Below are 72,089 nucleotides of genomic sequence, written 5' to 3'. Positions count from 1 at the left end.
AAACCCTGTATCTCCTAGGCCAAGGGAATTCTCTCTATAATATCCCCAATAGATACTGTGTCTATGCAGGGGGAAAAAAAAAGAGAAAAAAAGCACAAAAAATCATTTTTCCAAATATATATTTATTGATTGATCGATTGTTTTTTTGACGTCCTTATTTTGGTGTAGATATTGAAGTTGATGGGTCCATTTTTATTTTATTTTATCTTTTTTTTCTTTTTGCACTCCGGCATTATTTGATTTCAGAACTGAGACTATTGTGCGGTGCTTGTCTTTATTGCTGTAGTGCTCACTGGATATTTAATTTGACATTTCTTTTTGTATTGTTATGGTGTTTCAATTACCTTTTTTAAACTTTTTTCTTTATTTAAATATATTGATTACAAATATAATTGTGATTAGGTTTCAGTCATGTAAAGAACACCCCCCCTTCACCAGTGCAACATTCCCACCACCAATGTCCCAAATCTCCCTCTATCCCACCCCACCTCCACCTGTACTCTAGACAGGTTTTCCAGTTCCCTCATTCATTCACATGATTACTGTAGTTCTCAGTGTAGTTATTTCTATAACTGCACTCACCACTCTTTGTGGTGAGCTGCATAAAGTGAGCTGGAAGTTCCAGCCCTCTTCTTATTGTCTCTGAGGATTGATGCAAAAATGACTTTTATTTTTCTTAAAACCCATAGATAAGTGAGATTATTCTGCGTTTCTCTCTCCCTCTGACTTATTTCACTCAGCATGATAGATTCCATGTACATCCATGTATAGAAAAATTTCATGAATTCATCTCTCCTGACAGCTGCATAATATTACATTCTTTATATGTACCATAGTTTCTTTAGGCATTCGTCTATTGAAGGGCATCTTGGTTGTTTCCAGAGCCTGGCTATTGTGAATAGTGCTGCAATAAATATAGGTGTGAGGAAGGGGTTTTTGTATTGTATTCTTGTATTCCTAGGATATATCCCTAGGAGTGGAATAGCTGGGTAGAATGGGAGCTCATTTTCCAGTTCTTGGAGGAATCTCCATATCACCTTCAATAGAGGTTGGACTAGACGGCATTCCCACCAGCAGTGGATAAGAGTTCCTTTCTCTCTGCATCCCCGCCAGCACTGATTGTTCTCATTCTTTGTGATGTGCGCCAATCTCTGTGGTGTGAGATGTTATCTCATCATTATTTTGATTTGCATCTCCCTGATGATTAGTGATGAGGAGCATTTTTTCATGTACCTTTTGGCCATTTGTATTTCTTTTTTTTATCAAAGTGTCTGTTCATTTCTTTTCCCCAATTTTTGATGGGATTAGATGATTTTTTCTTGTAAAGTTCTGTCAGTGCCCTGTATGTTTGGGATATTAGCCCCTTATCTGATGGGGATTGGGTGAATAGTTTCTCCCACACAGTGGATGGCTCTTGTATCCTAGGCACTATTTCTTTTGAAGTGCAGAAGCCTCTCAGTTTAATGTATTCACATCTGTTGATCTCTGCTTCCTCTTGTTTGTAAAGTGAAGCTTCCTCTTTGAAGATGCCTTTTGTCTCAATGTCATGGAGTGCTTTACTGACATGTTGTTCTATATACCTTATGGTATCAGGTCTGATATTAAGGTCTTTAATCCATTTGGATTTTACCTTCCTACATGATGTTAACTGGGGGTCTATGTTCACTTTTTCCAAGTGGCTAACCAGTTCTGCCAGCACCACTTGTTGAAGAGGTTTTCCTTGTTAAACTTAGGATTTCTTGCTCCTTTGTCAAAAATTATGTAATTGTATGTATGGAGAACATTGTCTGAAAAGTCAAGCCTATTCCACTGATCTAGGGTCTGTCTTCATTCCAATACCATGCTGTTTTGATAACTATTGCTTTGTAGTACAGTTTAAAGTTGGGGAAAGTAATGCTTCCCATTTTCCTTTTCCCTAGGACTGCTTTACTATTTGAGGGTGTTTATTGTTCCAGACGAACTTTATAAGTGTTTGATCCACTTCTTTGAAGAATGTCATGGCTATCTTTAGAGGGATCACATTAAGTCTGTACAATGCTTTGGGTAGTATTGCCATTTTAATGATGGTAATCCTGCCAATGCATGAGCAGGGTATGTGTTTCCATTTCCATGTGTCCTCTCTCATTTCTTGGAGCAGGGTTTTATAGTTTTCTTTATATAGGTCCTTCACGTCTTTGGTCAAGTTGACTCCAAGATATTTGAGTTTGTGTGGCACTAATGTGAATGGGATTGTCTTCTTGACATCCATCTCTTCCCTATCATTATTGGTGTATAAAAAGGCCATTGATTTTTGTGTGTTAATTTTGTAGCCTGCCACCTTGCTATATGAGTCTATTACTTCTAGAAGCTTTTTGGTAGAGTCTTTGGGGTTTTCTAAGTAGAGTATCATGTCATCTGCAAACATTGAGAGCTTGACTTCTTCCTTTCCTATCTGAATTCCCTTGATATTGTTTTCTTGCCTGATTGCTACAGCAAGCACTTTCAGTACTATGTTGAAGAGGAGTGGTGAGAGCGGACAGCCTTGTCTTATACCAGAATTTAGAGGAAAGTCTTTTATTTTTTCTCCATTGAGGATAATATTTGCCATTGGCTTGTGGTAGATGGCTTCAACTAGATTGAGAAATGTTCCTTTATTCCCATCTTGCTGAGAGTTTTAATCAAGAATGGGTGTTGGACCTTATCAAATGCTTTCTCTGCGTCTATTGATATGATCGTGTGATTTTTATTTTTCTGGTTGTTGATGTTGTGTATGATGTTGATAGATTTACGGATGTTAAACCATCCTTGCATTCCTGGGATGAAACCTACTTGGTCATGATGTATGATCTTCTTGATGATGCATTGGATCCTATTTGCCAGGATTTTGTTGAAGATCTTTGCATCTGTATTCATCAGGGATATTGGTCTGTAATTTTCTTTTTTGGCAGTATCTCTGTCTGGTTTTGGTATCAAGGTGATGTTGGCTTCATAAAAGCTGTTTGGGAGTGTTCTCGTTTTTTCAATTTCATGTAAGAGTCTGGCTAGGATTGGTAGTAACTCCTCTTGAAAGGTTTGAAAGAATTCATTAGTAAATCCATCTGGGCCTGGGTTTTTCTTTTTGGGCAGATGTTTGATTACAGTTTCAATTCCTTCAGTAGTGATGGGGGTGTTTAGATATGCTACATCCTCCTTCCGTAATTGTGGAAGGTTATAAGTGTCCAAGAATTTTTCCATTTCTTCTAGGTTCTCATGTTTAGTAGCATAAAGTTTCTCAAAGTAGTCTCTGATTACACTTTGGATCTCTGCAATGTCTGCCGTGATCTCCCCCTTTTCATTTCTAATATGGGTTATCAGGTTTCTCTCTCTTTCTTTGTGAGTTTTGCAAATGGTCTATCAATTTTGTTTATTTATTCAAAGAATCAACTTCTGCTTTCGTTGATCTTTCAGATTGATTTTTGGTTTTCCACTTCATTGATTTCTGCTTTCAGTTTTGTTATTTCCTTCTGTCTCCCTATTTTGGTTCCTTTTTTTGGTCATTTTCTAATTTTATAAGCTGAGTCATTAAGTTATTAAGGTATGCCCCTTCTTCCTTCCTGATGTGTGCTTGTAGAGCTATAAATTTTCCTCTCAGGACCTCTTTTGCTGTGTCCCATAGATTCTGGCAGTTTGTGTCTTCATTATTATTTGTTTCCAGGAAAGTTTTGATTTTCTCTTGGATTTCATATCAGACCTACTGGTTGTTTAGTAGCAGGCTGTTTAATTCCAATTGTTAAAGTTTTTCTTCTGTGTGCCTTTGTAGTTCACATCTAATTTCAGAGCTTTGTGGTCAGCAAACGTAGCCTGCAAGATTTCTATCCTCTTGATTTTATGAAGGTATGTTTTATGTGTCAGCATGTAGTCTATCCAGGAGAATGACCCATGTACATTGGAGAAGAATGTTTATTCAGGTTTTTTTGGGTGGGAAAAAACGCATAGGCAACACTCACAGATTCTTACAGTCGGGAACCACTGGGCAGGCATAGATTTTCCCAGCCTCTCAATTACCTTTTTCATGTCCTCTCTCAAACTGAGGTTGATAGCCTCTAGAAGGACTCCACCCATTTTCAGCATAGTTGATCTTTTAATTTTTTTTCTTATTTTTTACCACATTCTATTGCTTTTCTTTCCCTCAAACAAAGCCACATAACTTGATTTATCTAGCTCAGCCTCTCAAATAGAGGGAGAAACAAGGGAGGGCACCAGGACTAAACAGATATATGATCAATAATAGTAAGCTAGACAAAGAGGGGGCCACCTACTCTAGCAGCCCTGGGGGTGTTGGTGGGGGATATGGGTTGCAGAAAGGGAATGGGGATGGGGGAGGACAAATTTGGTGATGGGTATTCCCCTGATTCAATGTTAATATGTACCTAAAATACTACTGTAAAAGATATGTTATACACTATGATCAAAATAAAAATTAAAAAAAAAGAACATTGAACAACAAAAACTAGCCACAGAAATAATTCCAAGGCAACCAATATAATGACCAGAACTTTTTGATTATTTGTAATACTAGGCTTATTTATGTACATTATTTGTTTTAACTCTCATAAAGAACTTTTTGTGAGAGGCACAGTTATTACTCTCACCCATCATCTTAAGATGAGAGAGTAGAAGACTAGTTACATAGTAAACCTTGCAAGTGATAGTAAATTATTATGCACCACTAAAATTCAAGGTTTGCCGCTCCTAGGGCTATACCCTAGGAACATAAAAATACAATACAAAATTCCCTTCCTCACACTTATATTAATTGCAGCACAATTTACAATAGCCAGACTCTGGAAATAACAAAGATGCCCTTCAACAAATGGCTAAAGAAACTGTTGTACATATATACACAATGGACTGTTATATGCATCCATCAGAAGAGATGAAGTCATGAAATTTTCTTATACATGGATGTACATGGAATCTATTATGCTGAGTGAAATAAGCCAGAGGGAGAGAGAAAGACACAGAATAGTTCACTCATCTATGGGCTTTAAGAAAAATAAAAGACAGGGAGGGACTACAGAGCATGAAAACCGGCTAAGCCTTGCAAAAGACGGCTCCCTGTGTGTGACACCAGGCGGGGAAAATCCGCGAAAGTACACCGGCCCAGTGGGGCCCAACTGTGAAAAACTGTGAGTGTGACCTGTCTATGTCTGTCTACTGTCCTCTTGCGTGAAACTCTTGCGAGTGGGGCAAAAAGAGGCTCCAGAAACCTCGCTCGCCCAGACGCCATTTTCAGGGAGGGACTACAGAGCATGAAAACCAGCTAAGCCTTGCAAAAGCCGGCTCCCTGTGTGTGACACCAGGCGGGGAAAATCCGCGAAAGTACACTGGCCCAGTGGGGCCCAACTGTGAAAAACTGTGAGTGTGACCTGTCTATGTCTGTCTACTGTCCTCTTGCGTGAAACTCTTGCGAGTGGGGCAAAAAGAGGCTCCAGCAGAGCACGGCCGCGTAGCGAAGCGGAGCGGCCGTGCACTCTTTCTAAGGAAAGAACACCATTGCAACAAGAAGGAAAAATTACACTAAGAACGGTGCTATATCACAGAAGCAAACATTTCTCTCTGGACTGTCTTCTCTGTTGCATGCTTGGGCCTAAGATTTGACCCAGTGTGAGGCTTCATCCACGGAGGACTCCCCTCCCTTAGAGGCAAGTCAGCCCATCCAGAAAGGGAGGAGTCAGAGGAGTGTGCTGCCTGCATCATATAGACAATGAATACCACCACAACACGTAGAAAAACCCACAATACAAGTGTGACAATGGGGAAACAACGCAGGCCAGCATCAGACATAGAGAATGAAGATGACAATTCTGAGGACCAGATAATGACCAACCAACTAATCAACCCTTCAGATAAAAACTTTAGACTAGCAATATGGAAGATGCTCAACGGACTCCAAGAAACCATGGATCGAGTTGAACAGAACACTAATAAGAACCAAGGAAATATGAAGACAGAAATCACAAAACTCCAAACTGAAATAACATGTCAACTAACAGGACTGAAAAAGTCAGTAAACGAAGTGAATGACAAAATGGATAAGCTCTGGGACAGGGTATCAGAAGCTGAGAATAGACTTGGTGCTGTGGAAGATGAGATACATAACAATTCCATACAGCAGAAGAGATTGGACAAAAAACTTAAAGCAAATGAGCAGACAATGGAAAAATTAGTTAAAGAATGGGAACAGATGAAAATAGAAGTCTATGATAAGATCAACAGAAACAACTTAAGAATCATTGGAGTCCCAGAGACCCAGGAAGAAAATTTCCAGGAAGAATCAACGGTCAAGAACATCATTAAAGAGAAACTCCCAGAGCTAAAGAATATATGTGATCAAATCCTGCATGCCCGAAGAGTACCAACCAAAAGAGACCCCAGAAAAACCACCCCAAGACACATCCTAGTCACAATGACAAATCCCACAGATAGAGACAGAATTCTGAAAACAGCAAGATCAAAAGGGGAAATCACGTTCAAGCAAGCTTCCCTGAGATTTACAGCAGACCTGTCACCAGAAACACTCAATGCCAGAAAGCAGTGGTGGGATATTGTGACAAGACTGAATGAAATGAATGCTTCACCCAGAATACTATACCCAGCAAAACTCACTTTCCGGTTTGACGGAAGAATACATGGCTTCACAGACAAAAACAGCTCAGAAACTTCACAGACACAAAACCAGTCTTAAGAGAAAAACTGAAAGACCTAATCTAAGACAAGACTACCCAAAAGACACACCAAATTTTGAAATAAAGATGGCGTTAAATCCCAGGACAATTCTTTCTCTCAACGTCAATGGACTAAATGCACCAGTTAAGAGACACAGAGTGGCTAAATGGATCAAAAAACTCAATCCTACCTTCTGCTGCCTACAAGAAACGCACCTGAATAGTCAGAACAAACATAGACTCAAAATAAAAGGCTGGAGAAAAATTATCCAAGCAAACAACACCCATACAAAAGCTGGAGTGGCCATACTAATATCAGATAATGCAAACTTTATACTCAGGAAGGTTGTAAGGGACAAAGATGGACATTTTATATTAATCAAGGGGTACGTAGAGCAGGAAGAATTCACTCTCCTAAACATATATGCACCGAATAAGGGGCCAGCAAAATATTTAATACAACTGTTGACAAATCTAAAAAATAATATCAACAACAACACAATAATTGTGGGGGATTTTAACACGGCTTTGTCAACACTGGATAGGTCAACCAGACTGAAACCCAACAAGAATATACTAGACCTGAGGAGAGAAATGGAAGAAAGAGGCCTAGTGGATATATATAGGACACTCCATCCCCAGAAACCTGGATACACATTCTTCTCCAATGTACATGGGACATTCTCCAGGATATACTATATGCTGACACATAAAACATACCTGCATAAGATCAAGAGGATAGAAATTTTGCAGACTACCTTCGCTGACCACAAGGCTCTGAAATTATTTGTGAACTCCAAAGGGACTCAGAAGAAACACTTTAACACCTGGAAGTTAAACAGCCTCATGCTCAATAACCAGTGGGTCTGAGATGAAATCAAGGAGGAAATAAAAAGGTTCCTGGAAACAAATGACAATAAAGACACAAACTATCAGAACTTATGGGATACAGGAAAAGCAGTACTGAGAGGAAAATTTATAGCTTTGCAAGCACACATCAGGACGGAAGAAGGAGCTTACCTGAGTAGCCTAATGACACAGCTAATAGAACTAGAAAATGCTCAACAAAAGGACCCAAGAATAGGAAGACAGAAGGAAATAACAAAGCTGAGAGCAGAAATCAAGGAAGTGGAAACTCAAAAAACAATCCGAAAGATCAACGAAAGCAGAAGTTGGTTCTTTGAAAAAATAAACAAGATTGATAGACCACTGGCAAACCTAACAAAGAAAGAGAGAGAGAGAGAAACTTGATAACTCGTATCAGGAATGAAAAAGGAAAGATCACTACTGATATGACAGAGATTCAAAGGGTAATCAGAAACTACTTTGAAAAACTCTACGCCACTAAAAATGAGAACCTGGAAGAAATGGATAAATTCTTGGACTCTTATAATCTTCCACGGTTGAAGGAAGAGGATGTAGCATATCTAAACACCCCCATCACCATTGATGAAATTAAAACAGTAATCAAATGTCTGCCCAAAAACAAAAGCCCAGGTCCAGATAGATTCACTAATGAATTCTATCAAACTTTCCAAGAGGAACTACTGCCAATCTTGGCAAGACTCTTTCATGAAATTGAACAAACGGAAACACTTCCAAATAGCTTTTATGAAGCCAACATCACCTTGATACCTAAACCAGTCAGAGATGCTACCAAAAAAGAAAATTACAGACCAATATCACTGATGAATGCAGATGTAAAGATCCTCAACAAAATCCTGGCAAATAGGATTCAATGCCTCGTTAAAAAGATCATCCACTACGATCAAGTAGGTTTCATCCCAGGAATGCAAGGCTGGTTTAACATCCGTAAATCTATCAACATCATACACAACATCAATAACAAGAAAAATAAAAACCACATGATCATATCAATAGATGCAGAGAAAGCATTTGATAAGGTCCAACACCCATTCTTGATCAAAACTCTCAGCAAGATGGGAATGGAGGGAACCTTTCTCAATATAGTGAAGGCCATCTACCACAAGCCAGTGGCAAATATTATCCTCAATGGAGAAAAACTGAAAGCCTTCCCTCTAAATTCTGGCACAAGACAAGGCTGTTCTCTCTCACCACTCCTATTCAACATAGCACTGGAAGTACTTGCTATAGCGATTAGGCAAGAAAAGGATATCAAGGGAATCCAGATAGGAAAGGAAGAAGTCAAGCTCTCACTGTTTGCAGATGACATGATACTCTACTTAGAAAACCCTAAAGACTCTATCAAAAAGCTTCTAGAAACAATAGACTCATATAGCAAGGTGGCAGGCTACAAAATTAACACACAAAAATCAATGGCCTTTCTATACACCAATAGTAATAAGGATGAAATGGACATTAAGAAAACAACCCCATTCACAATAGTGCCACACAAACTCAAATATCTTGGAATCAACTTGACTAAATATGTGAAGGACCTATAAAAAAAAAAACTATAAAACTCTGCTCCAAGAAATAAGAGAGGACACACAGAAATGGAAACGCATATCCTGCTCATGGATTGGCAGGATTAACATCATCAAAATGGCAATACTCCCCAAGGCATTATACAGATTTAATGCCATCCCTCTAAAGATACCCATGACATTCTTCAAAGAAGTGGATCAGACAATTTTGAAATTCATTTGGAACAATAAACACCCTCGAATAGCTAAAGCAATCATTGGGAAAAAGAATATGGGAAGAATTACTTTCCCCAACTTTAAACTGTACTTCAAAGCAACAGTTATCAAAACAGCATGGTATTGGAATAAGGATAGGTCCTCAGATCAGTGGAATCGGCTTGAATACTCAGAGAATGTTCCCCAGACATACAACCACCTAATTTTTGATAAAGGAGCAGGAAATCCTAAATGGAGCAGGGAAAGCCTCTTCAACAAGTGGTGTTGGCACAATTGGATAGCCACTTGCAAAAAATTGAACTTAGACCCCCAGCTAACATCATGTACGAAGGTAAAATCCAAATGGATTAAAGACCTTGATATCAGCCCCAAAACCATAAGACATATAGAACAGCACATAGGCAAAACACTCCAGGACATTACAAGCATCTTCAAGGAGGAAACTGCACTCTCCAAACAAGTGAAAGCAGAGATTAACAGATGGGAATATATTAAGCTGAGAAGCTTCTGCACCTCAAGGAAATAGTGCCCAGGATACAAGAGCCACCACTGAGTGGGAGAAACTATTCACCCAATACCCATCAGATAAGGGGCTAATCTCCAAAATATACAAGGCACTGACAGAACTTTACAAGAAAAAAACATCTAACCCCATCAAAAAATGGGGAGAAGAAATGAACAGACACTTTGACAAAGAAGAAATACACATGGCCAAAAGACACATGAAAAAATGTTCCACATCACTAATTATCAGGGAGATGCAAATCAAAACAAGGATGAGATACCACCTCACACCCCAGAGAATGGCACACATCACAAAGAATGAGAATAAACAGTGTTGGCGGGGATGTGGAGAGAAAGGAACTCTTATCCACTGCTGGTGGGAATGCTGTCTAGTTCAACCTTTATGGAAAGCAATATGGAGATTCCTCCAAAAACTGGAAATCGAGCTCCCATAGGATCCAGCTATACCACTCCTAGGAATATACCCTAGGAACACAAAAATACAATACAAAAACCCCTTCCTTACACCTATATTCATTGCAGCACTATTTACCATAGCAAGACTCTGGAAACAACCAAGATGCCCTTCAACAGACGAATGGCTAAAGAAACTGTGGTACATATACACAATGGAATATTATGCAGCTGTCAGGAGAGATGAAGTCATGAAATTTTCCTATACATGGATGTACACGGAATCTATTATGCTGAGTGAAATAAGTCAGAGAGAGAGAGAAAAACGCAGAATGGTCTCACTCATCTATGGGTTTTAAGAAAAATGAAAGACACCCTTATAATAATTTTCAGACACAACAGAGAAAAGAGCTGGAAGTTCCAGCTCACCTCAGGAAGCTCACCACAAAGAGTGATGAGTTTAGTTAGGGAAATAACTACACTTTGAACTGTCCTAATAATGAGAATGTATGAGGAAAATGGAGAGCCTGTCTAGAGTACAGGCAGGGGTCGGGTGGGGCGAAGGGAGACTTGGGACATTGGTGATGGGAATGTTGCACTGGTGATGGGTGGTGTTCTTTAAATGACTGAAACCCAAACACAATCATGTATGTAATTAAGGTGTTTAAATAAATTTAAAAAAATTAAAAAAAAAGAAAAATAAAAGACATGTTTGCAATAATTCTCAAAGACAAAGAGAGGAGATCTGGAAGGTCCAGCTCACAACATGAAACTCACCACAAAGATTGGTGAGTGTAGTTAGAGAAATAACTACATTGAGAACTATCATAACAATGTGAATGAATGAGGAAAGTAGAAAGCCTGTTTAGAGTACAGGCAGGGGTGGTGTGGGGAGGAGGGATATTTGGGACATTGGTGATGGGATTGTTGCACCGGTGAAGGGGAATGTTCTTTACATGACTGAAACCCAACTACAATCATATTTGTAATCAAGGTGTTTAAATAGATATTAATAAAATTCAAGATTTGCTTAATTCATTCTTTATGACTCATCTAATACTCATGATTTTATTATTTATATGTAAATAAATTTAAGCATTTGCATTTTGCTATACTAAGATGTAGATCCTCTTGTGAACAGGTCTTTAATGCTGAAAAAAGTGACTCAAGAAATCAAAGAAGAATATACAATGCCTGTAGGAGAAATAACACAAGCAAATGAGGAAACACCTATCTGAATGTATCTAACACAGCATGATTTATTTTTCAACAGAGGTAATGCCACAATTTAACTTCTCTTTCAGAACACACTTTCATTTCTCCAAAAATATGACTTTGGCCTGTAATACTATCAATTAAATATTACATTTTTTTCATGCCCAGAGATAATTTTCAATCACATTTTATTTGATATTGCAGTTAAGAGAGCCTCTTCCTGACAATGTCTTATTATGGATCTTAAATGTCTTGATTTATCTCTTCATTCTCTAAAAATAAAAAAGGTCCTATAACTTTTCCTATTTCATCTCTATCAGCATTTGAAACTGTGCCATTTTTAAAGCTTAAATATAAATCATTTCTCCATGGCACACCAGACACAGTGGTTAAAAAACACTGCTTTAGAAAACACTGTTTTCTTGTTTTCCTCATCTAAAAACTATGCACGTCATATGGTTAGGTGCATACTATTGAGCAAAAATTATAATATATATTGACATTTCTTCCCTTTAATAAAAATGTCATTTAATTAATGCTAGATTTCAGTGAGTGATAGAATTAAATGAGATCACCAAGTCAGCGCACTTGACACTTAACGGCATAACACCAATGCTCAGAATTATTTAATCACAATTGTCTTTCTAAATTGAATGTAAGTAGTTTAAGTGTATGAATATATCCAGTCAGCCTGTCATTATATCCCTCATGCTTATTACTTTATAGAGTAGATAAAAAAAACAACAAATGAGTACACGAAGACTTGGTAGATAAAACATTCTAAAGACAAGTTTGCAAAATAAGAGCAAAGTTTCTTATTTAGAAATTTATTTAATGATAACTTCATGGATTCATGGAAAATTCTTATAATAGAGATTAAAGGGCTCAAAATATCCTGTTGTGTACATTCTTTTTTTTGGTGGGGGGAGAATAACACACACCCGGCACCTCTCAAAGGTTACTTCAGGCTCTGTGCTTAGAAATTGCCACTGGCAGGCTTAAGGGGACCATATGGGATGCCGGGAATCGAACTTGGTAGGGTCCTGGGTCAAGTACAAGGCAAAGGGCCGGCATGGTGGCGCTAGTGGTAAGGTGTCTGTCTTGCCAGCGCTAGCCTAGGACGGATCGCGGTTCAATCCCCCGGCATCCCATATGGTCCCCTAAGCGACTTCTGAAAGCATAGCCAGGATTAAACCCTGAGCGTCACCGGGTATGGCCCAAAAACCATAAAAAAAAGTGCAAGGCAAATGCCCTACCTCTGTGCCATCACTCTATCTCCTGTGGTGTACATTCTTAGTGATCAAGCATTGGTAACTAGCCATTTAGATAGCAGGAAATTTCTATGTAAGTGCTGAAGGAAACAGTTCCCAATCCATTTTCCTGGGAAGAGAATGGAGGTAGAAAAAAGGAAAGGTCAATCACATGGCCTCTTCCTGTGATGAAAGGCAGTTTTTTTTTTTTCTATGAAAACAGCCAGAATGAGTTCATATATGAGACAGTTTCTCTTCAATCTCTGAAAATAAGGCTGACTCTGCTAAATCTTCTGAGAAGAAGCTTTCGGCAACTATTCTTGGCAAAATTTATAATGAGCTTTATATCTAAAAATTTGGAAGAATTGTACTCACAGACCCACTATTAGAAGACCACTTGAATAACACATCAACCAACTTATTTTGGTTCAGACACTTACCCTTTCTCTTAAAGGACCGCTCACGAATAGGGGTCATAGGACGGCTTATGAAGTGCTGGTCCTGGTGAACAAGGGCTTCTTTGATTAAGGGTAATCCAGTCAAAAGGACTATGTGCATGCCACCAAAAGGCAGGCTAATAATATTTCCATATTTCTTCACAATCTGAAAAACAGTTCAGTAGTCAGAACTGAATATACACCTTTGTACAAGTGGGTAGCTAGATGGAAGGGGTGTGTACATCGGAGAGAATTGTACATGTCGTGTCTAGGTACAGCGTGATCTGAGGACAAAGTTTTTTCCTGTTTCCCTTTATTCTCTTTCCATCTTGGCCTAGATTTAGTCTGCAACAGGATATGGATATCTTTTTAATATAAATTAAATGTTTTTTTGGTTTTTGGTCCACACCTGGTGACGCTCAGGTTTTACTCCTGGCTATGTACTCAGAAATTGCCCTTGGTTTGGGGGACTATATGAGACAGTGCATCGTATGGAGGCTCCTCTTGTGCCAGCCGCGTGCAAGGCTAATGCCCTGCCACTGTGCTCTCACTCTGGCCCCCAAATCACTTACTTTTAATAACAATAATAATATAAAATTTTATGATAATATGTATATTCATATAATAATATGCATAGTACTATCCAGTACTATATGCATTGAGGAATGCAGCTTCCATCTTAATATATGGCTATTCCTCATCATCAAACTTTTCCTGCCACTACATGCTCAAATTCATTCCCCCCTACCTACCCTAATATAATTACTTTATTTAATAACTATGGTTAAACAATTATTCATGGTTGATTTTCAGACTTAGAACGTATACCAACCTTCACTGGTGCACATTTTCTACCATCATTGTCCCCACTTTCTCCCCCATCCACTCTCCCCTTCTTTTACTTCTCTCTCTTTCTTTTTTTCATGCTGTAGTTTGCATTGTTGTTACTGAAGGTTACCATGCATATCACTTTATCCCATTTCAGAACCCAGTTCTTGTCCAGAGTGATCAGTTCAAAATATCATTGTCACTACCCTACCTGTATTCACCACTCTTTGTTACAAGCTTCCTACCATGGGCTGGTTCTCCTGATATTTATTTCTATTGTCTCTGGATATTATTGCCATGATTTCTTTTAATATTCATTTTTATATACTTTATAGAATGTTATTATTTTCCTATTGTAAATATTTACACACTCTCCTTATCTGACACCAAAGGGGTAATGTTATTAATAGAAACTTGTGATTCTTCAACATATTCTATTTTTTGGGGGGAGGGAACACCCGGTGATGCTCAGGGGTTACTCCTGGTTATGCGCTCAGAAATCTCTCCTGGCTTGGGGGAGCATATGGGACTCTGGGGATCAAACCCAGGTTGTCCTGGGTCAGCTGCAAGCAAAGCAAACGCCCTACCACTGCGCTATTACTCTGGCCCCTCTTCTACATAGTATGTAGTTTTCTCACTCTTGAATATTTGTAGCATTCAGAGCTTCGTAAGTTAGGGGCTTTGGCTCTTCATAAATTAGGGGCTCCAACTTTTTGTTATCCGGGGCTCTAGCTCATAAATCACTATTTATGATTATTGACATGCTTGGGATTGTATTTTAGACAAAGGACATTGATAAGATATTGTCAAGGTAACTGACATGAAAGGAGTGTATTGATAAAATCTACTAATCATCAGGTCTCATGAGTGATTTCTGTTACACAACCAACAAAAAGTTTTCTTAAGTTTGTTGCTGGAAACTTCTGAAAAGATGAGGAGAGAGTATTCTGATTTGGTAACAAGTTTATATTTGTTGGCTTATTTGAAAACCATAATTTTATTTTTTACTGGGGAGAGGGCACACCTTGTAGTGCTTGGTGAATAAATCATGCACTTGCCTCCCACATCCAACACATGTGCTTCAACTCCCTTCCTTAGACTGGAGCTGCTTCTTAGCATGTAAACATGTCTACACTAGACCTTTGCAAGTTGATATCTTTTCTTTGTGAGACTGAGAAATGAATAGCAGTGAGCATTCCTGAATTTTGTAAAGAGACTCTCTGGAGGAGGTAAGGAAGCAATTTGAATTTCTACCCTTTATAAAAATACATATGGAGAGATAGAAGAGAGAGATATAGAGAGACAGAGACAGAGACAAAAACAAAGACAGAAACAGAATGAGCAAGTGAGAAACAGTAGTGGGACTAAGGCAATTCCCTAGTGTAGAGTTACCCCAGATCAGATTTTTTTTTTTTTTGGTTTTTGGGCCACACCTGACGGTGCTCGGGGGTTACTCCTGGCTATCTACTCAGAAATAGCTCCTGGCAGGCATGGGGGACCATATGGGACACAGGGATTCGAACCAACCACCTTAGGTCCTGGACCGGCTGATTGCAAACAAACACCGCTGTGCTATCTCTCCGGGCCTGCCCCAGATTTGTTTTATGGTCACTGCATATAGCCACCCTTAGACTGTTATAAGTGGTCTCTGAAACAGCCAGGTGTAGCTTTTGAAAATCAGGATGTTGAACCTACACACAAAATGATAAAAATAAGGATGCATCTATTTCCATAAAACAGTAAGAAAGAAGCTAAAGGTTTCAGTTGTGTTTCTGCCATTCCTCCCACCCCATTTTTACTCCCTCCAGCCTGTGCTAAGAGAAAGAGGAGACCAGAGGGGATATATTATTATCTACACTGATCCCTGAACATTCTGAATACCAGATTGATTGTATGCTAGAATAAAAATTTTAATACAATGTCTAGCAAAAATATGCCCATTTTATAGTCAGGGTTATTTATTGTGCTAAAAACAAGGAGAATTTCAACTGGTGAGTGGACATCAACACTGATATGAGGCCGATGTTAGAATGATAAAGTGAGGATACTAATGTAGTGTTTTAAATATGTTTTGGTGAACATATTTCATAGAAGGGGAGTTTGCAGGAAAGTTGCCCTGGTGAAGGGCAGCTACATTATATAGCTGAAACCCAAGTATGAACATTCTTGTCATCATGGTGCTTAAATAAAAAATTAAAAAATAAGAAGGGGATGGGGCTGGTACAGTGGCGCAAGCATAGGGAGTCTGCCTTGCATGCGCTATCCTAAGGTAGACCGTGGTTTCATCCCCCAGCATCCCATATGGTCCCTCAAGCCAGGAGCAATTTCTGAGTGCATAGCCAGAAGTATCCTCTGAGCATCACTGGATATGGCCCCCAAACAAAACAAAACAAAACAAAACAAAAGGAGAAGGGGAGTCTTAAAAATATGTAAGAATCGAAGGGATACTTTAGAACTAGAAATACAACTACATTGAAAATAATACCTTAATAGCAGAGTGGTAATGAAAGAACAATGAATGCCAATGAGAACAAATCAAATGACAGTATCTAAATAATAGATCAAATATATGGAAAAGAACTTATTTGGAGTTCCTGGGCACATATCTGAGAAAAAACAAAGATGTAATGTTTTGGGGGTGGTAGTCACACCCAGTGACTATCAGGGGTTACTCCTGGCTATACGCACAGAAATTGCCCCTAGCTTGGGGGACCATCTGGGACACCGGGGATCAAACCGAGGTCTGTCCTGGGTCAGCTGCATGCAAGGCAGACACCCTACTGCTGTGCTGTCTCTTCAGCTCCTAGACTTAATATTTCTAATGTCAGTGTGCAAAGAGTCTTAAGAAAAGAGTAAAAATGGGGCCGGGAAGGTGGTGCTAGAGGTAAGGTGTCTGCCTTGCAAGCGCTAGCGTAGGACGCGATTCGATCCCCTGGTATCCCATATGGTCCCCTCAAGCCAGGAGCAATTTCTGAGCGCATAGCCAGGAGTAACCCCGGAGCATCAAACAGGTGTGGCCCAAAAAACCAACCCCCCCCCCAAAAGGAGTAAAAATATTTGAAGACATAATAACAGAAATGTTCTCAAAATTTAATAAAAGAAAACTTGGAAATCCAACTTAAGAGAATGAGTAAATCAACAAAAATACAGTGTAATTGGGCTAGGTTGATAGTTCAGGAGAGCTTTTGCCTTGAAAGTGGACTACCATATTCTATCCTTGGCATTCCATATTGTACATTGAGTACCACGAGGAGTGATTCTTGAGCCGAGGAGTCAGGTTGCTGACTCTGAGAGCCCTGGTTGCTGTAAGGTGTGGACTCAAAACAAAACTAAAACAAACAAAAAGCCATCACAAAAAAATTTAGAAACAAAACCCCACAGTGCAATCAAGTAAATAAAACCCCAAAACAAAGAACATTTCTGGAAAGCAGGTAGAGTGTAAGAAGTCTAGCACACACTTATGTAGCTCTTAATGAACAGAGTCAGGATTAACAGAGTCAGGATTAATGGTTACTGTAAGGTGTGGACTCAAAACCAAACCAAAACAAACAAAAAAAACCCACCACAGAACAAAACAGAAACTAAACCCCACAGTGCAATCAAGTACATAAAACCCAAAGCAAAGAACATTTCTGGAAAGCGGGTAGAGTGAAAAAAAAGTCTAGCACACATGTATGTAGCTCTTACTTAACAGGTCAGTGACCCCTCGGGGCTGTTTGTTTCACTTTTCTAAATAGCAGGGACCATGCAGCCAGGGCTAAGTTCCCTGGAAAGGAGCTCCCTGATCCTTTCTTCAGCCTGGGAGATGGATTGTTCTCCAGCCCAGTTAGTCCCTTTCCCCTCTGCACCTACCTGCTGGACCTGCAAGTGAGACTTCTCAAAGTCTAAGCGGAAGAAGCTTCCCAGCATGAACAGGCTTGAGGGCTTTGGAGGGCAGTTTTTGGGGCGCTGTTTTCTGAAAACATAAGCAAAGAACAGGAAGGCGATTGCGCCCAGCAGGAGAGTGCGCGCATGGAGCACAGACCAGAGCAAGGTCCCCAAGAAACCCATGACCCAGAGCTTGGCTGGCAGTAGGGTTTATTCTGCTCCTAGTGTAATACATATCTAAGAAAAAACAATTTCGGGAGTCACTGCCTCCCTTCAGCCCCGCCCTATCCCACCCCTTTCTACTTGCTCTTGGGAACACCCTCAGTGTCTGAACTTTCAACATCTGGTTGGAGAGTGTGGTGCTGGAATAATTCATATATTAAATATTGCTACTTACAGTTTGTAAACCACAGTGCCCCAAATAATATTTTTTGTTTTCTACATAGTGCTTATTTATTATACAATATCCTATGCCTTTTAAAATTACACGTTATTTTTTAATTTGAGAAATGCAAAGCAAGAAACAATATCAACAAATGAAGAAATGAATTAGTCCTATAAGATGGGCATTATTACATTGGATATTTCAGGTTTTTACATTAAAAAATTCAAATTCCCATTATTTTAATAGTTGCCAAAATGCTTTTTTATCAAAGAAAATCCCATGTTACTAAGCTTTAAAACAAAGATAAGAAGTAAACATTTTCTGAAAACTGAAGGAATTTGTTGCCAAATAGATCTGCCTTAGAGAAATGTTAAGGGAACTCTGCAGAAGGAAGAAAATATACTTCAGAAATTCTTATCTAAATAAAAACTAGACTAATGTTAAAAAAAAAAGTTGAAACAAATATTTTAATCTCTTATTCCTGGTGGGCATCTCCTACGTGATGCTTGTGGGGCTCATTGTTCAGCTTTGGTCTTGAGGAGCCAAAGTTATTAAAGGCCATGGCCTTAACATATTGGGAGCTTGGGTTGGAAGAAATGCAGAGTTTTCATGCAATATCTAGCATCTCACGAGAACCACAAACATATCTCTTGTATCTCCTTTACATATTTGTTTTTCATTTTTTTTTACACGTCCTAATTTGTTAAAAATAAAAATAAGAGCCCTGGGACAGGAATATGGGTACATTGATGATGGGTGTGTTTTGGGAGTTATGTTCATGAGATACCATTAATAATAGTAATTATAAGTTATCTTTATTAAATTAAATAGTAATTATTAAATTGGGTAGGAAAACAAAATATACACATACAAAAGAATGAAACTGAAGTTTTTCTAATACAATATATAATTTTCAACTCAAAATAAGCTAGGACATATAGATAAGGCTTGAGCCTAGAAAATTTCTGGAAGAAATCATGAAAGAACCACTTACAACAATGGTGTTTTTCTTTATAACCTTACACATTTTTGTTCTTTAAATTAAGGTAGCCTTCAGTTTCAGCAGTGCATATGCCTGAGGTATATGCCTTCTTTGATTTTATTTCATCCTATCTTATGTATACTACCAAGTACTGATATCTCATATCAATAATGCACTAAACTTTCTCTGTATTTTTATCCCCTATCTCTGGCAACCACAGTTGGAATCAAAGGTCAGAATCCAAAGGTTTATTTGGGTTTGTATTAATCTATAGTGTTTTCACAATAATTAAAATTTGTAGACTACCAAAGAAGTGAAAACCAACACAAAATTGAAACTTTGGGATATATTTCACTAAAAATCTTTGCTCATCAAAAATGATTAACATATAAAAAGGCAACATGTGGGAATGGTAGAAATATAAAAAAACATAATAAATGATTATCAATTGATATTTGAAAGTAACTTCTGCAAATTGTGAACAGCAAAACCAAAATTCTTTAGAGTACTTCATGGTCTGCTGGATGAAAGCAGGATTTGTCCTGGAGCAAAGATCTAGAAATAGCCTTTGAGCACTTGTGACATTCCCCACCAAAAACAAACAAAAGTCCTGACTAAAGAATGGCTTATCACTTGAATAGGACTTTCACTTTGAAGTCTTCAACATCCAGTGATATTTAACATTTACATATCTTTGTAATGTCAGTAGATTCCATTTTTTAAAGTATATACATTAAAAGAAGAAAAAATAATCATAATAACTAAGAAAATTTAGAGATGACTCAAGTGGTAAAGACAACATGAGTGAGGTGCTTATCATGGTCTACAGCACTCCATAGCCCCACTCTGAGCATCATCAGGAATCAGCCTGCTCTCCCCTGTTTTCTCTCAGGCCTCCTGTGCATATTGAAGCCTAGTAGCAGACAGTCAGGACCACAGCATGTGGCAAAAATTCACCTGCAAGTGACTCCTGCTTCTACTCTGCAGCACCACTGGGAATTGTCCCAATAAACAATAGCAAGTTCCCCACCTCCCCACCCTCACAAAACACTACTAATGGAGACATTAATAGGCAATACTACTCCAACAATACAGAAATTAAGAGACACATTCCATAGTAATTAAATAAAAAGAAAACTGTGTTGCTCTGTTGAAATAAAAAATTTGACATCAGGGCAAGAAAACCACCATAAATAAAGACATTCTATAATGATTCAGTGAAACTGTCAAGGAAGATATAGTATATAATGTGTATGAACATAATACCAGATTTTTAAAATACACAAGATAAAACTAAGAGTTACAAAGTTATGAATTTACTATTTTAGATGTGTAACCTCATCCCCCAGTCTTCCTGTAACCTTACCTGCAAGAAAGACCTGCCCATTTCTGGGCGGGGTTTTTGGTAGGTAACTAAAAGGTTTGGCCTCAGGGGCAAAGGGAATTTGGCTGGAGGAATGATGGAGGATGGAGGGAGCAGGAAGAGAGATGATTCAAAGAAGGATAAGATGCAGGACAAGCTGAGGATAGCATGCTTAAATAGGTTTAAGATAATAGGCCACACATATTGGCCAGGGATGAATAAAGCTGATATACCCTGAAGCTTGCCTGTGAGTTTTCTACCCAAAACTATTCTGAAACCTTCTGACCCGCAGGCGGGATAGGTTGCATGCACATGGTCCTGGGCTGGAGGAGAAAGGCCTCTCATTCCTTCATCACCATCAAAGCCCATCCAAAGGGCTTTTATTCTATAGATACTTTAAAACTGTTATCAATTCATAGAATCAGAAGGCAGAAAGAACATCAGCAAGAATGGAATTAAACTGAGCACCCTCAAATAGATACTTATAGAATATACATTCTTCACAAAGTTCATTTTGGTGGCACATTAATCAAAAGAAACTACATTTGAGGTTGTAAAACTTACATTAATAAATATAAAAAAGTAGAAGCCGAAGCAATATCACAGCGGTAGGGTGTTTGCCTTGCACACAGCACATCCAGGATGGACCTTGGTTCGATCTCTGACATCCCATTGGGTCCCCCAAACCAGGAGTGACTTCTGAGCACATAGCCAGGAGAAACCCCTGAGTGTCACCGGGAATGGCCCCAAAACCAAAAACCAAGGAAAAAAAAAAAAAGACAAAAAACGGGTAGTATTGAAGAGGATCCTGAGAGAATTCTACTTTTTAAAATCTATTTTTATGAGTGAAAACTAGTGTGACTACTATGAGAAATAGTACAATTATTTCCAAGTATGTAAAATAGGAATTTTATATAATCCAGATCTCCTTTCTATGTAAATAACCTAAAATGCTAAAATGTGAATTTAAAGATGTATATGCACCACATGTCCACTGATACATTATTTTCAAAGACCAAAACTTGGACCATCTAAGATGCTTATAGATAGATGCTTGGCTAAGGAAGAGTGTTGTATCTACTTAATATAAAACTAATCAGCTATATAAAAGAGATGCAGTCATTAATAAATGTTTAATTTATAGTAATAGTAACTACTATTACTAATACTATTACTATTACTGATCACTACAACTTTTAGGTGTGTAAATTCAGCTGCCAGCTTAGTTGGAAGGAAGATATGGGTGTCCACACTAGTTCCAAAAAGCCCTAGTTAAGGCTGGATTGATAGCACAGTGGTAAGGCATTTACCTTGCATGTTCGATCCCTGGCATTCCATATGGTCCTTTGAGCCTGCCAGGAGCAATATCTGAGCACAGAGCTAGGAGTAACCCCTGAGTACACTGAGTGTGGCCTATAAACTAAAACCACCCCCCCAAACCCCAAAAAGCCCTCACAATATCAGCCCCCAAATTGGCAGACCTAAAATTTGGTCTGATCGGTGTCCCTGAAGGGAATCATAGAAGACCACTGATGAGGCAGGGCCAAAAGGGAAATGGTGATTGTGGGTGATGGAGACAGCAGGAATGGCTTTGGCATTTCCTGAAATGATTATCTTTCTGCTGTGTGGTCTGGTGTAGCCATTGTCTTTCACAGATCTGTATACTTTTCATTTGAGAAAAGAGTGAGTCTATGGAACCGGCTCATTTATGGGAGTGTCTCTCTTAACAGATACTTATGGTTATTCATCGTAGTCTTAGGAAACAGTGTTCCAGCACCAATTCTACCAATGGCATCAACATCCCTTGACCAATGTCCTCAGGTTTGTTCCAAACCTCCAACAAGCCTTCTTGATGAGCACATTCCCTTTTTCTCTTCTTATAATTTTAGGAAGTATTTAAATACTCTTTTACAATGTTCAAAATATTTTTCTTATATTAGCAAAATTGGATATGATTGAGATTCATTCATACAATGTACAACACCCTTCACCAGTGCATGCTTTCTGGTATCCAAGTTTCCCATTTCCCTCCCACCCTCCCATCTGTCCTCTTTCCTGCCTGCATCTATGGTAGGTATTTTTCTTCTATCTCTCTCTCTTTCTTCCACCTTATTTTATCCGTTTAGACACTGTGGTTTGCAATATTATTATTGCAAACTGACAAGATATCATATATATTACTTTATCTCCTAACAGCACCCAGTTCTTATCTAGAGTGATCATTTCCAAATATAATTGTCATAGTGATTACTTCTCCATCCTAACTGCACTGCTCCACTATTTATGTCAAGTTTCCCACAATGGACTGGTACTCCTGGCCCACATTCCTATAAGTTAGATTATTGTAGTTTGACTCTCATACTTGTGCTATTTTTTGGTTCTTTAGTGTAGTTATAATCGATTCCTATAACTAGTAAAATTATACTTCAAAATGATGACAAAAGATCCTTGGAATCTAAAATAAAGGTACCCTTTCCTTCCATTCCTTTCTTTCCATTTCTAGTATTGTCAGTTGAATTATGATTTCTCAGAATCACCAGCAATAGGAAGGAAAGATCAGGCCTTCCAGAACTTTCATGACCCTTTTTTCTTAGCTACTTATATTGCACAGGTCAAATCACTAGAGGGGAAAAGATATGATTTGTTCCATTGCCAGATGCATGTTTCGTGTGTGTGTGTCTGTGTGTGTGTTTGTATGTTTGTACCAAGGTTGCTGTCAAACATGCTTGAATTATCAGTGTTAGCTGCTTTTTTGTTTTGAGGTCATTTTCTTCTTATACACAGAAGAACTAGAGGATACTGGCATATCTCGTTCCCTATATAAAAATACTCTTAGAGAGGCCAGAGAGATAGCATGGAAATAGGGCGTTTGCCTGACATGCAGAAGGATGGTGGTTCAAATTCCAGCATCCCATATGGTCTCCCAAGCCTGCCAAGGAGCAATTTCTGAGCTTAGTTAGAGCCAGGAGGAACCCCTGATCACTGCCGGGTATGACCAAAAAACAAAAAAAAAAAACCAAAAACACAAACAAACAAACAAACAAACAAAAAACCCCCAAAACCTTAGGGTCTAGATAGATATAGAATGTTAATACTTGTCATCCAAAAAGCTACACTTTATTCAAAGAGACGATTATATTTACCACACAATGCAATGTAAAGCAGTTTGGATTTATAAGGCTGATAAAATATTTAAAGGAAGGTTTTATCCTTTTTTTTGCAAAGATTTCTTTCTAGGTTGGGGTCATTGTGGTCACACACTACTTAGTCTTCACAGAGTTCCCTTTGGTGAACCAAAGAAAGAGCTACCATGTAAGGGCCTTCAAGGCCAACACTGTCTATGGTGGCCCCTGAAGAGTCTGACTATCCACTTCTCTCAACCTGAGAGACCCTGAGAGACTGAGCCATCTCCACAATCCACAGTGAATTTATATATAGGGAAGGAAACAGTGGGTTCCAGCTATTTACAATCAACTATATTTGCTGAACCTTATTACACCTGGTCTTTACATGACCTTTCATCTCCTGTGAGAAAAGATAAATCATATATAGACTAAAAAGATTTGCTGTGCTTATGCTGCATTGGTGAGGTCTCTGGAAAAGCAACGGTTTGGAGAGGTTTTCTTCTGAATCTACTTTTCCCATTTCTTCAGAACCACTTTCATTTTTTCTATGGCTTGTGAGCATACACATGTCTTCAGAATTCATCTCTTCCCAGAGCCCCTTTCCTCTCCTTCTGGCCAGACATCTATGCCCTAGGAATAGCACAGATTCTATATTTGACAGGCCCAAGGATGCTACCCATCCTGAACTTCTGAGTTAACTTCTCATTTTCTGGGGGCCTGAAGGTGAACTTCTGCAAGAGTGCAGTGAAGAAAATGAACAACTCAGTTCTTGCCAACTGTTCTCCAAGGCAATTACGCTTTCCTGCAAGACAAAGAATAAAGCAAGTGAGTTTCAGTAATATCTCCTACCACTTCCTGTGAGTACTGCCAGAGGAAAGGCCTGCTATGCTCCAGGCTTTCTGTCAGGGACTCATGTACTCTGACAACCATCTTGGTTGAACAAAGACAGAATGGGGCCTGCTGGAATCCCAACGCTGACACCTATGCAATCAGTTAATGAGACATAGAAACAGAAGAGGTGAGACAAAGACGGGACCTTTTCCTAAAAGATTTTGAGTTAAAAAATTTTCAAACATAATGCAAAAGCCAATAAGCAAGCTACAAAATTATTTTCTATTCTTTGTAACTGGATTGATGTATCACCTTAGGGTCGTCGTGATGATTTCTTATACATCTAATCAGAATGGACTGCAGAAGGAATCACTGTAGCAACCTCAAAAGAGGGGATGCATTTTTCTGAGAAATACCTAGGAGCATTATTGCTATATCTGGTAAATTGCTAATTAAATTAAAAAAAAACTTTTTTCTCTGTGTCATCTATTTTCTATGTACTTGTTTTTCCTTTTATTATTTTGAGATCTAAATATCTTTTTTGGGGGGTATCAGACACAACCAGTGACACTCAGGGACCACTCCTAACTATACGCTCAGAAATCGCTCCTGGCTTGGGGTACCATATGGGTTGCTGGGGGATCGAGCCTTACTGCTGGGCCACCGCTCTGGCCCCTATGTCTAAATATCTTTTATTTAATTCTGTGTTCATTCCCCAACCTCTGATTCCAGTCCAGCACACAGACTTCACTCATTTTTTTTCGTTTTTTGCTCCATGCCCTTTGCCTGTTATGTTCACTTATCAGATCTGAGATAGATAGAGAGAATTCCTAGTGATGATTTATGTTAACCAATGCATAATATGTAAATTCTTATTATTAAGTGGAAAGGTCTTAAGAGATGATATTAAGTATTAATGTTATTTGAGAAGATGAGTTATCATCTAGTAGTGCTGGGGCCAGAGAGATAGCATGGAGGCAGGGTGTTTGCCTTGCATGCAGGTCAGTGGTTCAAATCCCGGCATCCCATATGGTCCCCCGGGCCTGCCAGGAGTGATTTCTGAGCATAGAGTCAGGAGTAGCCCCTCAGCACTGCCGGGTGTGACCCCAAAACCAAAAAAAAAAAATCTAGTAGTGCTAGATATAATACTAGATCAGAAATATAAAAACTTGAGTCCTATGACTTATTCTTTCAGTTTCCCCAAGACCTTGCATGAAAAAGAGTTTCTTAGTTTCCTTATATGAAGGATAGATATAGCTTCCCATTTCCTGTCCAACTATAATTATGCTGCTATTTGGGTGAAGAAATAATTTGTTTATAAATGAAGTCTCAAATGGAATTATATCATTGTTAATGGCAAAGCACCAGGATTAAAACATGAAATGGACAGCTTAAATATATATATATTTTTTTGGTTTTTGGTTTTTGGGCCACACCCGGCGGTGCTCAGGGGTTACTCCTGGCTGTCTGCTCAGAAATAGCTCCTGGCAGGCACGGGGGACCATATGGGACACCGGGATTCGAACCAACCACCTTAGGTCCTGGATCGGCTGCTTGCAAGGCAAACGCCGCTGTGCTATCTCTCCGGGCCTGGACAGCTGAAATTTTGAGCTGTGTTTCATATCCCTGTTATATTCAGAATTACTTGTCCAATGCAGCAATGAACTAGATAACGAAAACTCAAAGGTAGTCTAATAATGAGCATAAGAGGAATACTATAACATAATGGGAAGAATGGGCTGTGGATCACAGTTTCTTGCATTTAAATTCTAGGTTTTTTTTCCAATCTTAGTTACTTTATACAATAAAATCATACTCTTATGTCAGAAAATAGATTTATATATAATTCAATAATAGGAAAACTATCCAACAATATTCAATATAGGTTTATGTTGCAGTAGTATTCTGAGGGTGGGGTAAGGAGGGAGATATGGGAGACATGCTGGGAACAGGAGTGGAGGGAGGACAACATTGGTGGTAGGAATGCCCTTCATTCATTGCCATTATGTACCATAAATAATTCTGTGTAATGCACTTCAGTCACAATAAAAATTAAAAAAAAAGATTACTATAAGATTTACTTTCTGATAAATCTCGTTAACATTCTGTATTTCATGAGCTTTATGATTCTAGATGCCATAGTTAATCCTTTTCAAATTCCTTATCTTTAGTGATGAGTATTTGAATTTTGTGAAACACGAGACATATTTAATAAGAGTAGTTTCTTTATCTTTCTATTCCATTCATTGTAAGATGCTCAGAAATATTTGCTCATCATATATTAAATACCCAGGAAACATTTATGAAGTGAAAGAATTGGACACTTATTTAAGCTGTGTTATATATGTAATTAATACCTGCAATTTACTACATATTTCTGTCATTTGTTTTCTAATATGAGTTAAGCTATTCTTACATAAATGTATGACTTAAACATAAGAAAGAGGTTGTTTGATTTAATTGCACTTGGTTCATTTCAAGTTTTGAGTCATGTCCATATATTAACTAGAATTTATAAAGACGTTGAAAGGAAAAAAGACAAAAGGACACCTTGTGGAGACATATAGGGAAAACTATCATACAGGGAAGACCTTAAGTATTGCTGAATGCTCACAATGAGAAGCAATGGGTCCTACTTTCTCCCTCCTCCATTGTGTTTCTAGATATATGTGAATGAGGCACTTTAGAAATTCTATAAAGATGATTTATGCCCAGTTTTGAATGTGTACAAGAGATCAGGTACATATGCCCAGTTTTTATTGTGTGCAGGAAATCAGGTCTGAGGTTCTGTTTCCAGGGTTTAGGAATATTGAACAAAGTGAGCCTAAAATCTGCATCAGAAAGTGAGCTCTGAGAAAGCTTGGCAGCTTGTCCAGAATCAATGTGAGCAAAGGACCTCTGGAGACATTCCAACTAAAGAAAAGAGTCACATGAAGGAGAATAGGAAAAAGCTCTGAAATGAACTTTGGATGATCCTTTCACAATCAATTACAACTCACCTATAGAGAAAGGCAGGAAGTCTTCCCTTTTCTTAAACTGTCCATTCTCTAGGAAATGTTCTGGATTGAATGTGTCAGGTGTGGCCCACTGGGCAGGGTCACTGTGCAGTGCAGTCAGATTGGTTAAGACCATGGTTCCCTGGAGAAATTGCAGAGACTCAGGAAAGTTGGAAAAGATGGTTATACCCCTGTTTATAACATTATTATTTATAACATTTATCTGCAACAGCCAAAACATGAAACTAAGCAATGACCACAAGATTACCTGAATAAAGACATTGTAGTCTATATTTAAGGATATCTTACCAGTATTAATAAAAGATGTACCATTTGAGAAAAAATAATAAAAGATGAAATAATTATACAATATCAGGAAGCGAAAGACCAGATGGTTTTTACATGTAGGCATGCTAAAAATCTCTGTCCCTAAGTTTAGGAGGATAGAACAAAACACACCAAATGGGCAAAAGTTATGATGAAAAATAGATGTAAAAATATGGTGGTTACTTTAGGAAAGTGGGAAACAATAGGTAGAAGTGAATTTGGTAGTGTGGAGGCAGAACTTTAATGATGAGAATCAAGTCATATACTCAGATTAAGGCTATATTCCTCAATGGATATAACACTGTAGACCATTTATAAGTAACATTTGATTAAAAATATGTATTTTTTTAACCAGAGAAAGTTGGTTATGCTGGATGGATTCTTAGAGAAATGAACTGTTAGAAAATCAAATAAATGCATAATAAATATTCTCTCTTTCAATCTTTCTAAGTTTTATCTACTTTCCCTTTTACAATTCTGACCCCTCTGCACCTTATCCTTTGGTCCACAGTGGGGTCGTGCATATATATTTTCCTGAATGTTTCATGTCTCTGTGCCAATCTTATCTTCTGTATATAATGCAAATTCTTTTTTTTTGTATTTATTTAAGTACATATAGTAGTGTCTTCAATATCTGTTTTGGATCTGTAGAAATAGCAAGCAAGAGGTACCCAATAATTGAGTACATTTGGCTCTGCATCTTGAAATCATTCCCAGGTAAGGGCATTCTTAAGGCACAAAAACGGGAGCCACAGGTGCTCACCAAATCAAGACAAAGGAGTGCTGTGATTGTGTAGTGTGCAGAGGCGCCACTAGAGGGCAGTAGAAAGCAATCTGCTGAGATCATGGGCAGGTAGTGTGTTCAGGTTATACAGATTTCTCTTTGTTGAGAACAGTGAAGTTAATACAGACCAAGAGAGAAAGATCCCAGGAAGATGAGTTAAAGTGAAATAATGCAACTCTTGAAGTCAGAATATAACATCGAACCAAGAGCCAGAATCTTGTCACTGTAGTGAAGAGTTCATACAGATTTCATAACTCGGAACTTTAATCTTCCAGTTATAAAATGGTAATAATTCTGGTAGCTGATTAATACATTTATAAAAAAAAACTTGTATTCTCTAAGATGCCTAATTATTTTTCTGTAACTGTTGGTTTCTCTCATTTACCTTTCTAATAATTAATATTGCACAATCTGGGATTGCTTTCTCTGTGGGATATTTCCATTTGGGTGTTATATAGAAAATCTGGGAAAAGCATTAGAATAGTTTATCTAGAAATTCTTACATTAATAAATTCTTACAGGTGATTTCAAATATCACTTTAAATATTGCCACACTTGTCAGTATTTGGGAATTACTTTTTTTTCTGACTGCACATACTGAACCCAGTATAACTCTTGGTGGGCTCAAGGGACACTGGGGAATGTCAGTTATCAAACCCAGGTCAGTTGGAGGCATTATAATCACTCTATTTGCTATTCTGTAGCTTCAGTACCATTGCTACATGTTTAGAATTGTACAGAAGAATTTTCCAAAACAAAACTGGTTGATTTCCTGTATTATAAGATGAACTGCCAAGTCACAGAAAAGCTTGAATAGAGAACTATGCTTTCTGTAACATAAAGATTCACCTACATATTTCATATAGGAAATCCTGAGGTGTGTAATAACCCTAACCAGTCTTTGACTCAACATCTCACCCAAGAATTTTCTTCACCTTTATTTTAGTCATTAATAGCTGGTTGTTAATAGATTAATTAATAGATTCTAGTTTCAAAAGCCCCCCAGTATAATACTTGGTTTAAATATCTCTCCTCCATTTTATAAGACATCTTAGAATAAGAATCTCACATTTATATTCATAGCATTTAAAAGGTAAGGTTGAAAAATGAGGAGGGAGCCCCATTGAACCAGAGGTTACTATACTTGAGTATACCTTTTGCAAATAGTATCCACCCAGGTTGGTATCAGTTGCCACTTCCCTGGGCAAATTTAATGGGACGATGTTGCCCATTCTTTGCACCTCATGGACCACTGCATGTGCATAGGGCATTGACTCTCGGTGGGCCGTGCTTGGATGCTGCACCTGGCCAATCACTCTGTCTATCTCAGCATGCACTTTTTCTGTAAAAGAGAAGGTCTATTATTCATCTACTCTATGACTTCCCTTGATTCTTCTTACTTTATGAGATAGTATTATAGGGTCAACCAAAATGGATAAAATAATTGTATCCCACGTCGTTTCTAAATCATTCAAGATGAACCTAAGTGGGGAGAGTTGACTGTTGTAAGAAAACACTCCTGGGGTAAACTCTTATTCTACAATAATCCTGCTTTAGATTACATGAACTAAAAATCAATTTCCTCTTGTGAGAATGAATGTGAGTTTATCATAAGAACAGTTTTAGTTTTATATATGTGATGTATATAAGCAAGAAAAGAATAAAAGCATTGATTGTGCCTTTGTCTTTTTTTTTCCTTCCACATTACTAAGATTTTATTTCACTAAACATTTTCTTTTTCAGCTAAAGATCACATTTCCAAATTTTTAAGTGTCAGAGGACTAAACTCTGGGCAGTAGAATGCTCATAGCAGGGATTTTTAAAAATTATATATTTATTTAAGCATCATGATTACAAACATGATTGTGGTTGGGTTTCAGTCATAAAAATAACATGACCAGTGCAACCTTCCTACCACCAATAACCCCCTCTTTCCATACCCTCTGCCTTTATTTGAGACAGACATTCTATTTTTATCATTCATTAACATTGTCATGGTAGTTGTTAGTGTATTTATTTTGCTAACTGCAGTCACCACTTTATGGTGAGCTTCATATTGTGAGCAGATCCTTCAGGTTCTCTTCTCTATTGTCTTGGGCATTATTATAAAAATGTCTTTTATTTTTCTTAAAACCCATAGATGAGTGAGACTATTCTGTGTCTATCTTTCTCCCTCTGACTTATTTCACTCAGCATAATACATTCCATGACCATCCATGTATAGGAAAATTTCATGACTTCATCTCTCCTGATATCTGCATAATATTCCTTTGTGTATATGTACCACACTTTCTTTAGCCATTGATCTATTGAAGGATGTCTGGGTTGTTTCCAGATTCTGCCTATTGAAAATAGTGATGCAATGAATAAAGGTGTGAATAAGGCATATTTTTGGTTTTGTTTATTGGGGCCATACCTGGTGACGCTTGGGGTTACTTCTGGCTCTGCACTCAGAAATCCTTCCTGGCTTGGTTGACCATATGGGAGGCTTGGGGATCGAACTGAGGTCTGTTCTAGGTCAGTCAGTTACAAGGTGAATACTCTACCACTGTGCCACTGCTCTGGCCCTGAGGAAAGTATTTTTGTATTGAATTTTTGTGTTCCCTAGGAGTGGTATAGCTGGATCATATGGGAGTTCAATGTTCAGTCTCTCTCTCTCTTTTTTTTTGGGGGGGGGGAAATCTGTTGACACTAAGGGGTTACTCTTAGTTATGAGTTCAGAAATTGCTCTTGGCTTGGAAAACTATATGGGACATCAGGGATCGAAACGAGATCTGTCCTGGGTCTCCTGTGTGCAAGGCAAATTCCCTACTGCTATGTTATCGTCCTAGAACAATTGTCCAGTTTTTTTTTTAAAGGAATCTCCATATTGTTTTCCATAAAGTCTGTACTAGACGGCATTCCCACAAGCAGTGAATAAAAGTTTTTTTCTCTATATATTTTCACCAGCAGTGATTATACTTGTTCTTTGTGATATCTGCCAGTCTCTGTTGCATGAAATGGTACCTCATTCTTGTTTTGATTTGCATCTCCCTGATCATTAGTGATGTGAAGCATTTTTTTCATGTGTCTTTTGGCCATTTGCATTTTTCTTTGAGAATTTTCTGTTCATTTCTTCTCCCCATTTTTTGATGGGGTTAGATGCTTTTTTTCTTGTTAAGTTCTGTCAGTATAACTTGTATATCTTAATAATAGCTCCTTATTATTGTTCATCTCAAGGAATATTTTTATTTCTTCCTTGAATTCCTCTTTGGTCCTGCTACTGTTGAGCAACATGTTGTTTAATCTCCAGGTGTTGGATTTTCTCCATCATTTCTTTCTACAGTCAGTATTGATCTCTGTTGCATAGTGATCTGATAGGGTGCTTCTAATAATTCTTATATTTGTGACTTTTTGCAAGTTAGGTTTATATCCTAAGGCATGGTCTATTCTGGAGATGATTCCATGTGCACTTGAGAAGAATGTGCATTCTTCTTTCTGGAAGTTGAGGGCCCTATAAAAGTCCATTATCTCTAGTTCTTCGAATTTCTCATTTAGGGCTCTTATTTCTTTACCAGTTTTCTGTCTGGTGGATCTATCCAGTGGTGATAGTGGAGTATTGAGATCTCTTACTACTATTACATTTTCTTTGATATATTTATCCAGGTTTGCAAGCAAATGCCTTACACATTTTGCTGGCTTTGCATTTGGTGCATAAATGTTGACCAGAGTTAGTACTTTTGGCTCTAGTGTTCTCCTGATTAGTAAGTAGTGACCCTCTTTGTCTCTGATCACTTTCCTGAGGTTGAATCCAATTTGGTTGAATATAAGAATGGCTGTTCCATTTTTTTTGTTTTTGCTTTTTCCCCTATTGGCTTGAATAATTGATTTTCATCCTTTTATTATAAGCATGTACTTGTAGGTTTGTTTCTTGCAGGGGCAGAAATCTGGATTTTGTTTTTTGATTCAAGTTTCTACTATGTGTCTTTTAATGGGAGAGTTTAGTTCATTGACATTTAGGGAGATTATTGAAAGAGAGGGCTGTTGGGCAGTTGTATTGTGTAGGGTGGTTGTTGTTACAATTGGGGGTTTAGATTGTGTAATTTATCTCTAAGTAGATCATTTAGAATTTTGTTTGTGCAAATAATGCAATTTTTTTTTGTCTGAGAATGTTTTTGTCCTCCCTCCCATATGAATGAGAGTTTTCTGAGTAATAGATTCTAGGTTGGAAATTTCTTTGATTTAGTCATTTACATATGTCATTCCACTGTCTTCTTGCTTGAGTTGTTTCAAATGTGAGATCTGGTTTGATTCTTATGTTCCTTCCTTTGTACTTGAGGTTTTTTTATCCTGTATTACTTAAGGAGTTCATCTCTCTCTCTCTTTTGCTATTTGTATTACTATATATCTTGGTGTTGATTTATTAGGGTCTATTTATTAGGGACTCTTTTCACCTCTTGGATTTGTACCAGAGCCTCTTTCCAGAGGGTGGGAAAGTTTTCTGCTATTATTTCCCTGACCACTTGTTCTTCCCTTTTTCTGTTTCTCCCCTTCTGGTATTTCTACAATCCATAGAGAATTGCTCTTGTCGTTGTTCATTAAATACCTAACTTTTTCTTGAAATGCTTTACCTTTTATTTCCTTATTGGCATCTTTGTCATTTTTGGCTTGTAATTTTTCTTCAAGTTCTTCTATGTGATTCTCCAACTTTGTAATTCTGCTACTATGGCTTGCTAAAACATTTTTTATTTACTTTAATTCCATTTGTATGGATTCTCTCTTTAAATTGGTTGATTTGTTCATTTATGGATTTCTTGAAGTCTCTGGATAGTGAATCTTTTATTTCTTTTGCCATGGCCTGCCTTATTGCTTTTAGGTCCTCATCTATTGGGCTTGAGTGTTTTGGTGGGCTTGGAAACTTGCTAGGATTTCTCTCCATAACCCTGGTTGTTGGTGTCTTGCTTAGTTTATCTATATTTCTTTGCATTTGGTGGTTTGGTTTGGAGTGTACTGCCTTCAGATTTCAGCCCTCCTTTACCACTTGTGGCATGGGGCTAGTGCCTTCTCCAGAGTGCAACTCTAGGTGGATATGATGGTTGCGGTTGCTGATGTTTGGCCCCGCCCTCAAGACTCCTCCCTCATTTTACCTGCCTGAAGGCATAGGTCACCTCAGCCTTGCCCAATCACAGCAGTTTCCCCTCACCCTTCGCCTTTCAGAAAGTATGGCGGAAGTCTGGTCCTGTGTCAATTTGCTCCTCCCCCTCTACTTGTCAGATGGTGTGGTTCCTGGCTGATTGCTCCTATCCCCACCCAGTAATGCCAGAGTGCTGCCTGAGCTCTGCCTGTAGGGCCTGGTCAATTTCAGCCTCCCTCTCTACTTGTCAGAAGAGGGTTCCTGGCTGATTGCTCCTGAGCCCGCCCAGTAATTCAGATTCTGTTTTCCAAGTGTTCATATTACTCTAGAACCTGTAGAAGGCAAGAAAGTCAGTCATGTCTTTGAATGGGCTACAGTTTATGGGAAAAGATATAATTTGTGTGAGAAGCACCATAATGATGTATTAAGTCAATTCTAATCTTTCCAAAAGGAGTGAGAAAAAATTTCAGAAGATATTATATTTGAACAGATTCTTCAGTCAGAGATAGTAGAGAAAGAAGGATGATTCAGTGTTGTAGACAAGGAAAGAGCAGGCATGCTGGCTCCATGATGGGAGAAAAAGACCTCTAACTCAGGGAGGACACCATGGAAGGTGTGTGTAACAGAGGGAGGACTTGAAGAATGAGGTACATCAAAGGATACGTTTTCTAGGCTGAGCAGTTTATCTACAAGGTATTTGTCTACAATATATGAGAAATTGTTATATAAAAGGAGGAAAGGCTAGAACCCAATTTTCTCTGAGAACTGCACTCTTTCCTGAAACTCCTTTCAATGCCAATTCTGATTTTTATACTCAGAATTTTCTGAGGAAAGAGATTCTTAACTGTGTTTGCAACATGTGGGGATCCAGCAAAATACCTGATTGAAAATGTGAAGAATTTGGTTATTCTTTAGTCTGTATGGATGACCTATGGACAGAATGAAGTAATTACCCATTCTTAAAATCTCTCCTTGGCCCTAACTTTGGAGAAGTCTCTTTCAGAAAGTACGTTTCTCTCTTGGCCTAGGCACCCTTTCAGACGCTCACCTTGGATGTCTGGGTAGAGGGCCATGTAAAGCAGAGCCCAACGCAGTGTCGAGGAAGTCGTCTGTGTTCCAGCGATGAAGAGGTCCAGTGTAGCACAGATGAGGCTCTCTTCATCGAAGCTGGAAGTAGTGTCCCCTTTATGCTAGAAAGTAAAATGTTTCGTGTGTTTGTTTGTTTGTTTGTTTTTTAACAAAGATCATGGTTGTCACAGCCCTGTGCGCTTCATACTAAGAGGAAACATGGAAGCAAACAGCCCAGAAAAAAATAACATTTCCTCTTTAGTTTCTTCAGAAACAAGAGGCTTACCTAGGGACATTATCACCATCATCCTACCACAAAAGCAGGAAACTTAGAAGCTTTCATAGATGAAAATAGAAAATTTCTCATTTGGCTCTATACTCAGGGATCTCTCACTCCTATGTTTGGAAGACCACTTTGGTGATAGGATGTGAGAATCACTTGGCCACGTGCAATACCAGCATTTTAACCCTGGACTCTCTCAGGTCCTTCCAAACAATATTTTTGCATGTTTACTTTGAAATAGATATTAATACAGAATAAATATAAATTATTGGTAAAGGGGGTAGACGACTTCCAATAATAGTCACCTAAATTCTCATCTTCAGTCTCCTGTTTTATAAAATACAAGTATACACACAAACATCCATCAATAACTACATCTATGGCAAATACTCCTACCATTTTCATAAATTCACAGTACTCATTTATTTCTAGTAAGAATCTTTGATTTAATAAGCCAGTCTCATAAAACTCCATCATCATTCCATTATTCCTTAGGAAGGATCCATTTGTGAACATTTTTCTTAAGTGTGGTTCCACACTTGCATACCAGATAGCGAGTTAAATCTCTGAGGAGAAATTAATGTTTCTAATAATGTGATGTTAGAACAGAAAAATAAAGAAAAGAAGGGAAAAATTCCAGAAGTTAGAGAATTTCATACATATATGTTATTGCATGTTATTATATATTTTATTATTATCATTATTATGTATTAATAGGGATTGTTCACCTTGAAAATAGATATCAATATTGGCCTTTTCCCTGATTTTTTATAAATGATAACTATCAAATATCTTGAGGCTAAACTGTGGTGTATGAATTAGAACTTGTATTTTAATTGGGCAATGAATGAATATGGAGGCAGATAATTTACATGAATAATAAAACAGTGACTTAGGGTAATGGCTACTTTTCTTAATTTTTTTGTACAGATAATTTAGGTGAGAATAAAGGTAGAGTATAATAAAAGAATCAATAATTTCAGTAGAGGGGAAAATAATGCAAAAATTCCAAATCTTGTGTACTACAAAATAAACTAATAAAAATTTTCGTGAATGAGAAAAAATATCTTCTCACCATATACTCACACATATCTTTGAAGAATATATAGGCCAACAGAAACATGAAAAATGCCCATATTTCAGTCCTATATGCCTCTAGATAAAAACAAAATAACTATAGGAAATTGACTTGTAGACACAAGGTAGAAGTTAGACTTCATGCTTGTGACTGAATATATTATTTTTCTTTGAATTGTTTACATTTTTCACCTAGTTATGTACCAATAAATATTCTGTAAATAGCAGTTTATTACAAGGATGGTTACAATATACATTTCAAATAGTTTTTCATGATTTTTTGAGATCATCGGTGTAATATTTTATATATATATATTTACAAATACAAATATACAAAAACATCAAAAAGAAACAAAATTAAAATGGAAACAAACAAAAAGTTCCCATCATCATGGATCATTACAAAATGTAAATCAAAATAAGGAGATATCATCTATCATCATTGAGAATGGCTTATATTCAAAAGTCTGAAAACAGGAGATGAGGAGATAGCACAGCAGTAGGGCATTTGCCTTGTACTGTACTGACCCAGGACAGACCTAGGTTTGATCTCTGGCATCCACTGATCCTGCCAGGAGAGATTTTTTTTAGTGCAGAGCCAGCAGAGTAAGCCCTGCGTGCTGCCAGGTGTGGCTCCCAAATAAAAATAAATAAATAAAGTTAAGAATTAAAAAAAAAAGTCTTGAAACAACTAGTGCTGGTGAGGTTATGAAAAAGAAAATTGTCATTTACTCTTCCTAAGAGTGTAAACTGGTCATCATTTGTGGAAAAAAAATACAACCTCAAAAAGTGGAAAATTGGGACTGGCATAACAGGACAGGAGTTAAAGTGATTTCCTTGAACACTCCTTGATTTCTAGCACCACATATGGTCCCACAAGCACCACCATGAGTAATCCTTAAGCACAGAGCCATGAATAAGCCCTGAGTTTGTGGATGTGGCTTCTCTCCAAAATTAAAAATCAAATTATAATATGATCCAGTGACTTGGATCTAGCACAATAAGAAAACAGAAGCAATATTTCAAAAAAAATACATGCACATAGATGCTCCTTATAGCACTAATTACAATGTCCCTGATCCAAAAAAATAAAAATTCCCCTCAATGGGTGAATAAAGAGATTGTGGTAAATATGTATATTTACTATATTAGGCACAATATAGGGAAAGATAATTTCCATGTGATGCCATGCATAAGTAGTATATAAGAAACCATGCAAGTAGATAGATATGGCCAGTGAAAAACAAACCCTTAGAGGTCTATCAAAACTTAAGTTGACAAGTGAGGGGAAGAAAATAGAAGGAAGAAATTTATGAGAAAGTGGAGACAAATATGGATGATGACAGTAAAGGGCTACTGGCAATTTAGTTGTAAGTATTTTGCTGTTACATTGCCCACCAAGGCATAAATAGTAACAGCACAGCATGGTTAAGCATTTACTTCAGTACTAATAATTTTAAATAGAAGAGAAAAAATATCAGTGTTTGGGCATACCCAAAGCTGAAATCAACAACAAAATTCATGCCTATATTTTTTACTCATCAATAAAGAATTAATGCCAAACCCACAGTTTATAAAATATTATTTATTTTATCAATCTCCTACACTTATCACTGGTATCTGTGATTTTATCATAATTGTATAAAAATACCCTTGCAGCTGTGATTTAGATAAAGGTTTTGTTATGACAGTTCATAATCTGTTACACATCAATAGAAACTAGTTTACTCCATTTTATGCTTAAGAGTTAAGCCTAGGAACAACTTTGGTCTTCTCACCTTTTCCATTTCCTTCAAATAAGCATCAGTAAAGTCTCTTGTTTCGTTGGGATTCCAATCTCTCTTGTGGTTTTTAATCATTTCAGCAATAAACAATTTCATATTTTCCCAGTTTTTAAGGAGTGTTCGGTGAGGCCCAGGAAGTAAATCAAATATCCTTGGGAGTACATTATAGAACTGATTGAGAAAAAGAAAATAATCAGGGAAACAATGTAGTACAATATTTTGACACTTCAACACAAGAGTAATATCTACTTTCTTTTTCTTTTACTTACTTCTGTTTAAATTAGAGTAACTATTCACTCTTCCACCTCTCTCCCAACTCTTTGCATGCAGAACACTTCATCATTTCATCTAAGGTCATGTTTTCATATAAATTGTGGGGGAGAAATGCTATTTTTTATTATATATTTTGAAAGAGCTTGAGAAATATCTGTAGTAAGACTTTGAATGCATTAGTTAAACCATGTGGGCGTGGACTTTTTCTTCTTGAGATAGTGGAAAGTATTATTTCAGTTTTCTTTCTTATGAGTTACTGTTCAATTTTTCTTCTTTATTCTGATTTAATCTTGAGAGGGTATATGATTCTATAGAGTCATATCTTTATGTATTCAGCTTAATCACACAACATTGTTCATAATAAATTTTAATCTTTTGCTTTTCTCTGAGATATCTATTGTAATTCATTTTTATAACATCAGTATCTTTGATGACCTTATTAGCATAACTAAATAATTATTAAGTATGCTAATTGCTTGAAAATTTGGGCCCTTATGACATTTGCCTTCCTATTATTTTCTTAATATTTCTATCATTGATTTCTGTCCCTTTCAATTTGTTTTGTTTTACTTTGCTTGGGGAACACATTGTTGGTGCTCACAGGTTACTCCTGGCTCTGCACTTGGATTATTCCTTATATGAATCAGGCGATCATATATGATGGTGGAAGTCAAGCTGAAGCTTGATATGTCAAAGCAAGTAAATGCTTGATTCAGTTACTACCTCTTTGGACTATGCTTTATTAGTTAATTAATTAATTTTTTTTTTGGAGTGGTGGGGAGCAGACCCTCCCAACTTGTGCTCAGGAGATCCAGGAGGAACTCCTTTCAGTGTTTCTTGGTTAATTGGTCTGCTGTTTTGATGCGAGGTCCTGAGAATGCTGAGTTACTTAAAAACTGTTGTGCAGGAAATATTTGGGCCATACTGATGGTGCTCTGGGACAGCACATAGAGATGATAAGAAAAGAAAAATATCATTGAACTACCCAATTACCCACAAGAATTAGAAGTAGCAGAGGTAAATTAAAGAAATCATTGTCAGAGCCAGAACTATAGCACAATGGTAGGGTGTTTTGCCTTGTACATTGTCAATCCGAGATGATCCCCAGCATCCCATATGGTCCCCCAAACCTGCCAGGAGCGATTTCTGAGCACAGAGCCAGCTGTGCGTGGCGCATAATCAAAACAAAACCAAACGAAACAAGATAGTCATGGCAGTAGTAATCCATTAGGTCCTAAAAATGTGCCAAAATCAGGTTGATTGCTTTAACAGTCTTGGTGTTATGAAGCCATATACTTCAAATATATGTATCAAGATGCTTGACAGAAATAGAGTTAATCCATATTCTGGATACAAGACAAATGACCTCAATTTACATGAGATGCTTTTTCTCCTAGAATATTTCCCCGAAGATTTTCCAAATCCAGAAAATTAGCTGAGATACTAAAAAAACTGAAAGGAGACTACACACATGACTAAATGGACGCAAATTGAGTCTTCTAAGGAAGGGGTTATACTTGAGTCCCAAGATCTACAAACTGCATAATTAGAAGATTGAGTCCACAAGAAGACCAACTGAGTTAAGAATATTTAAGCATCATTTACAACAAAATTTGCTTACAAAATGAAATAAATGGGCATGTTCATATGAAGAATTATACAGTATATTGTATAAAATGCTCACACATTTAAAAAATATAAATTGGCATGAACTCCAACAATAAATAGAAGTATGCATCTACAATAAAACACTACTTTTAATATTATGGGATTTTCAAAAAAGAACAACAAATAAAGATAATCTCAGAGCAATATGTAAAGTAATAAATAAATGACAAGTGTAACTGTGAGAGAGAAAATGGGGATAGAGGACTTGGAAAGATATGTATTTGAAATAACCAGCTTAAAGCCAAGGGTAATATTGTATTTTAAAATCAAACAATATAAATAAATTATAAACCATGTAAAGTTTTATGTTTTTCCTGAATGGTATAAATGTAGTTTGGATATAGTAAATATTTTGACAATGTTATTTACTAAAGAGAGCATATGGCTAGATTATATTAAAGTCTATTTTAAATGTTTGTTCTTAAGGGCTAGGGAATTAGTCTAGTGTATAAGCTTTCGTATTTGAACACTTCTGTTGTAGGTTAATTCTCAGTAACATGCTAAGATTAACCCCTAGAAGTGGCCCCCAAAACAATAAACATTTCTAATATTTATCTGATAATGGGAAGACCTTATATGAGTTCATCTGATACAATATCTTAATCAATATATAGAGCAAGTACATTTACCTGGCACCACACAGAAGTTTCCAAATGTACGATCTCATCCATCATCCTTAGAAGTCCCTGGAATTTTTCATCCTGATACTCAAAGCGCTCCCCAAAGGTGACATAACAAATAATATTGGCAACTGCATTGGTGATCTTGAAGTGAGGGTCAAAAGGCTGTCCTGGAGGTGAAAGAAGTGTTAGATTCTCTAATTTTTTTTAAAGGAAATATCTACATACCTTATAACATATTGAGTACAGAATCATGCATACGGCTCTGATTAACACATCCCATAGAGAGAGTCTGGTCCACAAAAGACACTTAGTCAATAAGAAAGAAGTAAAGGTGAGTATAAATCAATGGTGTGATTATTGCTTTTCTTCTTGTGCTTTATTTTAGAGCTCTACAAGTACAAGGTATAATTAGAGTTCACTGCTGTACCATAGTGTTTTGCGCATAGGGAGCGCACTTGGGCAGATATGCAACTATGCAGTGATTAAGTGAGCACCAAATCCTGTACCTGCTCTGTGAAAAACTCACCATCCTCTTCCTTTGTAGACTGGACAAGGTAGTAGGCCTCTTCTTGAATACGTTCTTCCAAGCCCTTTTTTCCTAAACCAAAGTTCTTTAGTGTTGTCAGGGTGAACCTTCTTTGCTCCTTCCATATCTGGCCACTAGAAAAGGCCAATCCTTGGAAAAGTGAAATCAAGATTATGTTATTGTATTTTTCCACAAGAATATTTGTCATAATGATGCTTTCTGAATATGTGTTAGGAAGGTAGAGTGTAAAGAACATCGAACACCAAAAACTAGCCACAGAAATAATTCCAATGCAACCAATATAATGAACAGTATTCTTTGATTATTCGTAATACTAGGCTTATTTTATGTGCATTATGTGTTTTACCTCTGATAAAGAACTCTTTGTGATAGGTACAGTTATTCCTTTCACCCATCATCTTGAGATGAAGGAGTAGAATATTAGTTACATAGTAAACCTTGCTAGTGATAGCAAATTATTATACAGCATTAAAACTTAAGGTTTGCTTAATTCATGCTTTATGACTGATATAATACTCATGATTTTATGATTTATTATGTATATAAATTTAAGCATTTGTATTTTGATATACTAAGATGTAGATTTTCTTTAATGGTCTTTAATACTGAAGGAGTGACTCAAAAAATCAAATGAGACGATATAATGTCTGCAGAAGAAATAACACAAGCAAATGAGGAAACAACTATCTGGGTGTATCCAAAACACCATGATTTATTTTTCAGCAGAGGTAATGGCACAATTTAACTTCTCTTTCACAACACACTTTCTCTTCTCCAAAAATCTGACTTTTGCCTGTACCATATCAGTTAAGAAATTCTTTGTGTTTTTGTGCCCACAGATAATTTTCAGTCATGTTTTATTTGATATTGCAGTTAAGAGAGACTCCTCCTGACATTGTCTTATTATGAACCTTAAATTTCTTTTTAATGACCTTAAATTTCTTGATTTAACTCTTCATTCTCTGACAGTAAAGAATGTCTTATAACTTATCCTGTTTCCTCTCTACCAGCATTTGAAACTGTGCTGTTTTTCAAGCTTAAATCTTTTCTTGTCACCCTTTACTACATTTGTAAGAAATCATATTGACTCCTAAAATGCCATATGACATCTATTGATTATGACCATCTCTTTATGGTCTCAGTTTTAAACACAAATCTGAGTGCTTGATTTTATTTATTTAAAACTCATTTACAACTCAGCAGATTAAAAGCCAGTGTTTCTTGGTGGCACTCATGATTTTCTCCATATGATCCCTGACAATTGAAACCAACAACCATGTTTTACTCTAAATATTTTTTCTTTATATCTTCTATATAATTGGTACCTCAATACCTCATTATATTCCCAATGTGGTTATCACATCTTATTGAATTTGTTTTCTTATCATCTTAATTTAAAGAATCTTTTGTTAGCATCTTTTATTAATCTATTATTTTGCCATTTCTTGACCTCCTCTTGTTCCAACTACTACCTTCTCTCTATACTGCAACATACATATCAGTTTCTAAATTCCTCATGTAAAACGTGTGTAAATGATGCTGGTAAGCATCCATCAGCTACTTCAGAAGAGTAACTGTTTATTGTAGGTGGTAAATGGATATTTATATTAGAAGAGAATAGTGTGTGGACTCGATGTCAACCAATCAGGTAGGATGTTAGAGGATATAAAAACAGGGTATGGGGCCGAAGCAGTGGTGTAATTGGTAGGGCATCTGCCTTGCACTTGACTAACCTAGGACAGACTGTGGCTCCATCCCCCAGCTATCCATATGGTCCCCAAGCCAGGCGCGATTTCTGAGCACATAGCCATGAGTAGTCCCTGAGTGTCACCAGGTGAGGCCCAAAACAAACAAACAAACAAATAAATCCCCCAAACAGGGTGTGTCCTTCTGTGTTTAAAGAAGAAAGGGTAAGGATATTAGGGAAAGCTAGGTATGTGTTCTGGGTGTTAAAAACGGGTGTATGCTTAAGGTGATTAGTTAACATATGTGTAAGTCTTTAAAAAGCAAAATTATTTCTAATAACTCCTTTGTTTTAAAATTTATTAAAGTGTTTTGATTAAAAGGATAAAAAGCTATATGCTTGGGCCAGGGCAATAGTATAGCAGGTAAGGGGATTGCCTTCATGCAGCTAATCCAGGTTTAATCCTTAGCATTCCATTTGGTCCACCAAGCTTGCCATGAGTGGTTCCTGAGTGCAGAGCCAGGAAAAACACCTGAGCACCATTGAGTGTGGAGCCCAAAACAAACAAAACAAAAACACAACAAATCTACATGCTTAATAAGTAATTACACCAATGAATTCTGAACAATTTCCACAGCTTCCTCCACTCTAAATTATCTCCATGTAATTCTTGTGTTTACCACATTGAGCATCGCTCAATTCTGGAAGCTTATTGACATTCTTCCTACTTCATAGTCATCTCTTGGCTTATTACTTCTGATGCTCTCCTATTCTCTGCTCTCATCTGTCAGCTCTTATCTTAGTAAGTCCTGTTTTGCTCTATTATGTTCTATTTACAGTATTTTTCACACCATCAGAAGCACTTTTTACCGCCCAAAAGATGAGGGAACTGTGTCTTATGAAGCGAATACCACCTGGAGCTGAAAACTAGAAGAGTACTTGAAACTTAAAGTCTCTCCATTTGTAAATGACAGTCATAATGATTCTTAATATCATGTTGACTGCTGTTCACTTAACATGATTGAAATATTATTTTGTTATATTTTATGAAATATTTTAGCACACTATTTGCTTTAGAATATCTGTTTTCTTGTTTTCCTTGTCTAAAAACTATGCACGTCATATGGTCAGGTGCGTCCTATAGAGCAAAAATTGTGATATATATTGACATTTCTTCCCTTTAATAAAAATGGTCATTTATTTAATGCTAGATTTCAGTGAATGAAAGAATTAAATGAGATCACCCAAGTTTGAATGCTCACAATTATTTAATCACAATTGTCTTTCTAAATAGAATGTAAGTAGTGTAAGGGTATGGATTTATTCATTTTACCTGTCATCATATTCCTCATGCCTAGTACTTAATAGAGCAGATCAAAAAGGTCATGAAGACATGAAGACTAGATAAATAAAACATTCCAAAGACAAGTTTGCAAAATACGAGCAAAGTTTATCATTCAGAATCTTATTTAATAATTTCAAGGCTTCATAGAAAATTCTTATAATAGAGATTAGAGGGCTCAAAATATCCTGATATGTATGTTCTATTTTTTTGGTGGGGGGTGGGACGCATACCTGGCAGCTTTCAGAGGTTACTTCTGGCTCTGTGCTCAGAAATTGCCACTGGAAGGCTTTAGGGGACCATATGGGATGCTAAGAATCGAACTTGGGTCCATCCTGGTTTAGCATCCTCAGTCATGTACAAGGCAAATGCCCTACCGCTGTGCTATTGCTCTATTCCCTGTAGTGTACATTCTTAGTGATCAAACATTGGTAACTAGCCAGTTAGACAGCAGGAAATTTCTATGTAAGTGCTGAAGGAAACATATCTTAATCCATTTTCCTGGGAAGAGAACTGAGGTAGAAAAATGGAAAGCTCAACCACATAGCCTTTTTCTGTGACAAAAGGCATGTTCTTTTAATCTATAAAAACAGCCAGAATAGGGGCCAGTGAGGTGGCGCTAGAGGTAAGGTGTCTGCCTTGCAAGCACTAGCCAAGGAAGCACCGCGGTTCGATCCCCCGGCTTCCCATATGGTTCCCCCAAGCCAGGGGCAATTTCTGAGCGCTTAGCCAGAAGTAACCCCTGAGCATCAAATGGGTGTGGCCTGAAAAAACAAAACAAAATAAAAACGAGCCAGAATATGTTCATATATGAAGTGCTGTTTCTCCCCTATCTCTGACTCTGCAAAATCTTCTGAGAGGAAGCTTTTGGCAACTATTCTTGGCAAAATTTATAATGAGCTTCATATCTGAAAATTTGGGAGGATGGTACTCAGATTCTTACGATTAGAAAACCACTTGAATAGCACATAAACACAACTTAATTTGGTTCAGACACTTACCCTTTCTCTTAAAGGACCGCTCATGAATAGCGGTCATAGGACGGTTTATGAAGTGCTGGTCCTGGTGGACAAGGGCTTCTTTGATTAAGGGTAATCCACTCAAAAGGACTATGTGCATGCCACCAAAAGGCAGGCTAATAACATTTCCATATTTCTTCACAATCTGAAAAACAGTTCAGTAGTCAGAACTGAATATGCAGCTTTGTACAAGTGGGTAGCTGGATGGAAGGGGTGTGTACATCGGAGAGTATTGTGCATCTCCTTCCTAGCTACAGCGTGATCTGAGGACACATTTTCTCCATTTTCCTTTCTTCTCTTTACATTTTAACCTAGATTTATTCTGTAACAGGATATGTATATCTTTTTGATATAATTTTTTTTAATTTTAGGGCCACACTTGGTGACGCTCAGGGACTAAGCACTCAGAAATCGCTTCTGGCTTGGAGGACTATATGGGACATAGTGGATTGAATGGAGGCCCATCCTGTGTCGACCGCGAGCAAGGCAAAGGCCCTACCACTGCGCTATTGCCCTAAAAATCACTTAATAATAATATTTATTATTATGAAGATATGTGTTATTCATATAATAATATGCATAGCCAGTACTATATGCATTGAAGAATGCAGCTTCCATCTTAATATATGGCTATTCCTTATCATCAAACTTCTGTCACGACATGCTCAAATTCATTTTCTCTACCTACGCCAATATAATTATTTTATTTAAGCACCATGGTTACAAAATTCTTCATGGTTAATTTTCAGTTTTAGAATACGTACCAACCTTCTCCGGTGCACATTTTCCACCACCTTTGTCTCCACATTCTCTCCCATCCACTTTCCCCTTCATTTACTTCTCTCTCCTTCTTTTTTTTATGCTGTGGTTTGCACTGTTGTTACAGAAGGGTTACCATGTATATCACTTTATCCCATTTCAATACCCAGTTTTTGTCCAGAGTGATCAGTTCTAAATATTATTGTCACAGTGGGCCATTCACTACCCTACCTACATTCATGACTCTTCGTTACAAGCTTCCTGCCATGGGCTGGTTCTCCTGATCCTCATTTCTATTGTACTATTTAAATGTATTTATTTAAATGTATTTAATTGTACTATTCTAAATGTACTATTGTACATTCCTATTGTATGGATATTATTACCATGCTTTCTTTTAATATTCATTTTCATATACTTTATATAAACTGTCATTATTTTCCTATTGGAAATATTTCATACTCTCATTACTGACACCAAAGGGGTAACATTATTAATAGAAACTTGTGATTCTTCAACATATTATTTTTTGGGGGGGAACACCTGGTAATCCTCAGGGGTTACTTCTGGCCATGTGTTCAAAAATCTCTCCTGGCTTGGAGGACCATATGGGATGTCAGGGATCAAACCCTGTTATTTCCTGGGTCAGCCGCATGCAAGGCAAGCACCCTACCTCTGCGCTACCACTCTGGCCCCTTCTCTACATATTCTGTACTTTTCTCACTCTCAGACATTTGTAGCATTCAGAGCTTCTTAAGTTAGTGGCTTTGGCTCTTCACAAGTTAGGGGCTCCTGCTCTGTTATCAGGGGCACTAGCTCTTGGAATGTTATGTCTTCTAGCTCTCGCCAGTTTTGGAACTCCAGATAAGCTTCCAGTTTCTGAACCTTATTTTCTTTTTCTGCCAAGATTTCTTACAGCTTAGAGCTTTTCTGTATAAAAACCCTTTGGCTGATAAATACAGGCTATAGATATCTTTACAAAACATGCTTTCATAAATTTAACCTACAAGAATTAAATGAACATCTCTGTATCCTTAGAATGATATATGATGCAATAATCACCATAGATAAGTAATTTGTATCCTCAAGCATGTTACACAAGGTAAAGGGAAATAAATTTAGTGCTAGTCCTAATTGAGGAAAGCCAAGCTAAATTTTGTGGATGTATGGTGGACCAGGAAGGCATTTATCAATAGATCATCCCTGGTTAATCAGAAGAGAAGCTATTTTGAGCTACATATGTGCTAGATAATAAATAATTGATTATGGTGTGGCAAAAAGGGATAGAGAAAATAATCTATTAATAATAATCGGGGTAAAAGTGACTCTTGGCTGCCTGGCTTACTAGCTGTGGGGTCTTAACAAGTTTCTCATTCTTTATGGGTCCCCAACCATAAAAGGGTGAAAGCCATTCTTCCATGAAAAGAGCTCTGTTAAAAAAAAAAAAGGAGAACAGTAAGTGAAAGGCACTTTGTTTTACGATGCCTGAAGCACAGCCTTGAGCTTCTCTGGAACAAACCTTGTGAGCAAAGGGAGGTGGACACATTCATAGCAACAAAGAATTAGACTACATGGAAGGATATATGGAGGAATGACCTATGGCCATAGATTGCCCTGTGCCCAATTTTTAGCACCTTCCACTTTTATCTTTTATTTTAAGAGTGCCTAGGTACTGACCAAATTCTTTTCTGTCTCAGAATGTCATGGGATCTGTCTGACTGCAAATTGCATTTACAAATAGCTGAATTCCTTTTCCTGATCATTTATCGCACCCTTCCACCTCCATCTCCAAGCCTACACATTTCCATGTTGGCTCTAGCACCCAGAATTTTATGGTCCAAATCAGAGCAAATACAATCAGTTCAATCTCGTGACACCATCCTCAACACACCTATGAAAAATCACCCTGAACTTAATTTTTCCAAAGATTTTTAGCCCAGTGCCTATTATCAATCTCTTTTGTGTACAGAATAGTCTTTCTTGCTAGAAAGGTCTGAATCAAGGTTTCAATTCAGGATGCTCAACCATTTTTTTAAAAAAATGGCAGAATGTGCACCCGTAATAATAAATTTTTATTAAATTTTTATGAATGCCTTGATTAATTTTTGGTGCTTTCTCACAATTACTTAGTGTACTGTGCCAGTCATTCTGCCAATTGATGTATGTGTATGTGAATCTAAGACTTGAAGAATATCTGAAAGAATATATAGTATAAAGTATTGGCAAAACAATGCCTTTAAAAGGAAGATATAATGGAACCAATGATTAATGGTTAAAATTAAGCTGTTTGAGCATCTAAGTCAGTCTTAACATGTGAATGAAAAAAAATGAAGGAATGACATAAAAGCTATATGAAAAAAAGCAGTAATCACATTCAGAGAACATAGTCCCACTTACATATTGTATTTCAATATGCATATATATTTCAAACATAAAATAGAGCAAAAATGTTTAGAATAAAGAAAAATAGAAGATATTACTAGTGAGATCAAAGATTAAAGCCTAGTTACCGGACTTGTAGAGTTGAGATCAATTCCACTTTATCAAAGTCCTAACCTTGAGTCAACAAAACAAAAAATAAGAGAAAAGAATCCACCAATTCTTACCCAGAGGTAGTTTTCCTTGAAGTCTCATGAGAACAAATGGTTTTTATGCTTTTATATTTGTGTGTGCACATAGTTATCATTGTATTGAAAAAAGAATATATGTGGGTTTATATTTTATTTTATTTAAATTTTCCTCCAAAATGTATGTTGTATTTTTTAAAATTTCTTGGTTCTCTAACATTTCCTATAATATAAAGTTCAATAAATGAGAATGATTATATTTTAATAAAAAGGAGTCTCCAAAGACATATGTCAAAGTCCAAGAAAGATATTGCTGAGTGTGTATGTATTGCAATGTTAGGATAAAGGTACAAAAGAAAATTCTTATAAAATTGCATTTCAATGTATCTCAGTAGAAAAGAGTAAGGATTATAGCAGGGAAGGCACTTGTCTGGCACGTAATTGACCTAAGTCTGATCCCTCATCCCTATATGGCCCCTAAGCACCAAAAAGAGTGATGCCTGAGCACAGAGCTAAGGGTAAACCCTGCCACTATCTGTTATGAACTTCTACAAAAAAACAAACATAAAAGCTCATAACTTAAAGGTGCCATCAAGAAATTGAGAATATTTTTACTCATTTTATATACTATTAGAACTAAAAATATAACATTTATTCTAATTATTTAACTCAATGTATTTGGTATTTTAATAGGTACCTGATGCTACAAGTTTTGGTGCCAGAGGCCAGAATTCCTGGACATAAATATCAGACAAAGCAACCAGGTTATCTGAGCTAGACCATTGGGTAATTCTTTTTTTGTAATTTTTGTTTTGGGATCACATCTAGTTGTTCTCAGGGTTTAGTTCAAATCTGTGCTCAGGGATCTCTTCTACTATTAATCAGGGGACCACATTTGAAACCAAGGGTTGAACCAAGGTTGGTTGAATCCAAAGCCAGAACCATTCCTCTAAGGATCCCTCAGGTAAAAAATTTTAATATCTTTATTTAAGCACCATGATTACAAACATGTTTGTACTTGGGCCTCAGTCATAGAAAGAACACCCCCTTCACCCATGCAAATTCCCACCACCAATGACCCCCACCTTCTTTCTCTTACCCACCTAATGCCTGTATTCAAGTCAAGCATTCTACTTCTCTCACTCATCAACATTGTCATGATAGTTCTTAGTGTAGTCATTTCTCTAGCTAAATCCACTACTCTTTGTGGTGAACTTCATATTGTGAGCTGATCCTTCTGGTCCTCATCTCTATTGTCTCTGAGCATTATTGCAATAATGTATTTTATTTTTCATTTCTTTTTAATCTCATTTTTTCCAGGACCTCATGTTTCATGGCATAGAGTTTCTCAAAGTAGTCTTTTATTACCTTTTGGATCTCTATATTATCTGTAGTTATCTCCCCTTTTTATTTCTAATCCTGTTTATTAAGTTTCTCTCTCTCCCTTTCATTGTCAGTTTTACAAGTAGTTTATCAATCTTGTATATTTTTTCAAAGAAACAACTTTTGTTTGCGTCGATCTTTCAGATAGTTTTTTAAGTTCCACTTCATTAATTTCTGCTCTAAGCTTTGTTATTTTCTTCTGCCTACTTATTTTGGGTTCATTTTTGATCGTTTTCTAATTTTATAAGCTGTGTCATTAAGCTATTTATGTAGGCCCCTTCTTCCCTCCTGATGTGTGCTTGCAACTTTGATTTCAAGTCTGTGTTTTTTGACTATTCAGATGTGTTTCTTGTAAGCAATAGAATGCTGGATCCAGCTTTTTGATCCATTTTGCCACTCTGTGTCTCTTAACTGGTGCATTTGGCCCATTGACATTGAGATAGATAATTGTCATGGGATTTAGAGTCATCTTTGTGTAGATGTTTGGTGTGTCTTTAGGCCTGTCTTGACTTAAAGTAGACCCTTTCAGGTTTTCTTTTGAGGCTGGTTTTGAGTCTGTAAAGTTTCTGAGCTTTTGTTTATCTGTGAATCTATATATACTTCCTTCAAACCTGAAAGTGAGTCTGGCTGGGTGCAGTATTCTAGGTGAAGCATTCATTTCGAGGAGTTATGTCACTATATCCCACCGCTGCCTTCTGGCCTTGAGGGTTTCTTTAGACATGTCTGCTGTAAATCTTAAGGAATGCTTCCCTTTTTGATCTTGCTGCTTTCAGTATTCTCTCCCTATCTGTGGGATTCATCACTGTGCCTAGGATGTGTCTTGGGGTGCTTTCCTTTGGGTCTATTTTAGCTGGTACTCATTGGGCATGCAGGATTTGGTCACATGCTGTCTTTAGCTCTGGGTGTTTCTCTGTAATGATGTACTTGACTGTTGATTCTTCCTTGGGATTTTCTTCCTGGTTCTCTGGGACTTCAATGATTCTTATGTTGTTTCTGTTGGGTTTATAAAAGACTTATATTTTCATCTGTTCACATTCTTTGAATAATTTTTCCATTGCCTGATCATTTGCTTTAAAGTTCTTTTCCAATCTCCTCTGTATAGAGTTGTTTTGCATCTCATATTCCCACTCACTAATTCTGTCCTTTGCTGCTGTTACTCTCTTGGAGCGGCTTTCCATTGAGATTTTTATTTCATCTACAGAGTTTTTAAGTCCTGTTATTTTAGTTTGAAGTTTTCTAATTTCTGTCTTTGTGGTCTTTTCTGCTTGATGTATGCTTTCTTTGAGTTCTCTGAATACCCTCCATGTTTCTACTCTAAACTCCTTATCTAATGGCTAACTAGGTGGTTGATACTGTTAGGGTTATCAGAGCTGACATCTTCATTATTTCCCATAGCCACACTTGTAGTGTGGTTTTTTTCTAAGTGTTGTGGTGGGTTTCATGGGCCAGAAAATTGTGCAACCGTGAAGCTCCTCTGTCTCCACCCTTATTGAGTGGAGAAAGCTTACCCTGATGAGATTATGTTCACTGTTGTCTTCTTGGCTGCTTCACGCAGTAAAACAGAAAAGCCAAGAATATTTTTTATATGGAGTTATGTCTCAAGTTGTTTATAGAGCAGAGGTAAGATCAGCAAGTTCTTAGAGCACTGGCATGAAGTTAACCAGTCTGTTTCCATCCAGTTACTTTATTTGATTTTTGAATTACACTTCTTAACTTCTCAGGGTGTTAGTTACTCTCCAGAACTAGTAAACTGGAATATTACAAGTTCTGTATCATTTAATCTAAACGATGACATTAAAATAGCTACAAATTAGTATGTTTATTGACATGCTTGGGATTGTACTTTAGACAAAGGACACTGATAAGATATTAATAAGATAATGGCAAAGTAATTGACAGGAATAAAGTGTATTGATAAAATCTACTAATCATCAGGTTTCATGAGTGATTCTGTTACAAGTCAGAGACAAATTTTCTTAAGTTTGTTGCTGGAAATGTCTGAAAAGATGAGGAGAGTGTATTCTGACTTAGTAGTAAGTTTATATTTGTTAGCTTTTTTTTTTTTATTGGGGAGAGGGCATACCTATCAGTGCTTGGTGAATGACTCATGCACACACTTCTAGCATCTAACACATGTGCTTCAGCCCCTTCCTTGGGATGGGCCTGCTTCTTAGCATGTAAACTAAATATGTCTACACTAGACCTTTGCAGCAGCAAGTTGATATCTTTCCTTCGTGAAATGGAGAAATGAACAGCAATGACCATTTATGAATTCTGTAAAAAGGTTCTAGGGAGGAAGAGGGGACATAATTTGGATTTCTACCCTTTATAAAGATATGTATGGAGAGATAGAAGAGAGATATAGAGAGACAGAGATAGAGACAAAAACAAAGACAGAGACAGAGAGTATAAGCAAGTGAGAAACAGTAGTGGGGCTAAGGCAATTTCCTAGTGTGGCGTTACCCCAGATTTGTTTATGGTCACTGCATATAGCCACCCTCACACTGTGATGAGTGGTCTCTAATACAGCCAGGCATAGCTTCTGAAAATCAGGATATTGAACCTACACACAAAATGAGAGATATAAGGATGCATCTATTTCCATGAAACAGATATGGGTAAGTATATGGCTTCCATATGTCTTGCAGAAGAAAGAGGCTAAAGGTTCCAGTTGTGTCTCTGCCACCCATCCCTTCACCCCCCTCCCCGCATTTTCACTCCTTCCAGCCTGTGCTAAGAGAAAGAGGAGAGAAGAGGAGGCTTTATTATCTACACTGACCCCTGACTATTTAGAACACCACCAAATTGATTTTATTCTAGAATAAAAAATTTAATACAGTGTTTAGCAAAAATATGACCATTTTATAGTCAGGATTATTTATTGCACTATAAACAAGGAGAATTTCAACATGAGTGAGTGGACATCAACACTGAGATGATGTGGATGTTAGAATAAAAAAGTAAGGTTGCTAATGTAGTGTTTTAAATATGTTTTGGTGAACATATTTCATAGAAGGTGAGTTGGCAGGAATGTTGCCCTGGTTTGAAGGGCAGTGTAAATTATATGACTGAAATCCAACTATGAACATTTCTGTAAGCATGGTGAATAAATAAAGAAATTATTAAAAAATAAGAAGGGGATGGGGCGAGTGTTGTGGGGCAAATGGTAGGGCATCTGCCTTGCTTGTCACTCTAGGACAGAGTGTGCTTTGATCCCCCAGTGTCCCATATAGTCCCCCAAGCTAGGAGAGATTTCTGAGCATATAACCCATGAGAGTCACCAGGTGTGGCCCCAAAACAAAAGAAAACAAGAAAAAAAAGAAGGGAGTCTTTTAAAAATATATAAGTATCTAAGGGATATTTTAGAACTAGAAATACAACTGCAGTGAAAATAATACCTTAATAGGAGAGTGGTAATAAAAGAATGACAGTGAGAACAAATCAAATGACAGTATCTAAATAAGAGAAAATATATTAAAAAGAACTTATATGGAGTATCTGGACATGAAAAGAACTTATATGGAATATCTGAACTCATATCTGAGAAAAAACAAAGACCTAATATTTTTGGGGGGGTGGCCACACCCGGTAATGCTCAAGGGTTACTCCTGGCTACGTGCTCAGAAATTGCTCCTGATTTGGGAAACCATATGGGACACCGGGTATTGAACCGAGGTCAGTCTTGGATCAGCACATGCAAGGCAAACTCCCTATGGCTGCACTATCATTCTGGCCCTTAGACCTAATATTTCTTTTTTTAATTTTAAAAGATTTTTATTTTGACAAAAATGGATTACCAATCTTTCACAATAATTTTTTAGGTACATAGCTACATTGAATCAGGGACATTCCCACTACCATTGTTGTCCTCCCTCCACTTTTTTCCAAGCATGCATCACATATCCCCCTCCTTCACTACCTGGGTTGCTAGTACAAGTGGTTCCACTGTGTCTAGCATATTGTAGATTGGGTATCAATTCTGTTGTTGTTTACTTTGGATTTGCTGTTTAAGTCTGATCATTTTTTTATTTCTACTTAATGTTCATACGACTGCCTGGACTTGGTACCCTTCATTATTTCCCCCTCATTTTGTGAGTAGAACAAGATGGTTCAAATTATGTGGTTTTGTTTGAAGGAAAGAAAATAATAAAATAAAATGGGGCAAAAATCAAACAAGCAAAAAATGGGAAGAGTCCTTCTAGAGGCTATAGATATCAATTTAAGAGAAGAAAGGAAAAAACAACAATAGTACTAAAAAATTTTAAAATAATCAAACAAAAAAACTCTAAAAGCAATAAAGACAACAGCAACATCATAATCACGGTCCTGAAATAAAAACTAAACAAAGCACACACACAAAAAAGAGAAAACCCATGGAAAAACAACCAACAAACAGCAACAGTAATAAAACAAAAAAAATTAATTTTCTTTAATTCCATTTGTATGGATTCTTTCATATCCTGTATAAATTCTTCTTTGAATTTCTTGATTTGTTAGTTTATGGATTTCTTGAACTTGCTGGCTAGTGATTCCATGATTTCTTTTGCCATGTCTTGAAATGTTGACTTTAGGTCTTCATCTATTGGACCCATGTGTTTGGTGGACTTGGGAACTTGCTAGGATTTGTCTCCATATCCCTGGTTGTGAGTGTCTTCCTTAGTTTGCCCATATTTCTTTGGATTTGGTGTTTTGGCATGGAGTGACTTGCTCCACAGGTCCAATCGGCCTGGGTCACCTGCTCTTCCCCCTACCTGGCAGATGGTGTGGTTCAGCCACAGCTGCAGAGTCTGAGGTTCACAGGTCAGCTGGGCCAACTTCCCTCCCTCTACTGACAGATGGTGTGCTTCAGCTCCCAGCTTCAGAGACTGAGCTCCACAGGTCGGCTGGGCCAACCACCCCTCCCCATCTACATGGCAGATAACATGGTTCTACCCCCAGCTGCAGAATCTGAACTCATCAGGTCAGCTGGGCCAACCACCCTTCCCAGTACCTGGCAGGCAGAGACTGAGCTCCACAGGTCAGCTTGGATCAACCACCCCTCCCCAACCTGGTGGACAGCGTTTTAGCCTCCATCGGCAGAGACCAAGCTCCACAGGTTGGCCTAGATCTAATATTTCTAATGCCAGTGTGCAAAGGGTCTTAAGAAAAAAGAGTAAGAATTATTTGAAGAAATAATAATAGAAATGCTCTCAAATTTTATAAAAGAAAACCTGGAAATCCAACTTAAGAGAATGAGTAAATCAACAAAAATATTTGAATACCATAACATATAACTGGGCTGGATTGATAGTCCAGGAGAGCTTTTGCCTTGCAAGTGGCCTACCATATTTTATTCTTAGCATTTTATATAGTACTCTGAGTATCACCAGGAGTGATTCTTGAGCAGAGTCAGGTGTAAGCCCTGGTTGCTGTAAGATGTGAACACAAAAGAAAACTAAAACAAACAAAAAGCCATCACAAAACAATGCAGAAGCAAAACCTCATAGTGCAATAAGGAAAATAAAACCCCAAGGCAAAGAACATTTCTGGAAAGCAGGTAGAGTGTAACAAGTCTAGCAAACACTTATGTAGCTCTTAATTAACAGAATCAGGATTAAGCCCTGATTACTGTAAGGTGCAGACTCAAAACCAAATCAAAACAAACAAAAAACTACCACAAAACAAAGCAAAAACAAAAACAAAAAACCCACAGTGCAATCAAATAAATAAAACCCAAAAGCAAAGAACATTTCTAGAAAGCAGGTAAAGTGAAAAAATGTCTAGCACACCCTTATGTAGCTCTTACTTAATAGTTCAGTGACCTGTTTGCTTCACTTTTCCAAAGAGCAGGGACCAGGCAGCCAGAGCAAAGTTCCCAGTGGGTCTCCTGCTCCTTTCTCCAGCCTGGGAGATGGACTGTTCTCCAGCCCAGTTAGTCCCTTTTCCCTCTGCACCTACCTGCTGGACCTGCAAGTGAGACTTCCCAAAGTCCACGCGGAAGAAGTTTCTCAGCATGAACAGGGTTGAGGGCCCTGGTGGGCAGTTTTTGGGCCGCCGTTTTCTGAAGACATAAGCAAAGAACAGAAAGACGATTGTTCCCAGCAGGAGAGAGTGCACGTGGAGCACAGACCAGAGCAAGGTCCCCAAGGAACCCATGACCCTCAGGTTGGCTTGCAGTGAGGTTTATTCTGCTCCCAGTGTAAAATCTAAGTAGAAGACAGTTACTGCAGTCACTGCCTCCCTGCTGCCCCGCCTATCCCACCCCTTTTTACTTGCTCTTGGGAACACCCTCAGTGTCTGAACTTTCAACATCTGGTTGGAGAGTGTGGTAATGGAAAAATTCATGTATTAAATATTGCTACTTACAGTTTGTAAACCACAGTGCCCCAAATAATTTTTTTTTTGTTTTGTTTGGGCCACACCCGTTTGATGCTCAGGGGTTACTCCTGGCTAAGCGCTCAGAAATTGCTCCTGGCTTGGGGGGACCATATGGGATGACGGGGGATCGAACTGTGGTCCTTCCTTGGCTAGCGCTTGCAAGGCAGACACCTTACTTCTAGCGCCACCTCGCCGGCCCCCCAAATAATATTTTTAATTTGAGAATGCAAAGGAAAAAACAATATCAACAAATGAAGAAGAAATGAATTAGTCCGATAAGATGGCAATATTACATTGGATATTTCAATTATTTTACATTAAAAAATTCAAATTCTTATTATTTTAATAGTTGCCAAAATACTTTTTATAAGAGAAAATCCTATATTACTGAGCTTTAAAACAAAGATAAGAAGTAAACATTTTCTGAAAACTGAAGGAATTTGTTGCCAAATAGATCTGCCTAAGAGAAATATTGAGGAAATTCTACAGAAGGAAGAAAATATACATCATGAATTCTAAACTAAATTAAGACTAAACTAATGTTAGAGAAATAAAAATGTTAAAACAAATATTCTTTTCATGGTGGACATCTCCTAAGTGATGGTTGTGGGGCTCATTGTCCAGTTTTGGTCTTGAAGAGCCAAAGTTATTAAAGGCCATGGCCTTAAAATATTGGGTGCTTGGAATTGGACAAATGCAGAGGTTTCATGCAATATCTAGGATCACACAAGAGTCACTAACATATTTCTTGTATCTCCTTTTCTTATCTCTGTTCTTTCATTTGCTTTTACAGGTCATAATTTGTTCAAAATAAAAATAAGAGTCTGGGGACAGGAATATGGCTGTGATGGTATTTATCATCAGGATAAATTTGTTTATCAGGAATATGGGTGTGATGGGTGTGGTATTTATGTTCATGAGATACCATTATAATAGTTATTATATGTTATTTTTTCTAGTCACACCAGGCAGTACTCAGGATTACTACTGACTCTACACTCATAAATCACTCCTGACAGGCTAGGGGGACCATATGAAATGCTGGGATTCAAACCACCATTTTTCTGCATGCAAGGCAAACACCCTACCTCCATTCTTTCTCTCCTGACCCTATAAGTTTGTTTTTTAAATAAATTAAATAATTATTATTAAATTGGCTAGGAAAAGAGAATACACACACAAAATAGTGAAACTGAAGCTTTTCTAATATAATTTTCAACTCAAAATAAGCTATGACATATAGATAAGGCTTAAGCCTAGAAATATCCTGGAAGATATAAAGAAAGTGCTACTTAATCACAATGGTAATTTTTGTCTTTATAACCTTACACATTTTTGTTTTTTAAAAGAAGGTAGCCTTCATTTCAGCAGTAAATATGCCTTAGGTATATGCCTTCTTTGATTGTATTTTATCCTATCACATGTATACTACCAAAGTAACAATATCTCATATCAATATTGTACTGACAATTTTCTATTTTTATCTCCTTCTATCTCTGGCAACCAAAGTTGGAATTAAAGATCAGAATCCAAAAATTTATTTGGGTTTGCCTTAATCTATGTTATTTTCTCAATAATTAATTTTGTAGATTACCAAAGAACCAAAAAATAACACAAAATTGAAACTTTGAGATATATCTCACTAAAAACCTTTGTTCAGCAAAGAAATGATAAACAGATGAAAAGGCAACATGTGGGAGGGGTAGAAATATAAATAACATAATAGGAGATTGATCCAGGACAACCTGTCTACAGCTGGGGGCTGAACCACGATGTCTGCCAGGTAGGGGGAGGGGCTTTTTATCCAGGCCAACCTGTGAAGATAGACTCTGCAGTGGTGACTGAACCACGCCATCCGTCAGGTAAGGGGAGTGGCAGTTGACCCAGGCTGACCGGACCTGTGAAGCAAATCACTCCAAGCCAAACCACCAAATGCAAAGAAATATGAGCAAATTAAGGAAGACACTAACAACCAGGGATATGGAGAGAAATACTAGCAACTTTCCAAGTCCACCAAACACATGGGTCCAATAGATGAAGACTTAAAAGCAACATTGCAAGACATGGCAAAAAAAAAAAAAAAAAAAGAAAGAAAGAAATGGACCAGAAAGTTCAAATCTATAGATGAACAAATCAACAAACTCAGGAAGAACTTTTACAGAACATTAAAGAATCCATACAAATGGAATTATAGGAAATAAAAATGTTTTAGTATGCCATAGTAGCAGAATTACACAGTTGGAGAATCACATGGAAGAACTTGAAGAAAAACTACAAACTAAAAATGACAAAAAGCCAATAAAGAAATAAAAGCATTGGAAGAAAAATTAGGTATTTAATGAACAAAGACAAAAGAAATAATCTATAGATTGTAGGAATAGCAGAAAGGGAGGAAACAGAGAAAGGGGGAGAAGTGGTTAGGGAAATAATAGCAGAAAACTTTCCTACCCTCTGGAAAGAGGCTTCATGCAAATCTAGGAGGTGAAAAGAGTCTCTAATAAAATGGAACCTAATAAACCAACACCAAGACATATAGTAATTCAAATGACAAAAAAAAAAAAGGACAAAAAACCCCAAACAAACAAACAAAAAGACAAAGAGAAAGATGAACTTCTTAAAGAAATAAGGGAGAAAACAACCCTCAAGTACAAAGAAAGGAACATAAGAATTGAACCAGATCTTCCATTTGAAATAATTCAAGCATGAAGGCAGAGGAATGACATATTTAAACAATTGAATGAAAGACACTTCCAACCTAGAGTCCAGTACACAGCAAAACTCATTTATATGGAAGGTAGGACTAAAAACATATTCAGACAAAAAAGAACTTGCATTATTTAAAAAAATAATTCTAAATGATATACTCAGAGATGAATTACACAACCCAAACCCCTGAATGTAACAAAAACCACCCTACACAAGATAACAGCACCACCACCCTCCCTAGCAATAATCTCCTTAAATGTCAATGGACTAAACTCTCCCATTAAAAGACACATAGTAGAGACTTGGATAAGAAAACAAAAACCAGATTTCTTCTGCCTGCAAGAAACACACCTACAGTACAGTATAGACAGAAGCTCAGAATAAAAGGATGGAAAATAATTATTCAAGCCAATGAAACCAAAAAAGCTGGGACAGCCATACTTTTATCCGACCAAATTGCATTCAACCTAAAAGTGATCAGAGACAAAGTAGTTCACTACTTACTGATCAGGGGAACACTTGATGAAGAAGTACTAATTCTTGTCAATATTTATGCACCAAATGCAAGTCACAGGGGTCTCAAACTCAGGCCCACAGGCCGCAAATGGCCCTCCATACAACATTTTGTGGCCTTGCCCTAGAGGAATCTTTTTTTGTTTTGTTTGGTTTTAGTTGTTTGGGTCATACCCCCCAATGTTCAAGGCTTACTACTGACTTTGCACTCAAGGATCAACCCGACTTTGCCTCCTGCAGCCCCCAGGTAAATTGAGTTTGAGACCCCTGAGTAAGGCATTTACTCACAAACCTAGAGAAACATATGTAAGGTAATGTGATAGTAGTAGGAGATTTCAATACTTCACTGTCACCACTGGACAGATCCACCAGGAGAACACTAGCAAAGAAATAAGAGCTGTACATGAGAAATTAGAAGAATTAGGGCTAGTAGATTTATATAGGGCTCTCCACCCACGGAAAGCAGAATACAAATTCTTCACAAGTGCACATGGACCTTCTCTAGAATAGACCATGCCTTAGGATATAAATCTAACTTGCATAAAGTCACAAATATAAAGATTATTAGAAGTACCCTATCAGATCAGTATGCAACAAAGATCAAGATCGACTGTAAAAAGAAGCTATGGGGAAAATCCAATAACTGTTAATTAAACAACATGGTGCTCAACAAAAGTTGTATCAAAGAGGAACTATAGGAAGAAATAAGAACATTCCTTGGGCCCGGAGAGATAGCACAGTGGCGTTTGCCTTGCAAGCAGCCGATGTAGGACCAAAGGTGGTTGGTTCGAATCCCAGTGTCCCATATGGTTCCCCGTGCCTGCCAGGAGCTATTCCTGAGCAGACAGCCAGGAGTAACCCCTGAGCATCGCCGGGTGTGACCCCAAAAAAAAACAAAAACAAACAAACAAACAAAAAAAGAACATTCCTTGAGACAGACGATAATGAAGAGACAAATTGTCAAAATCTATGTGACAAGCAAAAGCAGTAATTAGGGGGAAACTCATAGCAATAGGCCTATGTCAGGAAAGAAGAGAAGGACAAAATCAACAATTTAAAAGGACATCTTTTGGATCTGGAAAAACAGCAGCAAAAAAACCCAAACATAATCAGAGGTCAGGAAATAATAAAAACCAGAGCAGCAATAAACAACATAGAAACTAAGAAAACAATACAAAAAATCATTGAGAACAGGAGTTGGTTTTTTGAAACAATAAAAAAGATTGACAAACCACTGGCAAAACTCACAAAAAACAGAGGGAAAACAACCAAATAAATAGGATCACAAATGAAAGGGGAGAGATTACAACAGAACCCAAGAAATCCAACACATCATGAGGACTTATTATGAAAAACTTTAATCAGTCAGATTAGAAAACAAAGAAGAAACTGAGAGATTTCTGGAATAATATCATCTTCCAAGACTGGACAAGGAGGATGTAGAAAGCCTAAACAGTTATGAAATCTGAGGAAATTGAATCAGTAATTAAGAAATTCCCTAGATATAAGTCTAGGTCCAGATGGTTTTACAGGTGAATTCTATCAAACATTCCTAGAAGAATTACTACCACTGATCAGGCTCTTCCAAAAGATTGAAAATACAGGAATCCTTCTTAATTCCTTTTATGAGGCTAATATTACTCTCATTACTAAAGATGGCAGACACTGCCAAGAAAGAAAACTACAGACCAATTTCACTAATGAACATAGATAAAAAAAATCCTCAACAAAATTTAGTAAACTGAATTCAACACTACATCAAAAAGATCATACACCATGACCATGTGGGTTTCATCCCAGGGATGCAAGGATGGTTCAACATACACAAATCAATCAATATCAAACACCACACCAACAACAAGAAAAAGAAAAATCACATGATTATATCTATCGATGCAGAGAAGACATTTGATAAAATCAAATACCCATTTATGATGAAATCACTCAGCAAAATAGGGCTGGAAAAGACATTCCTCAAGATGGTTACAGTTGTCTATGAAAAGCCCACAGCCAAAATTATACTTAATGGCTGAAAACTGAAAGCATTTCCACTAAGGTCAGGAACTAGGCGAGGCTGTCCACTCTCTCCACTTTTATTCAATATAGTTGAGAAGTCCTAGCAATAGCAATCAGACAAGAGAAGGGAATCAAAGGATTCCAAGTAGGGAAAGAGGAAAACAAACTGTCTTTTTTGCAGATGATATGATGATACACATTGAAAACCCTAAAGAATCCTCAGTAAAATTCCTAGAAACAATTAACTAATACAACAAAGTGGACGGCTACAGAGTCAATAATAAAAGACAGTAGCATTCCTCTATACAAATAATAAAGTAGAGGTGAAAGAGCTTAATGAGACAATCACATTTAAAATAGTATCAAAAATATCAAGTACCTAGGTATCAACCTTATAAGAGAAGTGAAGGACCTATACCATGAAAACTTCAAAACACTCCAGAAAGAAATTGAAGAGTTCCTAAGGAAATGACATCCCATACTCATGGGTAGGTAGAATCAACATAATCAAAAGACTATTTTACCCAAACTTATATATAGATGCCATGCAATCCTTATCCAAATTCAGACATCATTTTTAAGAATTTAGAAAATCAATTATAAAACTAATTTAGAACCACAAAATACCCAGGTAAGCCAAATACATACTAAAAATCCAGAAGATGGGTGACATCTCTTTACCTAACCTGAAGCTTTACTATAAAGCCATAGTGATCAAAATAGTGGTTAGAACAGAATATCCAGAGATAAACCCCCAAGTATACAGCCAACTAATATTTGACAAAAGAGCCAATAACTTGAAATTGAACGAAGACAGTCTCTTCAACAAATGGTTTTGGAATCACTGGATAACCACCTGTAAGAAATTAAAAATTGAGCTATACCTCACACCTTAGACAAAAGTTAACTCAAAATGGATTGAAGACCTTGAAATCAGACTGAATTCATAAAGTTTATGTAGAAAAAATAGGCAGAACACTCAAAGACCTATATATCAAAAAAGTTTTTGAGGATAAAATGCCAATGGCAAGAACTTTAGCATCAAATCTAAATAAATGGCACTACATCAAATTAAAAAGTTTCTGCATGGCCAAAGCACCCTACTTAATACTAGAAGACAGTTAACAGAATGGGAACATATTTTTTTGCACTCAACACCTTAGATAAAGGGCTGATATCTAGGATATACAAAGCACTCAGAAAGGTGATATCCAAAATTTTAATAAAGCCATAAAAATGGGGAGAATAAATGAATAGACAGTTCTTTGAGGAAGAACAAAAATGGCCAACTGACACATGAAATCATACTCATGTTCACTTATCATTAGGAAAAACTAAATCAAGTCAAAAACTACACCAGAGAGGATGCTCACATCAAAAATAATGGGAACAATCTCTCTTGGTGTGGATGTGGTAAGAAAGGAACTCTCATCCATTGCTGGTGGGAATGCTGCCTGGTCCAACCCCTATGGAAAACAGTGCGGATAGTGCTCAGAATTGAACTGCCTTATGACCCAGCAATTGCTCTCCTGGGTATTTATCCCCCAAGTCGGAAGAACATTCATCCTAAAGTATGTGTGCACTCCATTATTTTGCAGCACTCAGCACAATAGCCAAGATTTCGAACCAGTTTTGATGTTCAAAAACAGATGAGTGGATCACGAAGATGTGGTATTTATACACAATGAAATACTATATAGCAGTTAGAAATGATACAATCATGGACTTTGCAGCAATGTGGATGGATCTACAAAATGTTAAGTTAAATTAAGTAAGCCAGAAGAGGATAGATAAATACAGAATGAAAGCACTTTTCAGAGGTACTTAGAATATACACCAAATACAAATATAATGGTGTAATAGGGTAGAAAGTCAAAGAACTATAGTTGTCAACATTTACTGGGGAATAGTGTCCAAAACATATGGGAGAGGTACAACACAGAACCTCAACTATTCATTACACCATAAAGAAACCAGTAACAACGGAAACAATGGCTGAGAGTGAACAGGTATGTAATTAGCCTTTTACTGCAAAGGCCTATGATAATGTCTTAGGGATCTAATGCAGGGTTACAGGTGAAGAATATGATTGGAAGCCAGAAACTCTAGCGCAGTTGTTGACAACCTTTTTTTTTTTTTTTCAACTGAGCCAAATCATGCCAAAACCACGATGGAATTTATTTTGAGAGCCACTGTTTGGGGGGGGGTCACACTGGGCAATACTCAGGGGTTATTCCTGGCTCTATGCTCAGAAATCGCCCCAGCAGGATTGGGAGACCATATGGGATGCCGGGATTTGAACCAGCAACCTTCTGCTTGCAAGGAAGGCAAACGCCTTACCACTGTGTTATCTCTCTGGCCCCCTTTTTTTTTTTTTTTTTTTTTTTTTGGTTTTTGGGTCACACCCGGAAGCACTCAGGGGTTACTCCTGGTTCTACACTCAGAAATCACTACTGGCAGGCTCAGGGGACCATATGAGAAGTGTACTAACACCTATCTATGACAGCCAGTCCCCATTTCAGTCCTTCTCCTTCCCCTCAAGTAAGTACAGTTCATGTATAAGCTCATTCTTAGCAAAAGTCAAATACTTGTATCAATTCTACTTTTATTTTAAGGAAATAAAGTTGACATTGACTAACATTGGTAAATTGACTTGATTTATCATTAAAATTACTGTCATTAATAATATAGTAAACCCACATTAATTAACCATGACTAAACTTTCTAACAGATTCTGTTTTCCAAGTGCTCATATTGCTCTCGAACCTGTAGAAAGCAAGAATGTTAATAGTCATGTCTTTGAATGGGCTCCAGTTGGTGGGCAAAGATATAAATTGTGTTAGAAGCACCATAATAATGATGTATTAGGTCATCTCCAGAACAAGACAATGCTAATCTTTCCAAAAGGAGAGAGGAAACATTTTAGAAGATATTATGTTTGAACAGATTCTTCTGTCAGAGCTAGTAGAGAAATAAGCATGATTCATTGTGGTAGAGGAAAAAAGCAGGCATGCTGGCTCCATGATGGGAGAAAATTACTCTAACTCAGGAAGGACACTATGCAGGGGCGTGTAATAGAGGTTGGATTGGAAGAATGAGGCACATAGGAGGATATGTGTTCTAGGCTGAACACTTTATCTACAATACAAGATACCTGCCTACAATGCAATGAGAAATTTTTATATAAAAGGAGGGAAGTCTATAATTCATTTTGCCGTGAGAACTAAACTCTTTCCTGAAAATCCTTTCAATGCCAAAGATGATTTTCCTACTCATCTTAGAGTTTTCTGAGGAAAGAGATTCTTAACTGTGTTTGTACCATGTGGGGATCCAGCAAAAACCTGATTGAAAATTTGAAGAATTTGCATGTTCTTTAATTGGCAATGGATGACCTATGATTGAATGAAGGAACTATTCATTCTTCAAGTCTCTCTGTGGCCCCTATCTTTAGAGAATTCTGTTCCAGAAATTACGTTTCTTTCTTGAACTAGACACCCTTTCAGACACGCTCACCTTGAATGTCTGGGTAGAGGGCCATGTAAAGCAGAGCCCAGCGCAGGGTCGAGGAAATCGTATCAGTTCCAGCAAGAAAGAGGTCCAGTGTTGTGCAAATGAGGTTTTCTTCATCAAAGCTGGAAGCAGTGTCTTCTTTATACTAGAAAGTACAATATTTCATGATTTATTTATAAAGATGTTGGTTGTCACAGCACTGTGAACTTCATGCTAGGGAGAAACATGGAAGGAAACAGCCCCAGAAGAAACCACATTCTCTTTGGTATACCCAGAAAGAAGACGTAGGGGCATTTTCATCATCATCCTACCACAAAAGCAGGAAACATATTAGCATACATAGATGAAAAACAGACAATTTCTCATTTGACTCTATACTCAGGGATCTCTCACTTCTATGTTTGGAAGATCACATTGGTGAAAGTATGTGAGAATTATTTGGATATTTGCAATAAAAGCATTTTAATCCTGTACTCTCTCAGGTCCTTCCAAACAATATTTTTGCATGTTTACTTTGACATAGATATTAGTACAAGATAAAACATAAATTGTTAGTGCAGAGGATTGACTTGTTCCAATAATAGTCAACTGAACTCTGTTCTTCAATTTTTTGTTATATAAAATACAAGTATACACACAAACACATATTAATAATCACATGCTGCAAGTCAACCCCTGAAGAGGTTGACTGATGGAGGGATGGTGGATGAGGCCTTTCTCCTTCATCTCGGAGCACGCGTCTGCCACCCTGTTCAGCCGGCAGTTCTGAGGTGAAGTGGCGGGTAAACAGCTCACAGACAGTCAGGCTTGTGGAAATATTAGCTTTATACGGTGGACAAGACTGAAATCCAAAGCCTCAGCATCAGTTCCAGCCAAAAAGCCCCCCCGCCTTCCACAGACCCTTGTTTTTATCCCCCAGAATCAGGTACCACCCAATGGTGAGATCAGGTACCACCCAATGGTGGGAGCAGAATCGGGTACCACCCTAAGGTGGGGGCAGAATGCCAGGTCACACCCCAGGGTACGGCACAATCACCTATCAGGGTAGGGTCAGTAACATAATAATCCCATAAAATATTTACATATACAACAATCATCTTTGGCATACTTGCCTACTATTATCATATGTTCACATTACACATTTCTAGACAAGAATCCTTAATTCTATAAGCCAATTCCATAATACTTGATCATGTTTCTAACATTCCTCAGGAAGTATCAATTTGTGAACCTTTTTCTCATGTGTGGTTCCACACATACATACCAGATAGTGAGTTAAATATGTGATGAGAAATTAATGCTTCTAATAATGTGATACTTGCACAGAAAACTAGAGAAAAAAGGGAAATATTCCAGAGGACAGAGAAGCACATAGATATATGTTATTCTTATATTAAGCATCGGAATTTTCCAGCTCCAGAATAGATATCAATCTTGGCTTTACCCCTGATTTTTTTAAAATAAATGATAAATGTAAAATATCTTAAGGCTAAACTGTGGTATATGACATAGCACTTGTAATAATTTTGGGCAATGAATGAGGTGGATTAGGTAACATACATGACTAATAAAACAGTGATACTGGGTAATGGCTATTTTTCCCTTTTTTTGTACAGATAATTTAGGTGAGAATAGAGGTAAAATGTAGAAAAAGAGTCAAGAATTTCAGTATATTGGAAAATAATGCAAAAAAACCTAAATGATTTTGTACTGCAAAAAAAAAACTGATAAAAATAAAATGACATCTACTGAATGAGAGAAAATATCTTCTCTTCATATACTCACAACACAGAAAAATATATAGTCCAACAGACACATGCAAAATGGCCACTGTCTCAGTCCTATATGTGTTCTTGATGAAAACAAAACAACTATAAGTAATTGACTTGTAGGGGGTGGGAAAAATAAAGAAATTGACTTGTAGACACAAGGTAAAAACTAAACTTCATACTTGTGATTGAATGTATTGTTTTTCTCTGACTTATTTATATTTTCTACCTAGTCATATGGCAACAATATTCTGTAAATTACAGTTTATGTAGGGATAATTATAATATACATATCAAATAATGTTTATGATATTTTTGAGATCATTGGGACTATATTTTTACACATATGTTTATATTTACATATACAAATGTACAAAAACATAAAAGAAAACTTAAAATTGAAAATGGAAACAAAAAGTGTCCATTATCATGGATTATCAGGAACTATGAGTGAAAGTTCAGAAGATATATCTCACCAGTAAGCATGACTTAAATTCATGTCAGAAACAGGGGCTGAGGTGATAGCACAGTGATATGGTATTTGCCTTGCACTTTGCTGGCCCAGGATAGACCTGGGTTTTATCCCTGGCATCTCATATGGTTCCCTGATACTGCCAGGAGAGATTTTTGAGGGAAGAGCCAGGAGTAACCCCTGAGCGCTGCCAACTGTGGCCCCAAAATAAAAATAAATAAATAAATAAATAAAATTAGGAATAGAAAAAGTTTGGAAACTACTAGTTCTGGTGGGGGTGATGAAAAAAAGGAAATGCGGGCCCGGAGAGATAGCACAGCGGCGTTTGCCTTGCAAGCAGCCGATCCAGGACCAAAGGTGGTTGGTTCGAATCCCGGTGTCCCATATGGTCCCCCGTGCCTGCCAGGAGCTATTTCTGAGCAGACAGCCAGGAGTAACCCCTGAGCACAGCCAGGTGTGACCCAAAAACCAAAAAAAAAAAAATAATAAAATAAAAAAAAAAGAAAAAAAGGAAATGCTCCTAAGAAGGTATACTGGTCAGCCTCTGTGAAAAAAAATATGAAGACCTCAAAAAATATGAAAGTAGGGGCTGGTGTAACAGAACAGGGCTTAAGGTGCTTTCCCTGAGCACTCTTTGACCTCCAGCACCACATATGGTCCTACAAGCACCACCATGAGTAATCCTTAAACACAGAGCCAGGAGTAAGCTCTGAATTTGTGGATGTGACTTCCCCATAAAATTAAAAATAAATATTATATAATTCAGTGAATTGGATTTAGCCAAATAAGAACACAGAAACAATAGTTCTAAAAGATACATGTGCATTCATTAATGTTCCTTATAGCCCTATTTACAGTAGCACAGATCCAGAAAAAATAGAAGTGTCCATCAAGGTGAATAGATAAAGAGATTGTGGTAAATATGCATAATGGAATGCTAGTCATAGATTAGAAAGATAAATTTGTGTCTTTTGCTGCAACATGGATAGATAAGAGCATGACATGTTAGGAATAGTATGGGAAAAAATAAATTCCAGGTGATGTCATGCATATGTAGTTTATAAAGAAACAAGGCAGGGGATAGATATGGCCAGTGAAAAACAAACCTTTAGAGGTCTAACAAAACTTAAATTTTGAGCGAAAATTTTGAGAAAGAATAAGCAAGAAATTTTTGAAAATGTGGGGAATATATGGATGATGATAAAGGGCTTCTGGCAATACAGTTGTAAACATATTTATTGCTGTTACATTGCCCACCCAAGGCATAAATAGTAACAGCATGGTAAATAATTTACTTCACAGAAGTGGAAAAATATCAGTGCTTGGGCATACTGAAATCAATGCTGAAATCAAATGCTGAAATCAACAACAAAATCCATGCCTGTTTTGTTTTTCTCATCAATTCAGAGTTAATACCAAACCCATGGTTTATGCTATGGAGAAAATCCAACACCTGGAGATTAAACAACATGCTGTTCAACAACAGCTGGATCAAAGAGGAAATCAAGGAAGAAATAAAACGAGTCCTTGACACAAATCATAATGAGGAGACACATGATAATGAGGAGCAAACTGTTAAAATCTGTGGTACATAGCAAAAGCAATAATGGAGGGAAAACTTATAGAAATACAGGCCCATGTCAGGAAAGAGTAATATGACAAAATTAATGGTTTAAAGAAAAACCTTAAGAATTAGAAAAATCCTTAAAACACAGCCAAACACAGCCAGAAGACAAGACATAATAAAAACCAGAACAGAAATAAACAACATAGAAACTAAGAAAACAATACAAAAAAAATCAATGAGACCAGGAGTAGTTTTTTCTTTTTCTTTTTTTTTCTCTTTTTGGTGTTTGGGTCACACCCAGCAGCGTGCACTCTCGGTGTTACTCCTGGCTCTAAGCTCAGATAAACAAGATAAACAAGATAAACAAGCTTGGATAAACAGAATGTAGAAAGCCTAAACAGGCTAATCACATTTAAGGAAATTGAATCAGTAATTAAGAAACTCCCCAAGAACAAAAGTTCAGGTCCAGATGGTTTTACAGGTGAATTCTATCAAACATTCTGAGAAGAATTACTACCATTGATCCTCAGGTTCTTCCAAAACATTGAAAAGACAGGAATCCTTTCTAGCTTCTTTTATAAGGCTAATATCACACAATGCAGTAGGGTGTTTGCCTCGCACACTGCCAACCCAGATTGATCCCCTGCATCCCATATGGCCCTCAAGTCTGCCAGGAGCAATTTCTGAGCATAGAGCCAGGAATCCCTGAGCTCAGCAGTGTGTGGCCCAAAATCAAAACAAAACAAAACAAGATAGTCATGACAGTAGTAATCCATTATGTCCTAAAATGTGCCAGGAATCAGGTTGACTGCTTTACCTGTGTTGGTGTTATGAAGCCATATACTTCTAGTATATGTATCAAGATGCTAGACAGAAATAGAGTTAATCCAATTCTGGTTACAAGACAGATGACCTCAATTTACATGAGACAAGTATTCCCCTAGATAATTTCTCCTAAGATTTTTCCAAATCCAGAAAATTAACTGAGATACCAAAAAATTGAGAGGAGACTACAAACATGACTAAATTGACTCAAATTGAGTCTTCTAAGGAAGGGGTAGTACTTGAGTCCAAAGTTCTATGAGCTGCATAATTAGAAAATTGGGTCCACAAGAAGAGCAACTGATTTAAAAATATTTAAGCATCATTTATGCCAAAATCTACTTACAAAATGAAAATAGTGGGCATGTGCAAATGAACAATTTTACAATATATTGTATAAAATGCTCAAACTATAATAAATATAAATTGGTAAGTACTCCAACAACAAAGAACAGTATGAATCCACAATAAAATACTACTTTTAATATTGTGGGATTTAAAATAAAGAATATCAAATAAAGGTAATTTCAGAACAATATGTGAAGCAATAAATAAATGACAAAAGTCTAACTCTGAGAGAAAACGGAGATAAATGGACTTGGAAATATATGTACTTGAAATAATTGGCGCAAAGGCTAGGGTAATATTGTATTTTAAAAATCAAACAATATAAATTAATAGGTGCAAACAATATGAAGTTTTGTGTTTTATTTGATAGTATATATGTAGTTTGGATATAGTTTATATTTGACAATGCTATTTAGTAAAGAGAGCAGATGACTTTCAACTAGATTTATATTAAAGTCTATTTTAAGTGTTTGTTCTTAAGGGCTAGGGAATTAAGCTAAAAAAGGCTAGTGTACAAACTTTCCTTATTTGTTCACTTCTGTTGCAGGTTCATCCTCAGTAACATGTTACGATTAATCCCTGGAATTAACCCCACATCCAAAAAACAATGTTTAATGTTTATCTGATAATAGGAAGACCTTTTATGAGTGTTACCTTCCCCCCAACTTCCTGCCCATCTCACCTGGATGATAAGACCCTCCCACAGTTTGGAGAGGTCTGTGGCTGATAATGAAGGGGCTGCGGGGGTGGGGTGGGGGGGAGGAGTTGAGGACTCAACAAGGAGAGAGATCAGACACTGGATGAATGCAGAGCAGCAGGAAAGAGGCTACTTAGCTTAGAGGCTATGTGAAAAAAGCACACGGCAATTAGGGCCTTGTAATAAAGCTGGATGTTTCTGACAGCTGTGGATCATTTCTTTGCTGTCACCTGCACGTACAGACTTGCCAACTGAAGGAGCTGCAGTCAGGTGCAGGGCCGAGCTGAGAAAGGCCTCACCACCTTCCTCAACGCTAAGACTCAATAATTAATAATTAATACAACATATGAGTCCTTCATCTGATGCAATATCTTAGCTAAGATATAGAACAAGTATATCTACCTGGCACCACAGAGTAGCTTCCAAATGTATGACCTCATCCATCATCCTTAGAAGATCCTGGAAATTTTCATCCTGATACTCAAAGCGCTCCCCAAAGGTGACAGAACAAATAATATTGGAAACTGCATTGTTGATCTTGAAGTGAGGGTCAAAAGGCTGTCCTGGAGGTGAAAGAAATTTTGGATTCTCTATTTTTATTTTTAAGGAAATATCTACTTCTTATAATCTACTGAGTACAGAATCATGCATGCAACTCTGATTAACACATCCAATACAGGGTCTGAACCAGAAAAGACACTTAGTCAATAAGTGATAAGTAAAGGTGAGAGTAAAACAATAATGTGATTATTGCTTTTCTTCTTGTGCTTTATATTAGAGCTCTACAAGGACAAGATATAATTAGAGTTCATTATTGTACCATAGTGTTTTACACATAGGGAGTGCACTTGGGCAGTTTATATGCAACTGTGCAGTGATTAAGTGAGCATCAAATCTTTACCTACTCTGTGAAAAACTCACCATTCTCTTCCTTTATAGACTGGACAAGGTAGTAGGCCTCTTCTTGAATACGTTCTTCCAAGCTCTTCTTCCCTAAACCAATGTTCTTTAGTGTTGCCAGGGCGAACCTTCTTTGCTCCTTCCATATCTGAACACTGGAAAAGATCAATCCTTGGAAAAGAAAAATAAAGATTATGTTACTGTATTTTTTCACAAGAATATCTGGCACAATGATGCTTTCAGAATGTTTGTCAGGAAGGTAGAGTATAAATAACATTGAACATCAAAAACTAGCCACAAAAATGATTCCAAGGCAACCAATATAATGACCAGTACTTATTGATTATTTGTAATACTGGCTTATTTTTTGTGCATTATATGTTTTTACTTCTCATAAAGAACTCTTTGTGATAGGTACAGTTATTCCTTTCCTCCAATCATCTTGATGATGAGGAAGCAGAAGTACTAGTTACATAGTAAACCTTGAAAGTCATAGTAAATTATGCACAGCATTCAAATTCAGAATTTGCTTAATTCATGCTTTATGACTCTGACTCATCTAATACTCATGCTTTTATGATTTATTATATAAATAAATTTAATC

At 37.2% G+C, this 72,089-nt stretch overlaps 2 protein-coding genes across 2 annotated transcripts in view; both read right to left on the bottom strand.

Annotated features, from left to right (window-relative positions):
* LOC126010986 (cytochrome P450 2J2-like) overlaps positions 1-18,040 on the bottom strand; it is a 45,856-nt gene extending 27,816 nt beyond the window's left edge. Inside the window, exons 1-2 of the mRNA XM_049774607.1 lie at positions 17,811-18,040; positions 13,134-13,296 (exon numbers count right to left, since the gene is read on the bottom strand). Of these exons, the coding sequence (XP_049630564.1) occupies positions 13,134-13,296; positions 17,811-18,008 (361 nt within the window). The 5' untranslated portion in view covers positions 18,009-18,040. The remainder of the gene's footprint in view (positions 1-13,133; positions 13,297-17,810) is intronic.
* A 6,035-nt stretch (positions 18,041-24,075) lies between these two features.
* On the bottom strand, positions 24,076-55,943 carry LOC126010978 (cytochrome P450 2J2-like). The gene is made up of 9 exons (XM_049774598.1): positions 55,746-55,943; positions 45,082-45,244; positions 41,034-41,183; positions 40,514-40,674; positions 37,938-38,114; positions 34,780-34,921; positions 29,773-29,960; positions 27,511-27,649; positions 24,076-24,482 (listed from the first exon to the last, which is right to left on the bottom strand). Exons 1-9 carry the CDS (start codon positions 55,941-55,943, stop codon positions 24,304-24,306), a joined length of 1,497 nt encoding a protein of 498 aa, XP_049630555.1. The 3' UTR covers positions 24,076-24,303.
* Positions 55,944-72,089: the final 16,146 nt, after the last annotated feature.

The sequence above is a fragment of the Suncus etruscus genome, chromosome 6 (genome assembly GCF_024139225.1).
Source record: "Suncus etruscus isolate mSunEtr1 chromosome 6, mSunEtr1.pri.cur, whole genome shotgun sequence".
Classification (NCBI taxonomy): domain Eukaryota; kingdom Metazoa; phylum Chordata; class Mammalia; order Eulipotyphla; family Soricidae; genus Suncus; species Suncus etruscus.
This window is presented reverse-complemented; position numbering and strand designations above follow the sequence as displayed.

Bases quoted from the DNA above. Each gene is read 5' to 3' on its own strand.
- LOC126010978 (XM_049774598.1), bottom strand. From the start codon at position 55,943: ATGGGTTCCTTGGGGACCTTGCTCTGGTCTGTGCTCCACGTGCACTCT. The intron at 40,675-41,033 runs GTGAGTTTTTCA...TTTCACCTCCAG, and splicing joins GTCTACAAAGGAAGAGGATG to GACAGCCTTTTGACCCTCAC. The intron at 27,650-29,772 runs GTATACTCAAGT...CAATTTCTCCAG, and splicing joins GTGGATACTATTTGCAAAAG to GGAACCATGGTCTTAACCAA.